The sequence below is a fragment of the Ananas comosus genome, linkage group 4, assembly GCF_001540865.1.
Source record: "Ananas comosus cultivar F153 linkage group 4, ASM154086v1, whole genome shotgun sequence".
NCBI lineage: Eukaryota > Viridiplantae > Streptophyta > Magnoliopsida > Poales > Bromeliaceae > Ananas > Ananas comosus.
In genome coordinates this window covers 5,260,700-5,332,277 of record NC_033624.1, presented here as the reverse complement: position 1 = coordinate 5,332,277, position 71,578 = coordinate 5,260,700, and the positions used below count along the sequence as shown (strand labels likewise).

Below are 71,578 nucleotides of genomic sequence, written 5' to 3'. Positions count from 1 at the left end.
AACCTTTACCTACAAACTTTCCATTTTTTGAAATCACATACTGATCAGACTCGATGGTCTGTTTGAAGCCAGCTTTACTAAGAAGAAAACTTAATACCAAGTTCTTCCTAATCGAGGGTATATACAACACATCTTTCAAGATAAGCACCGTTCCAGAAGAAAATTTTAACTCGACCTCACCACTCCCTAAAACTTCAGAAGTATGTGAATCACCAAGCATAATACTTCTTGGTTGTTCATATGGAGTATATGTTTTAAACCAAGTCTCATCATGACTGACATGCCTATTGGCACCAGAGTCTGTCCACCATCTTTCAACATTCTCCACTAAGCATATGTCTGTTATCATCGCCACAAGTGGTTCCTCGGTAACATTAGCTTGAGGTAAAGCTCTCTGTTTCCGGTATTTACAAGTTCGAGCAATATGCCCACTTTTGCCACAGACATAGCAAACTATATTTTTCACATTTGAAGGAGGTCCTTGGTCATTTTTCTTAAATTGAGGCCTATCACTGTTCTTTCTAATTTTCTTCTTAGGCTTCAAGTATGTATTTCTAGAACGATTGTTATTAGGTAAAGTATTAGAAGATACTAAGTTTACCTTAGTGGCGCTAGCATCATTCTCTTTTGCTTCAAGTGCATCTTGGCCTTTTGCCTCCTCTTCCACGCGAATACGTGCGATTAATGTCTTGAGAGACATCTCCTTTTGCTTGTTGAGATTTCCGGCAGTATCGTTGAACTTTTCACGTGTAGCCTCCATTCTTGAATCTCCTTAAAATTGTTGGTGTATATATTCAAAAAATAGAGGCTAGCTATAAAATAATTTTAAAAAGTGTCAACAAGTCGATCAAGTCGAGGCACGGATATCTCGCTCTCTTTAAAGAGATTCAAGCCCTCTGCGGTTGGCAAAGCCTTTGAACCGATGCAACAGAGCACTAACTTGTCCCCTCTAGGATACAACGGCTCAACTCTCGTCGTGTGGCTTCACCAACTCTGCACAAGTAGATGAGCCCGAAGCTCCACCAAAAGAAACATCTTTCTTTGACCTTCTCTCTCTCAAGTATAATTAAAATAACTTTGTTGTTTTTTTTGAGTTGTGGTGTAGAAGAGAATAGAGAAGCCCTCTATTTATAGGCATCTTAGTCCCATAAGTTATGAGAGAAGAAAACCTATCTTACACAACATTTAAGCCCCGTTTGGATCGCGGGATAAGCGGGGATAACGAAAGTTATCCCCGCTATTCCGCCAAACGGGGTGAAATTTGGCCGGGATATTTTATCCCGGTCAAACCTTGCTATTCCCGGTTATCCCGGAATAGCAAGGGATTTGCTATTCCACCATTTTGGTGGAATAGTGCTATTCCAATGTTTAATTTCAAACTTAATTAAACTTATAAATTGAATTAAACTAAATTATATAAATATAATATGTTATATATTATAATACATTATTTTTATTATAAAATTATTAATTGTACTATATTAATACATATTATTTATATTTAAATATTATAATAAAATTTATAATAAATTATATTTAAATATTATAATAAATTCTTTTTATTAAATTTAAGTTTAAGTAGAATTTTTAAAAAATTTATAAATTTATTATAATAAATTATTTTTATTAATTGTTCCCACCACTATTCTTATTTTAAAATTTTAAAAATTAAAAATTTAAATTTTTAAAATTTATAATTTATAATCTCAAAATTAAAGTTTATAATTTTAAATTTTAAATTTAAATTTTGATATTTTAATTTGAAATTTAAAATTTGATATTTTATATTTTTCAAATTTAAATATGATCTTAAATTTAAAGTTTGAAATTTAAAATTTAAAATTTTGAATTTAAAATTTGAGATTTTAAATTTCAAAGTTAAAATTTTAAATTTAGAAATATAAATTAAAAAATTTAAAAATTCAAATTCAAATATAATAAGTGGATAATATCATTATTTTTTATTTACAAAACTCATTATCTTTCTTATTCCATCTTACCTAACCAAACGTTATTTTTTTTATTCCAGGAATAACCCAATTTTCATCCAAACGTAAAATTGATCTAATCCTCGCTTATACCTCAATTTATACCTATCCCTGGAATAGCCATTTTTTCCTTATCCCCGAACCAAACGATACCTTAAAGTTTAGGTTATACGAGATGAAAGTATATGTTGCAAGTGTTTAAAACCCATACGTTACAAGATATTTAGTGTTAGCTTTGCAAAGTAAATGTACTAACGTTAATCTCATTTGATGTAGGGCAAAGTATAGGTTTAAAATGTTTACATTGAATGCAAGTAAAGTGAAGTTGTAACTTCGCTAACCATAAACTCAATAAATTTTCGTAATTAATAATAAAATATAACAACAATTTTTATTTAATCTTATCATCCAATAATACTTTAGCTTATAAACTGAAAAAAGGTTAATTTGCATTCTATTTAACTTTGATATATAATTGAAATTAAATAAAATTAATTTACTGCAATTCTCTCTAATTTTTCTACTAACTTAGGTGATTCCAATTAAAAAAATAAAATAATTTTACATACACAACCAAATTCCAACCAAATTCCATCCAAATTCTTAAGTAAATTATTTTTAAATTTAATCACAATGGCTTCCGAATTAATAAACGATCACTAAACGGATTTAGGCTATTAAAACTTCTAAACTTTTCAAACTGGGCAACGCAACCAAATTTTGTGATTATATAATATTATTTTGCAATATCTGAGATATTTAAATTAGGAGAATTCAAAATTTGAATTTTGAATTTGATTTATACATATATATATATATATATATATATATATATATATATATATATATATATATATAAATATAAATAATATGTATATATATGTATGTGGTGTTTGGAACCGGTGAGATGATGGGTTCCATCGCGGATCTGCGATCAATTCAAGCGAAACAAAATCGTGATCTCGATGGTTCGGTAATGCCGGAAGCGTTGGCGCAGTCCGTTCAAAAATCCGATGGACGGATCTCTTGATATCGCTCGATTTTCGAGAAGGGGTCGAATTTGGCGAAACGGAATTTTCACAAAAGTTGCCCCGGCGACCTCTCCCGCCGGTCGCTGCCGCTCTCGAGCGCCGCCGCCATGTTTGTAGTAGCCTGGGGCGAGTCCAGGCTGGTGCGGTCGAGCCTTGCCATGCCGTCCTCCCAGCCACCGGCAGCCGTCGCCCACCTCTCCACTCGGTCCCAAGGGGACCCTGCTCCACCTCTCCGGCCGCCCCGACCCTTGCCGTGGCCGGAGAAGCCACCTGAACCTGAGGCTCATCTATGTCAGCTCGAGTTGCTCCAGCACTGCCACCGCCAGCTAGCGCAAGCGCCGGCCTCCTCCAGTCAGCCACACCCCCCTGCCGCCTGTAGAGAACTGGAATTTTAGCTGAGGCTTGTCGACAGCTCTGGAGAGTGTCGGGACAAGTCCGGGTCGCGTTCGCGCGAAGTCGACGCCAAACGGGCCTTTTGGTAACTTGAGAGCAGCGTGTATCTTGAAGATCTGCGAAATAGCAGATTTTCAGTGAGCTGTACCGGTACAAATCTGGTTTGTACCGGTACAAAGTGGAAGCAGGGTGCAAGTTGACTTTTTGGCCATCTTGTCACATCACCCCCCTTTAACCCTTACCTTGGAGCAGAGAGGAGAGAGAGAGGGAAGCTTCTTCATGCTGCTGCTGCTGTGCTTCTTCTTCCTCTCCTTCTACTTTCCTTAGCAACCTAGAGTGTTGGAGGAGCTCAAGAGAAGCTCGAGCTTCGTCGACGACGCGCCGCAGAGCGGATCGAGCGAGTTTCGACGAGGTGCTGCTCGCAGGGAGGGTTTGTCGAGGTGAGTGGCTCCTTGAGATCGCTTTTATGGCTTTAAACTTCTACGATTTTCAAACTGCACTGCTGCTGCTGCTGATTCCAGCGTCGACCCGCAGAGTTTTGACTCGTATTCCGCGCAGGAGCATCGGAACGTGACGCGACTTGATTCGTTGGAACCGAGACTTCGAGACGAATCCATAGGATCCTTACTCGCCCGATTTGGAGAAGGTTTGCTCTGTCGAAATCCCTTTTTACTGAGTTGCTGTTTGCCGAGCAGACTCTGAAGTGCTGATTGCTGATTCCAGCATCGACCCGCCGTGTTTTACCTAGTTCTCTGTGTAGGAGTGTCGAAACGCGACGAAATTTGGCGTGCTAGATTCGCGACTTCGAGACGAAGATTCTGAGCCCAAGATCGCGATTTTTGGAGCAGGTTTGCCCTGTCGAACCCTAGTTTTACTAGGCTGCTGTTTGCCGAGCAGATTTCAGAGATGCTGTTTCGCAGGTTCCAGCGTCGACGTTTCGTATTCTGGCCCGTTCTCTGCGTAGGAGCGTCGGAATTCAGCGAAACCTGGGCCATTGGATTCGTGACTTCGAGACGAAGCTTCAGAACCCTTGTTTGCTGAATTTGGATAAGGTTAGCTTGGTCGGATTTAATGTTTTCTTCGCTGCTGTTTTCTGGGCAGATTTCGTGATTTTGAGTGTAATTGGGTTTACTTCTTCGCAGCAGGAGAACCGGGGACTTCGACGGACCAGCGAGGGATCAATTTGGATCCGGGCCACTTTCTTCGCTGCCAGGAGTTGCTTGAGAGGTGGGTTCATCGGTTTTTGCCTCTAAGTACATATTAGTCGACTTGTATGCTTTGTTCGTTGAACACTAAATGAGGTAGCTCAAATTCATGGATTAGTATATTAAAAACCTGAATTGGGAGCATGCTTAGTGAGTGATGATAATTGATACTTGTTGGACTTGGATTTGACTTAGGAGAAAACCCCGAATTGATCGTCATTTACATACACTGCCGGATTTAGCTCTAGGAGCCGTGTTGCATTGTATCGTCGTGGGCTTTGTGCGATGGATACCCAGGATAGTGTAGCTTGTGTTTGTGCTCGTGCTGGGACGCCGAGCTTATACTAGCTGAGTGTAGACTGTTACGGGGTGTCGGGCGCCGTCGGGGCAGGCGGTGGGCCCCAAAGTCGGTTTTGGTTACTTGGGTTTGGCTGGTTAGGGCCTGATTGAGCTCGACAGAGCTACGCTGCATACTCGGCTGGGTAGCTCCCCCGAGTGCCACTCCGGAGTTAGGCTTTGTGCTTTCGCGTCGGTGTCGGGTAGTGCAGGTTGGACTTGCTCTCCACTGAGGTTTAGAGTGGGGGTAGCTGTGCAGTCACAACCGGGCACGGGACGGGTGCGTTCACAGTCCCAGGGACGGGTGCGTTCACAGTCCCCTTCGGATTGGGTCTGGTTGACTTGAGTCTATAGGTGTTAGTTCTGGGCATGATAGCATAGCGACTTGTAGCTGTAGAGAGTTTCCAGCTTCATTTTCTTCTATCTTGCTTACCCTGTAGACTTAGTGGGTGGACCGATGTTGTTTAGGGCGGCACCCACTGAGGACTACTTGCTTTTATAGTAGTTCTCACGCCCTCTTTCTTCCACCGATGTTGCAGGGCCTTCTGTTTCGGCTGCTGCTCCTTCTGAGGCGGACCGCGGGAAAGGCGTGGCGAGTTAGAGCCTACCCTTCGAGTACAGTGCTAGAGGACTCCCGCTGCAGGTAGTGACAGTTTTTGTTCGGGCGCTTTTGTACATACAGTTGAACTCGCTGGAGCGAGTAGTGTTCTTTTGTATCCGTGGCTGATGTAGGTATATTAAGTTTGTTATTTCTACCTGCTTGTTTATAGTTTACTTCAGCTCTATACTACTGCTTGTAGTATTGTATGTTTATACAGGTTCAGCTACGCTTCGTATACCGGAGAAATTCTCTTGTATACGGCGGATTTGTCGGCGTGCCCGGGGGACTGTGCAACCCGGGGCGTGACAGATTAAGTTGGTATCAGAGCCTAGCTTTAGGTCGTTGGGACCTAGGAACCCTAAGCTGGTAAACCATAGGAAAGCTTGACGCGAGAGGCGTGATTTAACGCGAAAGTCACTAATTGATTGTTCTAACTTATCCTAGAGTGGAGTGAGTGACTGAAGGAGTGTCTGTTTCGGTCCAGAAAATTATGTTGGCTGCAGACGACATAATTTTGAGGAGAAACAGGGACCGCCTTCGAGACTTTCGTTGATTGGGTCGAGTGTTTGTGTTTTTCTGACCCCCATGTCCTTTAAATGCAGCTATGCGTCGACGCAGAGGACGTCCGTCACTTAGGGATCGCGCCCCACTACCGCCGCCACCGCCCCAGATACCCGAGCAGGAGGAGGAGGGTACCCGACCTGAGACAGGTGTACCCTCTGTACTGGAGCCGAGCGCTCGACCGGGGACCAGTGCCCAGCTCGACTTGAGCGCCCAGTTGGCTGCCCTGACTCAGGTGACGAGGCAGCAGGGATTGTTGTTACAGCGGATGTGCGAGAGATTAGACGCATCGCCGAGTACAGCATCGGGTGCACCAGCTCAGCCTACTCCACCTCCCCCTACTCCACCTACTGCACCAGTCGCCGCCATACCCCCACCAGCAGAGATACCTCCAGCACCAGTTGCGCCGGCTCGAGGACTAGTCCAGTCGACCGCGGCGGAGCAAGAGCGGATGACGGAGTTACTGTTTCGTTTCCGCCGCTTAGACCCACCAACGTTTGACGGGGATTGTGCTGAGCCATGGGTAGTGGAGAGCTGGATCAGCGCGATGGAGAGGATATTTGAGGACATGTACGTCCTAGAGGATCTGGACCAGGTTCATTTAGGGGTCAATTGCTTAGTTGGGGACGCCCGTGATTGGTGGAAGAGGATGAGACGCTACCAGGGAGTTGTAGCTTCACAGACGAGCTGGGATGAGTTTTGCGGGATGCTGTACGGCACGTATTTCCCTGACAGTGTAAAGCAGGGGATTGAAGAAAACTTGAAGAGGATACAGCAGGGGGATTGCACAGTTCGGGAGTACGTTCGGGAGTTTACGCGACTCCTGAACTGTGTGCCTTTTGTAGCTAGAGATGAGGTACATCGGGTGTATCTTTTCGAGCAGGGCTTGAGGCCGGATCTCTACAGGTTCGTTAGGGCGCGGAGGTCGAGGACCCTGGATGCGTCCATCGAGCAGGCACTGTTTGAGGAGAGAGGCGAGGCGACACTTCGAGAGCGGACTCAGGGGCCGGGACCGAGCCAGGACAGGAAGCGCCCCGCTCCAAAGGACGGTGGACAGTCGAGCAGCAGGTGTCCGCCGAGGCCTCCACGATCACGTTTTCAAGGTCGTGGATCCTCGGGGCGTCAGCGTTGCAGGGATACCCGTCAGCGGGGGCAGCCACAGAGGTACAGCGGACACAGCAGTGCGTGATTTGCGGGGGACCGCACTGGGCCAGACAGTGCGAGCAGCGAGAGGGCAGATGTTATGGATGTGGCCAGCCGGGACACATCAGGGCAGCTTGTCCGCGAGCAGCATCGTCAGCGCCATCATCTGCTTCAGCACCGCCAGCGCCTCAGCAGTCATACGGGGCCTCGCCGAGTTATCGTCACGAGGATCGAGCGTCTGTACCGCGACAGGGTGAGCAGCGGCAGCAGGCTCCGAGCGGTAGGGTATACGCCGCCCAGGTGGAAGACTCTTTAGCAGCCGACCGAGTGGTGGCAGGTATCACTTTACTTTCTGGTATTAGAGTACGTACTTTATTTGATACCGGCTCATCGCACTCTTTTATCAGTCGAGCTTTTGTATTATTACATGGTCTAGAGTTAGGGTTGTTGCCATAGACCCGGGAGATCCAGATGCCCGACCATGTACTACAGGTGGTAGAGTGTTGTAGATCGTGTCCAGTGCAGTTAGATTCGTGGATCTTGCCCGCAGACTTGTTGGTTTTAGGGCAGCTGCATGACTTCGACATTGTGCTTGGCATGGATTGGCTGGCGCGGTACTACGCGACTATTGACTGTGGAGAGAGGACGGTGACACTCCGTGAGCCAGGCCAGGAGGAGTTCACTTTCAGAGGCTGCAGGAGCACGTTGTTTGCCACGTGGATTTCTTCAGCGAGAGCTCGACAGCTGATGAGTAGAGGGTGCATTGCTTTTCTAGCGACGGTTACAGAGGTACCTACGGCGGCACCGAGACTCGAGGACATCCCCGTAGTTCGCGAGTTTCCGGATGTGTTCCCCTCGGAGTTGTCGACTATGCCGCCGGAGAGGGAGATTGAGTTTGTGATTGATGTAGTTCCGGGAACTGCACCAATCTCGAAGGTACCTTACAGGATGGCACCGGCAGAGCTGAGAGAATTAAAGGCGCAGCTTCAGGATTTGATGGATAAAGGGTTCGTGAGACCCAGTGTATCGCCTTGGGGAGCACCAGTGTTATTTGTAAAGAAGAAGGATGGTTCACTTAGGTTATGTGTTGATTACCGAGAGCTGAATAAAGTGACCATCAAGAACAAGTATCCTTTGCCGCGCATTGATGACCTGTTCGATAAGCTGCAAGGATCTTATGTCTTTTCGAAGATCGATCTCCAGTCCGGTTACCACCAGCTGAGGGTGAGGGCCCGGGATATTCCCAAGACGGCTTTTCGGACTCGGTACGGGCATTATGAGTTTACAGTGATGCCTTTTGGATTGACGAATGCCCCTGCCCCTTTCATGGATTTGATGAATAGAGTGTTCAAGCCGTTCTTGGATGGATTTGTAGTAGTCTTCATCGACGACATTTTGGTATACTCCCGTAGCGACGCCGAGCATGAGGAGCACTTGAGGATACTGCTACAGCTTCTGCGAGAGAAGGAGTTGTATGCCAAGTTAAAGAAGTGCGAGTTCTGGTTGCGGGAGGTTACTTTCTTGGGCCACATGATTTCTGCAGATGGAGTGGCAGTGGACCCGAAGAAGATTGATGCTATTCGGGATTGGCCCAGGCCGACGACGGTGACTGAGGTGCGGAGCTTCCTTGGATTAGCAGGATACTACCGTCGGTTTGTGGAAGGCTTTGCGAAGCTTTCCACACCCCTCACTCGATTAACTCGTAAAGGAATTAAGTTTATCTAGAGTGAGGACTGTCAGAGGAGCTTTGACGAGTTGAGACAGAGGTTGGCATCAGCTCCTATCCTTGCCCTTCCAGTTATGGGGGAAGGATATGTGATCTACAGTGATGCATCACACAGTGGACTGGGCTGCATGCTGATGCAGCATGGTAGGGTAATTTCTTATGCTTCGCGGCAATTGAAGGATTTCGAGAAGAATTACCCTACGCATGATTTGGAGCTTGCCGCAGTGGTTTTTGCGTTGAAGCTGTGGCGGCATTACTTGTATTGTGAGCGCTGCGAGATTTTCACTGATCATAAGAGTCTCAAGTATCTGTTCACCCAAAAGGAGCTAAATCTGAGGCAACGCCGGTGGTTGGAGTTGCTGAAGGATTATGATATTAGTATTCAGTATCATCCCGGCAAAGCGAATGTGGTGGCAGATGCGTTGAGCAGGAAGGCAGTGCAGAGTTTGAACGTGATGATCACTCAGCAAAGGCCTTTACTTGAGGAGCTACAGCGGCTGAGACTCGAGGTTGTGTCCCCTGGGTCTACTGCAATGCTAATGTCTATGGTTTTGCAGCCCACTCTGTTGGATAGGATCCGAGAGAAACAGAGTGGAGACCGACACTTGCTGAGGATTAGAGAGCAGTTAGAGAGGGGACGGGCAGAGGGTTTCGCAGTGGACAGTTCGGGAGTACTGAGGTACAGGGACCGACTGTGTGTACCCGTGGATTCTGAGATCCGAGCAGACATTTTGAGAGAGGCTCTTTGTTCTCCTTATACAGTTCATCCTGGTGGAACCAAAATGTATAAGGACTTGAAGGCACAGTTCTGGTGGAATGGAATGAAAAGAGACATTGGCAGATACGTGGCTCAGTGTTTGACTTGCCAACAGGTGAAGGCAGAGCATCAGGTGCCTGCTGGCAAGCTTCAGAGTCTGCCAGTGCCAGAGTGGAAATGGGAGCAGATCACAATGGACTTCGTCGTGGGTTTACCTAGAGCTCAGGGTGGCTTCGACGCTATTTGGGTGATAGTAGACAGACTGACTAAGTCTGCTCACTTCCTACCAGTTCAGACCACCTGGTCCAGAGAGAGACTCGCGCAGTTATACCTGGATGAGATCGTCAGACTGCATGGCGTGCCAGTGTCGATAGTATCGGACAGGGACCCGAGGTTTGTATCACACTTTTGGAGGAGTTTGCAGACAGCCTTGGGTACTCAGTTGCATTTTAGCACGGCATTTCACCCACAGACAGATGGTCAGTCAGAGCGGACCATTCAGACTCTAGAGGACATGCTGAGGGCATGCGTCCTGGACTTTGGAGGCGGGTGGCATCGGCATTTGAGACTGGTCGAGTTTGCATACAACAACAGCTATCAAGCGAGCATCCAGATGGCTCCGTTTGAGGCGTTGTATGGACGCAAATGCCGATCCCCTTTGTTTTGGAGTGATGTGGGTGGAAGGAAGACTCTTGGGCCTGACATTCTGATAGAAGCTGAGGAAAAGGTGAGAGTGGTTCGACGACACCTTTTGACTGCCCAGAGCCGCCAGAGGAGCTACGCCGCTACCAGGAGGCGAGACTTGGAGTTTCAGATTGGTGATCATGTATTTCTTAAAGTCTCGCCATCCAAAGGGATTCGCAGATTTGGAGTGCGTGGAAAGCTCAGTCCACGCTACATTGGCCCTTTTGAGGTTTTGGAGCGAGTTGGGCCAGTTGCTTACAGGATTGCTCTACCCCCGCGACTAGTCGGCACCCACGATGTTTTCCACGTCTCGGCATTGAGGAAATATGTATTCGATCCTTCTCACGTGATTGACTTCACTCCGCTCGAGATAGACGAGGACCTGCGATACGAGGAGCGGCCGTTGCGGATTCTTGCTCGTGAGACGAAAGAATTGCGCAATCGGGTCATACCGTATGTCAAAGTACAGTGGAGTAATCACGATGAGCGGGAGGCGACTTGGGAGCCGGAGACGGTGATGAGGGAGGCCTATCCCTACCTGTTTGACGTGCCGAGCTGAGGTATGCCTGAGTTTCGAGGACGAAACTTTTTGTAAGTGGGGGAGGATGTAGAGACCTGGAATTTTAGCTGAGGCTTGTCGACAGCTCTGGAGAGTGTCGGGACAAGTCCGGGTCGCGTTCGCGCGAAGTCGACGCCAAACGGGCCTTGTGGGAACTTGAGAGCAGCGTGTATCTTGAAGATCTGCGAAATAGCAGATTTTCAGTGAGCTGTATCGGTACAAATCTGGGTTTGTACCGGTACAAAGTGGAAGCAGGGTGCAAGTTGACTTTTTGGCCATCTTGTCACATCACCCCCCCTTTAACCCTTACCTTGGAGCAGAGAGAAGAGAGAGAGGGAAGCTTCTTCATGCTGCTGCTGCTGTGCTTCTTCTTCCTCTCCTTCTACTTCCCTTAGCAACCTAGAGTGTTGGAGGAGCTCAAGAGAAGCTCGAGCTTCGTCGACGACGCGCCGCGGAGCGGATCGAGCGAGTTTTCGACGAGGTGCTGCTCGCAGGGAGGGTTTGTCGAGGTGAGTGGCTCCTTGAGATCGCTTTTATGGCTTTAAACTTCTACGATTTTCAAACTGCACTGCTGCTGCTGCTGATTCCAGCGTCGACCCGCAGAGTTTTGACTCGTATTCCGCGCAGGAGCATCGGAACGTGACGCGACTTGATTCGTTGGAACCGAGACTTCGAGACAAATCCATAGGATCCTTACTTGCCCGATTTGGAGAAGGTTTGCTCTATCGAAATCCCTTTTTACTGAGTTGTTGTTTGCCGAGCAGACTCTGAAGTGCTGATTGCTGATTCCAGCATCGACCCGCCGTGTTTTACCTAGTTCTCTGTGTAGGAGTGTCGAAACGCGACGAAATTTGGCGTGCTAGATTCGCGACTTCGAGACGAAGATTCTGAGCCCAAGATTGCAATTTTTGGAGCAGGTTTGCCCTGTCGAACCCTAGTTTTACTAGACTGCTGTTTGCCGAGCAGATTTCAGAGATGCTGTTTCGCAGGTTCCAGCGTCGACGTTTCGTATTCTGACCCGTTCTCTGCGTAGGAGCGTCGGAATTCAGCGAAACCAGGGCCATTGGATTCGCGACTTCGAGACGAAGCTTCAGAACCCTTGTTTGCTGAATTTGGATAAGGTTAGCTTGGTCGGATTTAATGTTTTCTTCGCTGTTGTTTTCTGGGCAGATTTCGTGATTTTGAGTGTAATTGGGTTTACTTCTTCGCAGCAGGAGAACCGGGGACTTCGACGGACCAGCGAGGGATCAATTTGGATCCGGGCCACTTTCTTCGCTGCCAGGAGTTGCTTGAGAGGTGGGTTCATCGGTTTTTGCCTCTAAGTACATATTAGTCGACTTGTATGCTTTGTTCGTTGAACACTAAATGAGGTAGCTCAAATTCATGGATTAGTATATTAAAAACCTGAATTGGGAGCATGCTTAGTGAGTGATGATAATTGATACTTGTTGGACTTGGATTTGACTTAGGAGAAAACCCCGAATTGATCGTCATTTACATACACTGCCGGATTTAGCTCTAGGAGCCGTGTTGCATTGTATCGTCGTGGGCTTTGTGCGATGGATACCCAGGATAGTGTAGCTTGTGTTTGTGCTCGTGCTGGGACGCCGAGCTTATACTAGCTGAGTGTAGACTGTTACGGGGTGTCGGGCGCCGTCGGGGCAGGCGGTGGGCCCCAAAGTCGGTTTTGGTTACTTGGGTTTGGCTGGTTAGGGCCTGATTGAGCTCGACAGAGCTACGCTGCATACTCGGCTGGGTAGCTCCCCCGAGTGCCACTCCGGAGTTAGGCTTTGTGCTTTCGCGTCGGTGTCGGGTAGTGCAGGTTGGACTTGCTCTCCACTGAGGTTTAGAGTGGGGGTAGCTGTGCAGTCACAACCGGGCACGGGACGGGTGCGTTCACAGTCCCAGGGACGGGTGCGTTCACAGTCCCCTTCGGATTGGGTCTGGTTGACTTGAGTCTATAGGTGTTAGTTCTGGGCATGATAGCATAGCGACTTGTAGCTGTAGAGAGTTTCCAGCTTCATTTTCTTCTATCTTGCTTACCCTGTAGACTTAGTGGGTGGACCGATGTTGTTTAGGGCGGCACCCACTGAGGACTACTTGCTTTTATAGTAGTTCTCACGCCCTCTTTCTTCCACCGATGTTGCAGGGCCTTCTGTTTCGGCTGCTGCTCCTTCTGAGGCGGACCGCGGGAAAGGCGTGGCGAGTTAGAGCCTACCCTTCGAGTACAGTGCTAGAGGACTCCCGCTGCAGGTAGTGACAGTTTTTGTTCGGGCGCTTTTGTACATACAGTTGAACTCGCTGGAGCGAGTAGTGTTCTTTTGTATCCGTGGCTGATGTAGGTATATTAAGTTTGTTATTTCTACCTGCTTGTTTATAGTTTACTTCAGCTCTATACTACTGCTTGTAGTATTGTATGTTTATACAGGTTCAGCTACGCTTCGTATAATGGAGAAATTCTCTTGTATACGGCGGATTTGTCGGCGTGCCCGGGGGACTGTGCAGCCCGGGGCGTGACACCGCCGGTGCACCCACCGCCGAGCCGCCGCCAGTCGTGAGTGAGCCCCCTGCTCATAGCTAGCCATTAAGGCTGTTTTCATGCCATTTTCGGATCTTTCTCACTATTCTTGTGACCTGAGGCTTTTTCGACACCTTCAGAGGTTAGCACGGTGATCCCCGGTTAGTGCTAATCACAGTGCTCACCTTATCTGTGGTCGGCATGACTCGGATCTACGTGTTCGGCCTGGTTTGCTCCCTGTGCAATTGATTTTTTGAACTTCGGCTTGCTTCCGCGCTCTTCGCAGCGATCCACGGTGCTCTGAATAGCGAGCACGGCCCCCGCCTTGTAGAGACCTGTCAGCCAGTGTCTCGGCTGACCTCAGAAATACTTGGTAAGCGGTAACGAGCTATTAGACCATGCTATTTACATAAAATGTTGAAATTACTTACACTTTTGGGGGCTTTTATGTAAAATGCCACCCCACGGCTGCTGCGGGCAGCATGTATGCATGGTAGACGACCTCTAGACTGATCGTCCAAGGTCTGAAGCCCTTCGCGGAGATCGACTGTCGGTTTTGGTGTGTTTTTCGGCGAAATTTGCTGGCGGAACGCGATTTCGTTTCGGATTTCATCAGACGGTGTTGGAATACAATGGGTTTTGCCACTGAGCCTAGTTGGCTAGTCATCATCGTCATTCCAAGACTTCGGAGACGACGAGTGAGCGGCGGAGGGTTCCGATGTCGAAGTTGACACTTCCGGGAACCCGAATCAGAACGATTATCCGACGATAATTGTTTTGACGCGAGACCTTATGTTTGCTGCCAAGACGCCCAAAACGATGTGTTTTGAGATAGCGGGTGACTCGTAGCATGAATCGGCGAGTTTTGGGACACTTAGTGGGTCTCGGCGGCGTTCCCGGTGTGATTTTCGGGACTTTCGGCAAGTGACGGCGATCAGATTTGGGAAACCGATCCCGTGGGTATGTGTGGGGTTGTGAGTTGTGTATTTTGAATCTGTGGGTTGGACGCTCACCTGGTGGACCCTTCGTAGGTTCAATTGACAATTTGGTCTAATTCGGAAACAGGCGCAACATCGATACAGGTGGGTACTTCGATCCGAAGTCGGTTTAGTGGTGCACGCTTGATGACGTTCCCTCCACCCTCTCTCTTCATGTTTCTCACATTATTCATGTCTGTTAAGCCTAGCACCATTTGACTTCAGTACATGTTACTCTACTCGGTTATATCTCTGTACTCGACTATCATGATTTAGGAGTAGAGTGGTTGATGATTATCTCTGTGCATGATATGACATCATTGTGTCCTAGTTGGTCGGTTTGAGATTCTGGTTGATGACCTATTCGCACATCCTGAGGTGTTGATTGTTGGTTACTTGCCGACGACTATTGATCATATTTGCATTGATTGTTATTGCTCGTACGCATTTCACGTACACCAGCGGTTTGGCTACCGCAACGGTGTTCTTTTTCGGAAAAGTGGTCGGACTTTCGACCTGTGAGCCCAGCGGTCCACTGCTAGGGTTATATGCTATTTAGAGTGGCGTGGCACTTGTTTGAGATCCTTGGACCGACATTGTAAGGACTGAGATTTTGCAATATAGCTAAACTCTTTGTTGACGATATTTTTTTGTGTAGTTTGTTTTCACAAATATAGATTTTAATTAGTCTTAATTTTTTTTTAAAAAAAATTCTAGTATATATATAGTTTGCTCCCCATCATATATTACCCGATATTATGATGTGCATGCTTTTCTCAAATTTGGTAGGGTTTACAGTGGAGTAGATACTAGAACTTGTTGAATTTAAAAGTTCAAAATTATTATTTTTTGATATTTAAAATTTTTAAAAATAATAATTGTTTTATATTATTTTATTTACCAGCAGATCAGAAAGTCACTAGACTCTTAATTTTTTTTTAAAATTTTTTATTTGATTTAAGTTTATGTCTTGAGTCATAATTCAAGCTAAATTTCAACTCTTAATAAGGACTCATTGAACTTTTGAATTTTATGCTTATACACTACTTTTAGTTTCTTGGTTCTTTTTATTTTCTTTTCTTAGTTTTTATTTTATTTTTTTAAATCCCAATGGTTCCGACGTACACGTAACAACGCAACAAGAAAAGAATTGTGTCACACCAATGAAATAAATTTATTGTTAGAGGAGGATATATTTTTTCATTCTAATGCACGAAAATAAATAATAAAATCTAAAGATAAAGATTCATTCTATTATTCAACCTTGAAATTTAATTACCATAACGAGAAGAAAAGAAATAGGCTTCTTTGTATTCTCAAATTTTAGAAAGTAATGTGCAAAATATGCCATTAAATAAATATTCAATAAGTAGGTAGTTTTATTTGTGCATGAAAGCTTATTTTAAGTTTTTTATTTTTTGGTTATAAAACAAACATCTCGAATATAAGATTTTAAGTAATTCGTGGTCTATTGCGTGTAGAAATTTTGCTTATAAAAATAAGAAAAGAGCAATAAGGACAAGGGGCCTACGATGGTGGGCCGCCAAATTTCTGAAGTGTTGAAAATTTTAGATTTTTTTTTTTCCGAAGTAATATGCAAAATGCTTTTTTTTTCTTTTTTTTTTTGAGAGATAGGTAGCACGTTATTCGCTTCGTTTTATTTCATTTAGAAATAAACTTATCAACTTTTGACTATAAATTTTACACTCTCATCGTGCAAGAGTTTAGATAATTCTAATTTTTAGTATTAAAAAAACTAAAAAGTGATATAATAATACTATTTGTACACTTAAAAATAAATATAAATTTTACATCTTGTCAATCTAAATTTTATAAAATTTTAGTATTTTTTAGTCCTAAAAAAATAAAGCCGGATAAAACTGGTGTAAAAATATTAGCACTTTGATGAAGCGAGATGAGGTTTACATTTTAAAAAGTAGGATAAACTTTAAATATCATTTTTATGATTTCGCACTTTCTTACTTTAGTATTCTGTGGTTTAAAGTGTATTAAGTTAGTATCTTGTGGTTTCATTTTTATCTTTTCATCGGATTTTTCATTAATATTTTATTAAATTATATACAAAAAAACTTCGGGGTAAAGGTTTAACTTTGTCACTAATTTAATGAAAAAAATTCGTGGAATCGATAATAAAAAGATAAAAATGAAACCACATGGCAGTAAATTGATATACTTTAAACTATAGAGTAATAAACGAGAAAGTGTGGAATCACTGGGGTGATATTTGAAGTTTTTCTAGAAAATATTTATAAAAGTGAGCATAATTCTATTTGTGTGCTTAAAAAAAGTAAGTATAAATTTTATATTCTATTTATTAAAAATAAGATATTTTTTGTACTAATTAATTTTATTACTTATTATTAAATATATTAAAATAATATAAAATAAAATCTACCGGTGTTTGATTAGGAGATAGGGATAGGTCCTTATTCCCCTTTATATCAAAATGCTAATTTTTTATCCGAGAATAGTAATTCTCGGTTATCCTAATCAACCCTTTCATTTTCTATATAAAATTACCTAATATTTTTCTTATCCTCGGAAACAACCCAATTTTTATCCAAACGCTATTTTTTTTATTTTTATATTTATATTTATTTCTATAATAATTAGTTCTTACTTATACCCGAATAAGACGGTTTAAAAAACTCTCGAACGGGTGGATGTAAGATATTCGTCCGTTGCGTGTAGCATTTCTTGGTCCAAAATGATGACTTATAATAAGGGAAAACTTCAAAAAGTGGGGTGAATATTTTTCCTCTAATAAAGTGGGGTGAATATTTTTCCTCTGCTGTCACTTTTCCAGTGGACTAGGATGCTGGGGCATCGCAGAGTCAGTCAATCCCTGCGGGTCTTCTTCTGTGCTCTACTTATACTAGTCTCCTCCTCCTCTGTAGACTGCAGCCTCACTTTTTTTTTTTTTTTTTTGTGTTTTTTTTTCTTACTTCTCTAATCTCAGCGATGTGAGCAACGAGAACACGATCTCATACCAAGAATAATTTATTATCATTCTCGAGCACAAGACCATCTTATTAGTATTCATCTTGATCTTTTAATAATACCATGTATACTCCCAAGATCTTGTTCTTATCCCTTTCCCAATTCCTCCTCCTCCTCCTTCATCTTCACCTTCTTCTTCCCCCGGCTGCCGCCGACGACCCTCTCTACCAGATATGCGGCAACAATGGCAACTACACGGCGAACAGCACGTACCAGTCCAACCTCAACCTCATCCTCTCCTCCCTCGCCGCCAACGCCTCCGCCGGCGGCGCCGGGTTCTCCGAAGGGACCGCCGGCCAGACCCCCAACCAGGTCTCCGGCCTCGCCCTCTGCCGCGGCGACGTCAACGCCTCCGCCTGCGGCTCCTGCCTCCGCCTCGGCGCCTCCGACGTCCTCAACCTCTGCCCCTACAACAAGGACGCCGTCATCTGGTAACTATCTTTCTAGGCTAAATTATATTATGCGGCGTGTACTTTTGATTTACTCAAGAAGCATGTAGGATTTGGGATATGAAGAGTGTGATGAGATGAGATGCTTAATATACTACCACCATATTCATCTTTTTTGAGTTAATTTTTTTCAAAATATAATAAATTATCGTATAAGTGAAATATATGATTCTACCAAATCATAAACGCCGAGACATTTCAAGCAGCGAAAGTCAAACTCATTACTTCCCATCACACAAAAAAAAAATTTCATATCGAATAAGTTACTATTGAAATCTTATTCTGACCTCCCAAACTGTGCCTTATGTTCTCTTTGGATGTCGGAATAAGTTAACAAGTTGTAACCCAAGACGTAACTTGTTTGATGTGAGTCTTCTATATTGTGATTGGAAGCTATAAGTTTGATTTTTTATTCTTAAAGATTTTGGAGTTGGAGTCTATGATTTTCTTTGATAGCATATTTTACCTCTGAGGTGAGTTATCTTATTTCAAAGAAAAAGAAGGGAACTGATGGTCGAATATGGAATGCCATTCTACACACTAGATCCTAGCTACTTATCACCTATCAAATGCTAAAAAGACTTTTTATATGCTGAACAACTTGTTCGTGCATTTAAATAGGCCCTTAACCTTTTTTGGATTTTGAATTAGTTGTCTAGTACGAAAATTTTCTTTTGTTATTAACATATTGTAAGTAAGGAGCTTTTTTAGCTCTTTGGAAGACCTTAGGAGCCGTGATTTGTTGGGATAGCAAATTTCACATGTGATGGTTTATTTTATTCCAAATAAATGACTTTGAAGATGAATATGGTATACCTTTATAGACATTTGATCATACTTCTTATCTACTAATTATTGAGTAAACAGTAGAGACAAACAAGATGCTCCATGTATCCAAATGGACCCTTAACTACTTTATGTTTATATAAAAAAATTATGGTTTTGTTCGTTTTTTTTCTTTCTTTTTTCAAATAAAATTTTTATATGAAAGATTATAGTAGTGAATGGTGGATTGGGTTTCGTTTCTTTACCTTTCAACAAAAGTAACTTTTTTTTTTTTTTTTTCATAGCAAGAATTTGCGTTAAAGAAGAAAAGGGAAACAATAGCAAACAATGCCAAACATTTGTTTACTTTTGTGAAAAATTATCTTTTTCCTAGGTTGTTTGAAACACTAACAACCACTTCCTACTATCTATGGTTGATTGTTACTGTGGGACTATTCTAAAGATTGGGTTTGAACCCCATTCATGCCTTGCTACAAAATTGGGTTGGGGGCAGAATCTTATGGTAAAGGCCCGCAGACAACTTTTATTTTTTTTTTTGAGATATACTAAAAAACATGTTATGGACTAATGAATCATCTATGTGAGAGTATCAGGATGGTAGCGGAACATTCTATGGATTTTAGATTACTACTGCTTGATTAGATGATATCTTGCTATCTCTGGCCTGATCTCAGTACCAATTATTTTCATAGGTACGATGACTGCCTCATCCGCTACTCTAACTTGCACTTCCTCACCTCCACGGACAACTCGCTGCAAGAGATCTTGTATAACATCTACAATATCACCTACAAACCCCATGTATTTGATGAAATGACTGCATGGTTGATCAATAGAACAGCCGACTGGGCAGCACACAACACAAAGAGTAGGTTTGCGACGGCGGAGGCAAACTACACAGCCGATATACCGTTATACGGGTAAAAGATTTAGCTATTAGAGAAAGGTTTTCAGATAAAGAATATTTGGCTGGAGGTAAGTATATGGAAATGAAAAAGTGAACTTCTAGGAACTTGACTTTACATCTCCTTAGGAGGAAGTTAGCTTCTTAGAAGTGAGCTTTGTGTCATTAATTTCATTTGCACTTTAGTTAACCAAACAAATTGTAGTTACACCAGTTTGGAACTACGTCATTGCTTACCTCCAGTGTTATTTTATCTTGTAATAGATCCGAGAATTTTAAGACCTATGATTTCAGTATCTAATCTTTTATATTTTTTTGCTTTTGGTATCTCTTCTGTAGGTTTTGTCAAAACTTAATGGTTTCATAAAAAGTGCCACTTTTAGAATATCTCATCAAAACGGCTCCAAACACCATTTAGTTTTGATGTTGTTGTGGAATAAACATTTATGATAATTTAGGCACCAAAATTAGAACAGATTACAAAGTGACCTATAGTTCAGTTAGTGTCTATACAATTTTATTCCAGAATCAAGACTTTTGATAGGCCTAAGATGTTGACGTTGAATTTACTTAGTGAAATTTAGTAATCTCACTTAAGCAGTGAATGGGTCCATTAGGATTTGAACCAAGGTTTCGAGTGCTGGCCCGTGCTGTACCATGCCCCCAAGAAGAGGGCATGGTACAAAGGGGGTCTTGTAGGACCCCCCTGTGTCTCACGTGATACCCCCTAGTTATCTAATGATTCTAATCTTATCTATTCAGGAATCTAATCTAATCCAATCTAGATTTACTTAATCTAATCTATAAAATCTCATCAAATGTAATCTAATCTAGAATCTAATATACCATATATTTATATTTATCTTATTCTAATTTATAATTACGAAACGTAATCAAATCTAATCTAGAATAATCTATTAGAGAACTAAATATAGTAGAATATAACTAATTAAATTCGATTTACGTAATTCCAAATTACCTAAATTAATCTAACCTAGTTTAAAAGTTCTAACCTAAAATTATCTTATTTAATCTTATATTGAATCTAATCTAATCTATTTTATATTTAAGTTTCCTAATATGATTTAGTCTAATCTAATCTTATGAGCAAGCAAATGTAATTTAAAATTACTTAAGCTGTTTCTATTCTAATCTAGAATTTGTAAATTAGCATAAATATAAAATATTTTTTTTTAAGAGATAAGTAGCATTCTACCCACTTCATTTATTTCGTTTTGAAATAAACTTAGCTGGAACTATGAATCAACTAGGATTTGAACTTGGGACCTCAGGTACCAACCACCAAGCTCTTTGCCACTTGCGCTAAGGACGGTCAGTAAATATAAAATATTTTTGATAATGTTATTAGATATATTAGAATATATAGTTGATTATAGTAGATTATATAGCCAATTTAATTTGACTATACCGGCAATATCTATATCAAAATTGCCAAATAAATCTTGTATCTGTAGATGACAATATGCTATATAATCCACCGCAACAATCTATGTGGAACTCTTTGTAAAGATGTAAATTTAAATAAGTATTATACTTGTGAATTTTATTATTGTATTTTAATTTTTATTCTCTATGAGGTATAGTTGTACTTTACATATAAAAAAGTTTATTACTATATTAATTGATAAGTGTCGTAAACTATACATAACTAATATTCATAATTATTTACTAAATCTTTCAAAATAATATTATAAGAGTATATTAGAACCAAAAAAACTAAAACAAGCCTATGCCAAAGCGTACCACTAGAGGTCGTGTGTATCCATTGATACGCTAACGTGCCACATGTTGGCACGGAAGCATGCTAGTGCTGTACCATGCCAGGTAACAATCGGTATGCCCCCGTGCCACGGCACTTTAATCCTTGATTTGAACTCTCAAGAGGTATAATCTCCTACTATGATACTATGTGAAACAACTTTTGTTTTTTTTTCTCTAAAAGCACAGGATATTAAATAAGAGAATGGTTCTTAATATCAAAATTCACAGGTTGGTGCAGTGTACACCAGATTTGACGCCAGTAGAGTGCTGGCAGTGTCTGCAAAACCTAATTAGCGAGATGCCCCAATATTTCTTAGGGAGAAAGGGCGGGCGAATTCTTGGAGTGAGGTGCAATCTCCGGTATGAAGTGTATTCATTCTTTGATGTGGCACACTCGCTAAGGCTTGTTCTTCCGGCAGTAAGTGCGCCAGCGCCTGCTCCTGTTGTACATACCCCAGTATTTGTTCCGGCTAGGGAAGAAGGTAAGGGGAAAAAAAGGTTTTGTTTTTTCAATTTGTTTCAGTATTTAAATACCCGTGAAAAATTGTTCATTTACATTTATGACCCCTTGAAAATGTGTATTTTCTTACGTACTTTAAAAGACCCTGGTTGCCTTTACAATACCCTTTAAGAACTTGGTTTCTTTCACAAATGTCCGTTCTTAAAAGATTTGTTCTTGTTTAAAATCAACTTCAACTCTCTAATTGAATGTTTATCCAATTTAAGGACAATGGGTCTTCTTGTGTGAAACGGGAAATTTGTGGGACGTAATGATAAATTCGGTTGTTGACATGTTATTTTCTAAAGTCCAGGAGGTAAGGTTGTCATCAACCAAAGACAAAGAGGAACAGGAAGTAGCAGATATCAGCAAGAACCATTTATTTCGATGTACAAAAAAAAAAAAAAAAAAAAAAAAAAGAGAAACGGAAAATAGATATAAGCAAATATTAGTAGTTTTGGCTATATTGTTCCCTGTAGGATAAGCAATAATTTTGCATCTCCCACATTTAGATGTTGGTTGATTTTAATAGAATTATCAGGAGAATAATTTATCTGGGGGAAAAGCAATTAGGAAAATGAAAGATCAAGAGAAGTTTAAGAAACTGTCAACAATAAGGAGCACTTCATTAGTATTCTGGTTTATAGGTATCACAAATATTAGAAAATGATATGTTCACTAGAAGCGAGTCTAACTTTAATCTTAAAGTTGCATATGTTTTTTTATTATGAACTTGTTGTAAACAAATTAATTAAGAAAGAGCAAACATGTGCTTGGAAAAATATGCTTTCGCTAGAATTATTGTTATCTTCATATTTCTCATGAGAATGATGTGATAAGGATAGAGTTTATTAAATTGTTGCCTACTAGTAGAAAAGTCAACACATCAGCCATTTTCACCCACTTATGTTGACTTCCAATTGTAATTTGACCCGCTGCATGATGCGGGAACTTGCTAAGATTCCTCCTTAAATTGATCCTTCCTTCCGTGACTCAACATGAAATTCAATAAAAAAAATCTTTAGTCCAAATCAGATCACTGTCACATGTCATTTCTCAAGACTACACTGCACACCGTATTGTTCCTGGTATCATCGATAGTCACTTCTATCACTCTCTTCTATTTCTCTCAGTCAATTCGTTGGAAGAAATAAATTCTCAAGTTCTCAACAAGGTAGAGCTGAAAAGATGAAGGTGGCATTAGTATATTAAACTGACTCAAGCACTTAACTGGTGGGATTCAAGTTGAATCTGAGGAAGAGCAGAATTCTAATCCAATTAGCTACAACTTATAAATGATGGTCTTCATCAGATCCAACCTATTGTTCTGAAGCTGAGTCTGAGTTTAATTATCTTTATTACGAGTTTTAGGATTATTCATTCATGATAAATCACATCTCATTTGCACCAAATTGGTTAGTTAGCATGCATGAGGCATATTATGTCCCTTTCCTAATTGTTTTTGCCCTGGTCCTAAGACATTGCATGATACCATGAAGTTGACATGGTGCTCAATTACATAGGCATTAATGTGGATGACACTTGGGTATTCCTAACCTTTCGCTTTTTTTTTGTTGTGTACTTATGCTCTTGTCACTGCTCTAGTCAAGTCAATGACAAAACAATATACGGTATCTGACTTTTCAATGGACTAAAACGACCAAACACCTCCCACTCCGTGACACTTACAGATTAGCCAACTCACCCACCAATCACTTTCGTGAACTTCTTATATGTTAAATTACAGGAGAGTAGCTTGATAACTGGGAAGAGAGGCCCATAGAAACTGAAGCACTCTTGCAATGAAAGTTTGAAGTACTTGTACACGAAATACTAGGTTCATAAGATACAAAATAAATGGAAATTTCATATATCAGCCAATATGCTAGTCAACCATCCCAAAATTAGTAGCAAAGTTTGACCTGCATGAACAGAAGGTTCAAGTTCTTTATGATGTTTCGAAGTAATGCTAACTAATTTATCGTGAAGTATTACATACGACTTTAGTGGTAATTATTTTCTCTTGGACTTTTTGGTGGCCATCCTCCACCAAGTTACTTTATTAATGTTAGACTAACAACATTTTTAGTTGAGTTGTCATAATTGGAATGAGTCAATGACATGAGAGAAATTCTCCCATCCTTGTACCCATGGGGATCCCTGTAGAAATGACACGCAGCGAGAATGGTTCGATAACCTCTAAGGAGGGTAAAACAATGGAAGAGAAAAGAAACTGACTTATTTTATTTGATGCATATCATTGCCTTTTTACTAGGCTGATAGCACAAAACAGAGCACTTACACAATATCCATTTCCACAGCTAATATTAAGCAATAAGTTCACTAACCTATAATTCCTAAAAACTAGGATTAGCTTAACAAATCCTAAGGACTCGATAACAGAATAACAAATAAACAGCAATATGGTAACAATACGCAATACTTGGTCACAAGGCAACCCACATGCTGGTGTTGTTTTATTCAATACTCCCCCTCAACACCAGCTTCTACTCTTTTTACCATACCGAGCTGATGACATAAACTTTCGAACTTGTTGCTAGTCAAGCTTTTTGTAAACAGATCTGCAGCTTGGTCTTCTGTTCTGACATGTTCCAACTTAATTTCTTCTTGCAAGACTTTCTCTCTGATAAAATGATAATGCACCTCCACATGCTTAGTTCTTGCATGAAAAACTGGATTCTCCGCCAAACGTATTGCCGACAAGTTGTCACAATACAAAGAGATACCATACTCTGTTGGCTGATGCAAGTCTTCCAATAATCGCATAAGCCAAGTGCTTTCTTGAGCTGCCATTGCTGCTGCTCGGTACTCTGCTTCAGTGGTTGATAAAGACACTGTTGGTTGTCTTTTGCTACACCAAGAAATTGCTCCGAACCCAAGCATGAAAACATACCCGGTAGTTGAACGTCGAGTATCATGGTCGCCTGCATAGTCAGCATCACAATAGCCAACTAGTCTGCAATCCGCACCTTTCTTGTACATAATACCATACCCAAGCGTACTCTTCACATACCTCAAGATTCGACGAAAAGATTCCAAATGAGTTTTCTTTGGACTTTGCATGTAGCGACTCATCACACCAACTGCAAAAGAAATATCTGGTCTTGTTAAAGTTAAGTAGATAAGACTACCCACCAACTGCCGGTACATGGTAGCATCTTCTAAATCTTTCCCTTCATGAGCACACATTGTGGCGTTTGGCTCCATCGGTGTCGAAATTGGCTTGCATTTAAGCATTACAAACTTCTTCAACAAATCTTTAGAATACTTTTGTTGATGGAGAAATATTCCTTCCTTAGTACAGTCAATCTCTAAACCAAGAAAATGCTTGAGCTTTCCAAGTTCTTTCATCTGAAAGCGAACTGACAAATTCTCCTTGGTTTGGAGAATTTCTTCTTCACAATCGCCCGTGATGATTAAATCATCCACATACACCAGCAAAATAGCTAGCTTCCCTCCTTTAGTTTTGACAAACACGTTAGAATCCGCAGATGTCATAGAAAAATCGCTATGAGTGAGAAATTCGGCAATCTTACCATACCAAGCCCTCAGTGCCTGTTTTAATCCATAGAGAGCCTTCCGGAGCTTACACACATACTCAGGATGGTCTTGACTTTGAAAGCCCATCGGTTGGCTTATGTAGATCTCCCGATCTAGCTCCCCATGCAAAAATGCATTCTTCACGTCCATTTGCCACAAGTTCCAACTTTTGCTAGCTGCAAGTGCTAGTAAGACTCGTACAGTTGTAAACTTTGCAACTGGACTAAACGTTTCATCATAGTCTAGTCCATATTGTTGAGAGAACCCTCGGGCGACCAGACGAGCCTTGTGCCTTTCTATTGATCCATCTGTGCGACGCTTTATTTTGTACGCCCATTTGCAAGAAATAGGTTTCACATCTCTTGGCTTTGATACGAGTTCCCAAGTCTAATTTTGCTTTAATGCAGCAATTTCCTCTTCCATAGCTTTAATCCATTCCGGACTCTGGGATGCTTCCTCAAATGTCTCTGGTTCTTTTGCATCTGCTTCTTCTACTATGGCGGCATTGGCATACTTGGGATTTGGCTTTCTGGCTCTTGTTGATCTTCTAAGTGCAGTTGGTGTACTTGGCTCGCCTTCTTCACTTGGCCTTTGGTATACACTTGTTTGCCAAGGAGTTTGAGCTATGCCTTCTTCAACATCTCCACCATCGTCTGCAACCTCTGTTTCACCTGAACTTAACTGAGATTGAGAAATTTTTAATTCTTCCTTAAAAATATCTGAGTCTGAGAGTACTTCCTTGTTTGAGGACCACCATGAGGAAGCTTCATCAAACACCACATTCCGAGATGTGTAGCACTTCCCGGTTGTTGGATCGCAACATCGCCAACCTTTCCTTTGATTGTCGTATCCTACAAAGATACACCAAACAGCCTTTTTTTCCATCTTGCTACGTAAATGGTCAGGTACAAATACATAGCATACACATCCAAAAACTCGAAAATGACCAACAGCAGGTTTCATGTTCCATATTTTTTCAAATGGTGAAAGAAAGTATAACCTTTGTTGAGGAAGCCTATTGGTCACGAAGGCCGCAGTCTTCATCGCTTCCGCCCAAAATCGTCCCGGGACATTCTTTGCATGAAGCATACTTCGACATACTTCTGCCAGATGCCTGTTCTTCCTTTCTGCTACCCCATTTTGCTGCGGAGTGTTGGCACATGTGAATTGATGGCGTATTCTGCATTCCCGAAGGAAGTTTGAGAACTCATGTGAGGTGTACTCTCCCCCGTTGTCGGTGCGTAAGCAACGAATTCTTTTACCAACCTCCGCTTCCGCTACCTTCTTGAACTGTTTGAACTTTGAAAAAGTTTCAGATTTTTCTTTCATAAAATAAACCCATACGTACCTCGAGAAGTCGTCAATGAAGATCACCATGTACTTCATCCCACTAATGGAGGCTTGCTTAATTGGTCCAAACACATCAGAGTGAATCAACTCTAATGGTTCCTTCGCTTTAAATTTGGACTTTTCGTACGGCAACTGATGCGCTTTCCCATATTGACAGCCCGCACATATACTGTTTGTTCTCACTTCGAGTTGTGGAAGTCCCTTTAACATCGACTTCTTCATCATCACATCTAGCTTGGAATAGCTAACATGACTTAGCCGCATGTGCCACAAGTCTGCTGTCTCGTTCCTTCTCGTCTTGTCTATATATGCTGTTTCCGTAGACATCACGTAGACTGACTCCAATCTTTGTCCCTTCATTGCCAGCTCTTCTGTGATCTCAAGGTCCCGATATATCCTTACATCTTGTGGACCAAACAGAACAAAATGGCCAGAAGAGGTTAATTGTGCTACCGAGAGAAGATTTTTCTTCATACCTGGAACATGATAGACATTTTGGAGTGGCACCTCGATATCAGTGCATTGGGGAGAGACTACCGTGCTACCGATGTGAGCTATCGGTAACTTTGAGTTATTTGCCGTCACCACCACCCGACTTCCCTTGTACTCTGACAAGTTCTGCAGCTTCTCTATATCGCCAGTCATATGGTTTGAGCAACCTGAGTCAATGATCCAATCATCCTCATAATTGATTTGATTTGAGTGTTGTTGCTGCAAGGGCTAGCTCCTCTTTTTCCATAGCAAAGAGAGCCTCAGCATCCCATTCGTCTTCACTTTTGGAAGTAGCAGCGTTACTCTCGACGACCTTCTTTTTTGACCAGCAATCTTTCGCCATATGACCCTTCTTTTTGCAGTTGTAGCACTTCCCTTCAAACTTTTGGCCATTGCCATAGTTCGTATAACCTCTCCCAGCACGAACACTCCCTTCACCTTGATGACTTCTCGCCTTGTCATCATTCTTTTTGGATCCATCGTTGACATGCTGCTTGGAATTCCACCTGCCTTTATTGGCATAGAGGGCCTCTTCTTCATTCTTCAACGAGACTCCTCCCATTTGCTTAGCTAAGGCTTCTTGACCTGCTAGCAAATTTTCGAATTCTACAAGCGACGGCTGAGTTTGCCATCCTTGTATAGCAGCAACAAAACTCCTGAATTCTGGCTTCAAACCATGGATGATGATCCGCTTCATCCTGGTGTCGCCAATAGGAGCCTCCGGATCCAACTCAGTAATCTCTCGACATAGCGTCTTCACTTTGTGGAAATACTGTGCGACCGTCATGTCGCGTTGCGCTACAGACAGCAATTCACTCTCTAAGAGTTGAAGCTTCGTATCGTTCTTCTTAGAGAACAGTTTGGCGAATGTATCCCAGGCTTTTTTGGGAGTTTCCGCAGCCTGGATATGCTCCAGCACATCTTCTTCAGCCGTCGTCTTCAAAACGAACATGGCTTTGCCTGCTTTAATCTTCCACTTCCGCAATGTCCCATTCGTATCTTCAGCCTCTGGTTGTCTCACATCATTTCCATTTATGATCTCCCACAAATCCTGGCCTTGCATGTAAGACATCATGCATGTAGACCAAGAATTGTAGTTCTGGTTGTTGAGCTTCTTGATTCCGCCAACGACTTGAAGATCACCCATCTTGGCAGTAGCCATTTCGAACATAACTCGGCCCAACCCAGCCCCACGCCATTTCGAACATCACTCGGCCCACATGGCCTCCCGCCACAGGGCAGGATGCTGACCCATTTAAGCCAATAATCCTCCCTCCAGCACCTGCACACATTTGCAGCATGCAGGAATCGAACCCGTGACCTCTGTCTCTGATACCAAATTGTAGAAATGACACGCAGCGAGAATGGTTCGATAACCTCTAAGGAGGGTAAAACAAGGGAAGAGAAAAGAAACTGACTTATTTTATTTGATGCATATCATTGCCTTTTTAATAGGCTGATAGCACAAAACAGAGCACTTACACAATATCCATTTCCACAGCTAATATTAAGCAATAAGTTCACTAACCTATAATTCCTAAAAACTAGGATCAGCTTAACAAATCCTAAGGACTCGATTACAGAATAACAAATAAACAGCAATATGTTACCAATACGCAATACTTGGTCACAAGGCAACCCACATGCTGGTGTTGTTTTATTCAATAATCCCCACCCCTGCGGGCTGCGGGTACCTCCGTCCCTACGGGAATTTTAAGAAATATTTTAAATTATTTTTTATTTGAAATTTAATTATATTAAAGTTTGATATTAATTCAAATTATTTTAAATTTCATCCAATTATCCTTCTACTGTTTAGTCATTAATATTATCTAACTATCATACTTTATAGTAAATTAAATATGTTAATTATATTTTATTATATTGAAAATTATCAAGGAAATCAAAGTTGGTATTCTATATGTATAAATAAACTAAGACATTATGTATAAACAAACTAAGACATGTAATTTAATTTATTATATATTTGAGAAGAAACTGTAGTGGGGATCGGAGATTTGCGGGATGGGGAGTAGTTTTCCTGTCCCTGCCTTGTCCCCACAAGTTGGGAAAATCCTCCCCCAATCCCATCCTTGTAGGGCCAAAACCTCCATCCCCGCCTAATTTGGGGCTGATCCCTGTAGGTGCCAGGGTTTAGGGGAAATTTGCCATCGCTATAAGTACTAATCTCATGTTTTAATAAGTCAAAGGCACCGACTTTTTGTTTGGTACCAAATCAAGATAGAATTAAATTGATTTTAAATTTCGTGAATTTAAGTCAATGATTTGGACTTTGTTTAGAATGAGTGGGATTGTATTGAATTTCATTCTTTACTTTCCCAGTTCAGTCCGTATTCACATGGGTTAAAGAGGACTTTGGGAGGGTATATCATTTTTCATACATGTGGGAAACACAAATCGTGGCAAATCCGACCTAGAACCATCGAGTTTTCTTATACTTGCTGAAATCATCCGAATTCATGGCAAATTCATTTAAATCATACCAACTAATGTTTCCAAACATAGGACTCACTAAATTCTCATTTACAATGCAATCGGAATCAGTGAATTGGAGGATTCCAAACAGGTTGTTAGCCAATTTACAAAGTTAGCCGCAAACATACTCCAACGAAATGCATGTCTTCAACTTACGATCGCAAGTCTCCAATTTTATCACTCTTTGCTATTCATTTGGATTTACATTATATTGTCATATGGAAATTGCAGGAAAGAAGAAGAATGTAACAGCAACAGTTCTCGCAATTGCCCTACCTCTAGCTGCTGCTCTTGTTCTTATATCTGCTATCTGCATTTGCTTCTGGAGGAAGAGATCGGCAATAAAACAACCACTATTATGTAAGTAACTTGTATGTAAATGGGCCTTACTACTGTCCAAGCGTACAGCTGGCTATGTGGGATCAAAACAAAGTTAGGTTATGCAAACAATGTCACCTAAAAATCCTTATGCGTATGTATGTATGCATGCATAAATAAGCACAAACATACATATAACCTTGTGTATCCTACTTCAACAGATGAAACTACTGCAGAGGAGATTAGAAATGTCGACTCACTGCTTATTGATCTGCCAACACTCAGAGCTGCAACTGGTAATTTTGATGAGGTCAATAAACTTGGCGAAGGAGGATTTGGTGCTGTTTATAAGGTATCACAACATTTTGTTTTCTGGAATGATCCCTTTTCTATACTTTTGGGCAAAAAAGTATAAAACATTCCACCCTCCCAAAGAAATGAATGGAAAATAAAAATGTCATTTGGTAGTAAAATCTCTAAATTTTACAAACCTAGTCTCTTTAGTCTGTAAGTTGTGTAACAAAATATTCTGACTCAAAAGAATTTTGTCATGTAATAGAATTTCCATGTAAAATTTTGAAAACCATTAATGCGTGACACAATATGTTGGTCTTTCTGAAATCAAAGCACATTAGTTGAGGATTAAAAATGACTAAATTTCAGGGACCTGTATAACGATAATCTATATTGTTAGGAATTTAGGGTGGAGCGGGTGGGGGCCAGCTGAGGCACCATACATACAGATTTTCTTTATTAGAATGTGCTGAGTAATGCAAAAGCTTATTGCTGTCTTGTCCATTAGACTGTTGAATATCATAATATAAAAACGTTGTTCTTCGATAGCTTAAGCTTTTAAAGAACAACGGTTATTTCTTATAATTTAATATTGTATCAAACCAAGAGGTCTTGAGTTCGATTTCCGCTAGCCTCCTAGCGTTATTTAATTTTCTCCCATTTAATAAAGTCCACATCTTGGCTATCAAAAAGTCTCTAGCTCAGACGAGAGGGAGAGTGTTGAATAATAATATAAAACACCGTTTTCTTTTCTGATCACTTAAGCTTTAAAGAACAATGATTATTTCTCATAATTTAACAGGCATAATACATGTTTCTTTTGTGAGTCGGTTCTTAGAGCTTAATATCTAAACTTGTATAGGGGATCCTACATGATGGGCGTGAGATAGCAGTTAAAAGACTATCCAGAAGCTCAGGGCAAGGAATAGAGGAACTGAAAAATGAGCTTGTTCTTGTAGCCAAACTTCAACACAAGAATCTTGTAAGACTTCTAGGCGTATGCTTGGAGGAGCAAGAGAAGCTTCTTGTCTATGAATATGTGCCTAACAGAAGCTTAGACACCGTTCTTTTTGGTAACACTTCACTTCTCCTTTGACCTTTTTACGGAGCTAAATGTCATTTTGGCTGGTTTTTGGAATACTACTCTACTTTGAGGAGAACAAGCAAGGCATTTGGCAGACAAAAAGTCCAAAATTTTTGCTATTACGGGGAGCTGAAAGCTTGAAATGAGCTGCTACCCCCACAGCAGATGCTCTGAATTGAAGCTTCTGCTTCTGCTGCAATGAGAAGCTGGTAGGAGTTAGAAAAGTTAAACAGGTCCTAAGTCCTAACTATATTGGATCATTCTGTATTTGCTTTCATTTAGTCCTTTCTGAGCTTCAAACTAAATCTAGTGGAAGCACTTTTCTAGTTTTTGAATTGCTCATTTTTTTTCTGAAATTTTGTGTAATGTAATTTGCAAAGATTCTGAGAAGAAGCAGCAGCTTGACTGGGGGAAGAGGTATAGGATCATTAATGGAATAGCTCGAGCACTAGTATATCTGCATGAAGATTCTCAGCTGAAAATTATTCATAGGGATTTGAAAGCTAGTAACATTTTACTAGATGCAGACATGAACCCTAAGATTTCAGACTTTGGTCTGGCTAGGCTTTTTGGAGGAGACCAAACTCAGGCGGTCACGAACCGTGTTGTTGGGACATTGTAAGTAAACAGTTTTCTCCATTTGCCACATTATAATCTTTTTACCGTCCTTTTACATATATTTATATCCTTGCGAAGTTACCTATTTTTTTACATATACACCCCTATAAAATATGAATTCTTGTATACATCCCTTGAATGTGTATTTTCTTGTGTAAATACCCTTGTTTTATGTTGGTCATGGAAGAAAATTGTTTTCAGCATTAGGACAGGTTTTCAAATAGGCAGTTTTTTACATACAAGAAATTATATGTAACATTATAAGGTTCTGAAGGGGATATACGAAATTGCAGATGTTGCATGGATAATGTATGTTTAAGTAGATAAGTTTGCAGGGTTATGTTAGCTTGTATTTTTGTTTATCACTTTGCTTGTTACTTTTCTCGTTCTATGTCCAATTTTAACTCATCCTCATCAGTCATTACAAGTTTCATTAAAAATTATCTTGTAATGCATTTTCAGTGGATATATGGCACCAGAATACGCCATGCACGGCCACTTCTCAATCAAGTCAGATGTATTCAGCTTTGGTGTTCTTATTCTGGAGATCATCACATCGAGGAAAAACACTGCTACCCTCGAATCTGAGCATGCTGAAGATCTCTTAACCTATGTGAGTGTTTCAATTGAACTGCTCCTTTCAGAATAAAGTGCTTTTTTCGTCCAGCTTCCACTTTCTTGAAATAGTTGTCTGCTTCATATTTATGAAGGGGAACTGGGCAATTGGCAAACTGAAAAAAATATCTAGAGCTTTAAGTTGTGGCAGGAAACCAAAATAAGCTTTTGATATCCCAAAAGTAGAAGCTCCAAGCTTCTAGATGTAGAGGAAGAAGTTGATGGGGCTTAGATGAAAATGCCCTTAGTGCTTCTTTTGACTGCACAAGTTGAAAAATACTTCTTTTGACGCTCTCGCTATAGATCCATAATGAAGGGCCCTTTTGGCTTGGTTGGAGCTTCTGTCTAATTGCTATTTGACAAGGCTATTTGAGGAAGCACTAATAGCTTCTTTTTTTTCAGAAATCTCCTTGATAGCTTTCTTGCTGCAGCAAATGAATTGCAGTCTTTGCTTTTGGTGTCCAAAAACAAATTTCAGATTCCCGTCACAGCAAAAGCTCCAGAGTGCTTTTTTTTTTTTTGGCCAAATGCCTAGGTTCTAGAACCTTATGTTTGGCTCAATAGGCACAAAATGCACATTTGTTTTCTAATTTTTTTTTCCTCCTATTTTCTACATACTAAAACTGCATTCATGTAGATATGGGAGCGTTGGATCAACGGAACAATTCTAGAGATAGTGGATCCATCCATGGGCAGGAATTACTCAAGAAATGAGGCATTGAGATGCATCCACATCGGATTGTTATGTGTTCAGGAGAATCCAGCTGATAGACCGAACATGTCGACAGTGGTGGTGATGCTAAGCAGTGAGACAGTTTCACTTCAAGCTCCATACAAGCCAGCGTTTTGCATTGGAAAGAGCGGTATTAACTCCGGAAGTTTCCGACATCAAGCTAATCACTATGGAGGTATTGGAGACCAATCCTCGAATAGTTCTATTCCCATGTCGCCAAATGAGGTTTCGATTACTGAACTAGAACCTAGGTAGAAGTAGAAATCGTGATTAGCATGTTGGCGGATTTAGCATATTATAACAAGTTCCTATGAAATTTCAGAACCTTGTTTATGTTGTGTGTACCATTTATGGCATATGTGAACTCTTTAGAAGTAAATAAAATTACCCAGAATTTAATAAAATGTGAAGCATATGCGAATAATCTTATTTTACAGGAAATTGTGTAAAAAACACTCTTGCATAACACCAGAATCCTTGTATATACTCTCTGTTTCCAAAACAGTGGAGCTTCCACTGGTGTTTCCCTTCATGTTAACTCTGGAGAAAAGCAACAAGGCTTCTTCCTTCATAGATCTTAAATCTTTTATTATTCATTATGCTTCACTAAGAAACAGTCATTAATTAAAGAAATTGTTGGTTCGTATTTTATTTTGCTTTTTAATGCAGATGGATAAACAAGTTTTATAAATATTCAAATGAATAGAGATTTAGGAAACTTAATAATCAGAAGGATATTTAAAATGCAATTTTTTGAATAATTTAGTCATTTTCCTTTGCATAGACTGACTTGTTTGTGATGACCTCAATAATGCACTCTGGATTTTATGAGGTAGTAGATTTTATTTTTAATTTACTAATAATCGTACATTAATTTTTTTATATGTTTAGATCACCTAAAATATGATAAATGCTTGAGAATTTCAAATGATTGTATGTCATGATTCGCATTTTTCTATTTTGGCCAAAAAAAGGGAAAGAGACTTGGAGGTTTTTCATTGGTTAAACCTTATGAATTAGATTTGGTGAAAATGTATGGAGACCCCATCAAGGATAGGCCATTTTGAAATGGCCCTCTCAACTTCAATATTTTTTATTACCCCCACTTAACTTTTATTATTATTATTATTATTTTTTGAATTGAGTTACTTTAGTCAAATAAATTAGGGATTTTATCAATTCACGTTGATTTCGTCAAATTTGATGATTATAATTACTGTTTAGCAGATAAAACTGGAACAATAAATGGCTAATAGCTGTTAAAACCATTAAATTTATTCTAATTCTCAATTTGACCAACTAAATTAGGGATTTTATCAAATTCACCTGTGATATCATATAAATCAAATAGTTCTATTTATTGTTTAACAAATAAAACTAGAACAATTGATTGCTAGTGGCTAATAGAGCCACTAAATTTATTCCCTTTTTTTTTTTTCACTTAAGTAGCTAGAAATACTAGATTCAAAAAAATTAAAAGTTAAGGGGGTGTGAATAAAAAAACTGAAGTTGGGAGAACTTATTCAGAATGACCTATAGTTGAGGGGATCTCCATACATTTTTACCTTGAGATTTTCGCTAACACGGTGCCAGTTATGTGTTCCACCCTAACCTGAGAATTTCAAATGAAAGATTAAGATCAGCAGGGATCAGCAGTGCATTTTACTTCGAGTTCCAAGTGATTAGCAAAAACACGAGTATTGAAGACTGCTATTATTTTCTTTGCCGTGAAAGATAAACAAATAATAAGAGAAAAGAAGTGTGGATAAGTTAGAATACAGCGAAGAAGAAACAAGGAACAGCTATTCAAACTTCTTTAAAAATGAAAGAGAGTGGAAAATGTAATATTAAATATGTTCCATAACTGATGTGCTGTCTTGTTATCTGTGTTTAGTTTCTTAACTACCTTACAAATCCTTTTAGATGTCTCTCGATTGTCCGGAATCTCAAACTTGACATTTGAGTGTTTTACAATCCCCCTACTTTTTTTCTTGCTTTCTAGACTGGTACTTGCCAGGTTATAGTGCTTTTTGAAAATTCCCTCTGTAAAATCATATAGGGGCTACCTGAACTATAGCCTTTGATATGGGTTCCTGAATTTCAACAGTTTCTATTTTAGTACCTAACCTTTAGCTTTCTTTTATTTCACTACCGCTCAATCAGAACTGGTAAGTGAAGATGGAAAATGATTTTTTATAGTTCAATTGGAGAATTTAAATAATTTGTAGTGGCCTTCGCACGTGGGGGTGTGGATGATTTTTTTTGATTTTGGTTTTTGTCTAAACTGAACCAAATTTGATTGATTGGTTTACAGTTTTCAAAAAGCATGAACTGCAACCTAACTAATTGGCACTGAAGTAAAAACTAACTGAAAATCCGATTTCCTCAATTTGGTCCAGTTGCTTTTAGCAGTTTCCTGTTTCCTGCAGATTTCCATCATCAGAGGTGGCTTAGAAAGCCTCCCATTGTCCATAAGTTCTACTAATTTAGTAATTGAATTTTAAGTTACAGAAGATAAAAGGAGGAGGAGGAGGATTTGTCTAAAACTTGAATTTAACTCAACAGAAAATGATTGCTCTGTCCTGTACTAGTTATGTCTTCTCATGCCCCTTTGGACTTTTACATGCCATAAGATGTTAAGTACTCTATTCTTTTCTTTAAGTTGAACCTTATGCACCTATGAACAGCCAATCTTTAAGTTGAACCTTATGCACCTATGAACAGCCAATGTCATGGAAAGGAGTTACCTGCAGTAAACGGGCATCTAGAAAAGTATTAGCTGTCTATTTCGATATTCAGTGGTTTTCTGCAGTTCATGACAAAATCATTTATTTTTGTTACGATATATTTTATCTATATTAGGATGTTACGATATATTAGGATATTGTGTATCATTGCCTTATATAGAGTAGTATCATTGCTTTCTATAGAGTAGAATTATATAGTATGTAATCGTAGTTATACTCTTACTATAGTAGTCATTGTTACTATAGTAAGACAATCTCTTGTACTATATATTTTCATTAATACAACTCAAGAGGGTATGTACTTTAGCCCTTCTTTCATGGTATCAGAGCGGGAACCCTAATGTGGGGATATCGATCCATAGCCACCATCCACCATAAATCTCACCTTTTTCTATAGGTGTCTTTTCTTTTGGTTTTCTATCTTCCCAGTACTGCTACAGTATTATCACTACAGTACTGCTACAGTATTATTGCTACAGTACTGATGCTACAGTACCAGTGCTACAGTATCAGCGCTATAGTACTGGTGCTACAGTGCCTCTGCTACAGTATTTTTAGCCTTTCTGTGATTCCTCTTTGCTCCTCTGGTGCCGCTCGGACTGTCCTACTGTTGGTTGCTCGTATCGCTTAGTTCTTTCCTTGGTGCGGTCGATCTTATTTGGTGATAAGTGGTTCCTTTCATGTAGTAGAATTCAGGTTCTTTTTTTATTTACATCCGCTACATTCCGATTTATCTTTCTTTCTTATCTAGTGGTGGATCCTTATCTTAAGGTAGTAAATATGGCTTCTTCTACCTCAAATTTGCCAATTGTTAATATTAAAACTCTCATACCACTAGAACTCACCGATTCCACATATCTTGTGTGGAAACAAGTCTTTCTTAATGTTCTAGAAAGTTTTGGTGTTACAAAATATGTGGACGGAATTAGTGTTGTGCCTTCTCACACTATCGATACTGCTGATAAGAAGGAGGTTATAAATCCTGAATATGTGAGTTGGAAAAAAAATGATACTACTATACTTTTATGGATTAATGCCACTTTATCTCTTAGCATATTACATATGATTGTTTCTAGCTCACCTAAAACTGCATATGATGCTTGGAGAATTATTGAGGCATATTTTCTTGATAAGACTGCTTCCACGACTTTTTCTCTAAAATCTGAATTGCGGAGCATCAAGAAAGGCTCAATGAGCATGAGTGATTACATGCAAAAGATCAAGACGATTGGTAATGCTCTTCAGGCGATTGGTGAAATCGAGTCAGACCATAATTTGGTCATGACTGTTCTTCTAGGGCTACCAGAGGAATATCGAGGTTTTGTTAGTGCTCTAAACACACACAGAAATAAGCCAACTTTTGAACAACTTCGTCCACTCTTGATGCAAGAAGAAACAGAAGTTCAGCGTCGCACTAGTGTGACTACGTCCTCTGCTATTCCCACTATTGACAGTGAAGCTCTTTATGCCAATCGTGGACGTGGTAATCGTGGAGGCCGTGGAGGTAGATATCGTGGAGGCCGAGGACAACGTGGTAGACACTATTCTGGTCGTGGATCTCCTGAAATCTACCCACAGTCTCAACCTAATTATCCTCAACAATCTTACACTCCAAATCAACAACCATATATTCCGAAGTCCGGCATACAATGTCAGATATGTGGAAAGTTCAATCATTCTGCTCTTCAGTGCAGACAACGCTTCAATCATTCTTTCGCTGCTGATGAAGTTCCTCAGACCTTTGCTGCTATGAACCTTCACGAACCCGGTGAGGAAGTCTGGTATCCGGATACCGGAGCATCAAATCATATAACCGCAAACTCTGGTATTCTCTCATCTTCTAAACCTTATAGTGGGCATGAAAAAATTCTTGTTGGTAATGGAAATTTACTTGATATTACTCAGACAGGTGAAACTCAATTGAATACATCTTCTAACTCTTTTGCTCTAAAAAATGTTCTTGTTGTTCCTACTATTAAGAGAAATTTACTTTCAGTGCGTAAATTCTGTCAAGATAATAATTCTCTTTTTGAATTTGACTCTACTGGTTTCTCTGTGAAGGACAAGGAAACAGGGAAGGAGCTTCTTCGATGTCCTAGCTCGGGAACATCACTTTATCCAATTTCTTCTAGACTTGCAAGTGTAGGGAATAAGCAACAACTAGCTCTTATTGCATCTAGATTTAGTGGAGATGTCTGGCATAGACGGTTAGGTCATCCTAGTCTTCCTGTTCTTTCTACATTTATTAAAAATAATAAAATTGTTTCTGATTCTGCACTGAAATTATCTGTCTGCAATGCTTGTAATATGGGAAAACATGTTAAACTCTCATTTCATGATTCAGAATCTCAATCTGCTTTTCCTTTTCATATTGTTCATTCTGATGTTTGGCAATCACCTGTGCCCTCGGTTTCTGGATACAAATATTATGTTATTTTTATCGACGATTATTCTAGATTTTCCTGGCTTTATCTTTTAAAATTTAAACATGAAGTTTTTGACAAATTTTTCGAGTTCAAGAAGATGGTTGAAAATATATTTCATAGCTCAATAAAAATTTTTCAATCTGACAATGGTACGGAATTTGTAAATGACAAGTTTTCTAGTTTTTGCTCACAAAATGGAATTATTCACCGATTTTCTTGTCCTTACACTCCTCAACAAAATGGCCTTGCTGAGAGAAAACATAGGCATTTATCTAACATTGTTAGAAGTCTACTATTCCAAGCTGGCTTGCCTCCTCGTTTTTGGGCTGAGGCCATTCAAACTGCTGTTTTTCTTGTAAATCGACTTCCGTCTCTTACTGTTTTAAATGGGCGGTCACCATATGACATTCTCCATGGTTGTGCTTCTCCTGACTTGCAACTTATCAGAGTCTTTGGATGTTTGTGTTATCCCGATGTTCAGGACATTGCAGATCACAAGCTCTCTCCCCGATCACTTCCTTGTATTTTCTTGGGTCTTTCTGACAAACATAAGGGCTTTCGCTGCCTCTATCCGAGCACTGGTAAAGTTTTTATTTCTCGCCATGTTACTTTTGTTGAAACTGTTTTTCCTTACTCTTGTCTGTCCAAATTTTCTTCCTCATCTTCCCCCACTACCTCAAATTTTCAAATGTTTCAACATTTTCTTTCTAATCCTCCCTTATTGGGCGAAAGTCCTTCCTCTCTTGATGCCATCTCTGGTTTTTCCTTCACACGCCTTTCTCCGGATGTTAGTTCAAATGCATCTGTTTCACCATCTGAGACTGTATCGACTTTTCCTTCCACCTTGAATCATGATGCCACACAGGTTAGTGATGAACATGCTGCCACTGTTGCTGGTCCACCTGAACTCCGAGTCTATACCAGACGACACACCCTCCGACCTTCTGCTGCTACAGCTTTACCTTCTCCTGTTGAGTTGACGCCTTCCACATCGGACAGGCCACCTTCACCTCAGCCTGCAGAGCCTTCCTTACCAATCCGGACACACTCTATGCTTACTCGATCTATGGCTAAGAATTTTGCTGGGTCTACCTCCTTCCTAGCTTCTACACATACTACTCTTCCTACTGAGCCTATCACTTTTCATGAAGCTTTTCAGGATGCAGATTGGCGTGCTGCCATGGCTGAAGAATTTGATGCATTACTCACCAATGATACTTGGGAGCTTGTTCCTGCTCCTCCTTCTGTCAATCTTATTGGCTGTAAATGGGTCTACAAAGTCAAACAGAAGGCGGATGGCTCTCTTGAGCGTCTCAAAGCTCGACTAGTGGCTCAGGGTTACAAACAACAACAAGGCATTGATTTTGATGAGACTTTTTCTCCGGTTGTCAAGTCGACCACTATTCGTACTGTTCTTTCAGTCGCTCTCTCCTCTGGATGGTCTCTCCGACAACTTGATGTGAAGAATGCCTTTCTTCATGGCACTCTCTCTGAGGAGGTTTATATGAAACAACCACCTGGCTTTGTGCATCCTTCGCTTCCTAGTCACGTTTGCCGCCTACGTAAAGCGATATATGGTCTCAAACAAGCTCCTCGGGCTTGGTTTCAGCGTTTCACTTCTTTTCTTTCTGAGATTGGTTTTGTTGGCAGCACTGCTGATCCCTCAATGTTTGTTTGTCATTCTTCCTCTGGCACTCTTGTTCTCCTCTTGTATGTTGATGATATTATTGTCACCGGCAGTTCCTCATCTCTTCTCGATGCTCTTATCGTTACTTTACAACGCGAATTTGCCATGAAGGATCTCGGACCGCTGCATTATTTTTTGGGTATTGAGGTTCATCGCTCTCCATCTGGTCTTCATCTATCTCAACAAAAATATGCGCATCAATTGCTTCAGCGACATGGTTTTCTTGACAGTAAGCCCGTTTCTACTCCTCTTTCGCCAACATCTCGTCTCTCTTCCCATGAAGGGCATCTTCTTGAGGATCCATACACTTATCGTCAGATCGTTGGTGCTCTCCAGTATCTCACTTTCACCAGACCGGACATTTCATATGCCGTCAACTCTGTTGCCCAGTATCTTCATGCACCTCGTGAACCACACATGCAAGCGGTCAAACGTATTCTGCGTTATATTCGGGGGACGCTGACTTATGGCCTTCCTATCTCTCGCTGTGACAATCCTTCTCTTGTGGCCTTCGCTGATGCTGATTGGGCTGGTTGCCCCGATACACGTCGCTCTACTTCTGGATATTGCATTTTTCTTGGGCCAAATCTTATCTCCTGGTCCGCTAAGAAACAACCCACCATTTCTCGTTCTAGTTCTGAAGCAGAGTATCGTGCTGTAGCCTACACACTTGCTGAGACAGTCTGGATTCGTCGTCTCCTTCGTGACCTTCGTGTTTTCTTATGGCGCTCTATCAGTATTTATTGCGATAATCTCAGCACCACCTACCTTGCGGCCAATCCTGTTCTCCATGCTCGCACGAAGCACATTGAACTTGATCATCAATTTTTGCGGGAAAAAGTTCAGTCTGGTGATTTGGCCTTAATTCATATCCCTTCTGACAAGCAACTTGCCGACATTTTCACCAAGCCCCTGTCATCCTCTCGGTTTTCGATATTGCGGCTCAATCTTCGCATCCGACCACCGGATGCTTAGCTTGCGGGGGGATGTTACGATATATTTTATCTATATTAGGATGTTACGATATATTAGGATATTGTGTATTATTGCCTTATATAGAGTAGTATCATTGCCTTCTATAGAGTTGGATTATATAGTATGTAATCCTAGTTATACTCTTACTATATTAGTCATTGTTACTATAGTAAGACAATCTCTTGTGCTATATATATTCATTAATACAACTCAAGAGGGTATGCACTTTAGCCCTTCTTTCAATTTTTGCTTCATGAGTGGTGGTTTACTTATTTTTCGAGGAAAATGCTAGATGTTGCAATAATATAAATTTCTGGAGGGCTGAGAGCGATTGTTTTGGCATAGCCTTATCTTTTCGGATATCCAAAAGTTGAAGTCATATAGATTCTCATTACAGTGTAATGTTTCCTATCCTTCATGATGAAAGCAGTATTTCCAATTAATTGAAAAATAAAAAGAAAACTATTTCCCAAAACTCCTTAATTTGATTGTCTGTATGGACAATATAGGAATCTCCTGGAATCTCATATCATCGGATTATTTGTCTTATTCACATCACATGTCCTCTTCTGATGATACTGGTGGAGAAAGAAACTGATATCTATCATAAGATTGAGAAATGGTTCGAAAAAATCATGATACCCATTAGGACAATCCGTTTGTATCATCACTATTTAGTAAAATCATACATTTTGATGTATATGTAAATGTGCATGTGAATTATGAAATTTAGTTGTTTCTTGACATCTGCTCATCTTTTGCGGTTCCTGTTCAGAGTCTTCTAGGCACTCGGACGGTGCAAACCTGTTCACATGCATTTGATTAACGGTAGATCGAAGACACTCTCAAAGGAAATAGGCCCTTTACGCTGAAAATCATAGCACATCAAGCCTAACACATTTCTTAGTCTTTCATGATTTGGACACACCTACTAAATTGGGTGCTTTTAAGCACTAATTTGATATGATAGTATCTTTCGATCATAGTTCATACTTGAAAAAGTTCTACTCATTCTTGTAAATTACAGTAGTGATCTTGCTGTTCTCTCCGATCAACATGCACAGTATTAATGCCGTGTACTTCTGACGTATTTTGTTTTGCTTATGAGGAGTTTCTTCTGTAAATATGAAGACTCAACATTTGATTATTTCCAATTGCTCTATCTGTGATCATCAATTTTCCAATGATTCGATTGTAATTTTTTGGATGGTCATCAATTTTCACAGAGATGAACCTCTCGAGAGATTCTTCCTTTATTAGTTGTTTCTCATTATCTTGATGTTAGTCTGCATATATTGCCTTCCCCTCTGCCCTCTCACTAATTTCTTTAATAATATAGAGATTACCTCTTGTGAAGCTAATTATTACTATAGATAACTCCTTTATTAGCTACTGCTTCTCAATTAAGAGGTTTTCAGCAAATTTTGTTAGTAAGCCTCCATAGAATAGCTTAGGAGAATTGAAAGATATGGCAGAATTACAGTTACAGCATATATTTGACTGGATTAATATTTCAGTTGTCATCTGTTTAGCTTCTTTACTATAGTTATCCAAAATGTTCTGCAACACAGCAAGAAATAGGATCATTTAGGTTGGAACATGGGACTCGAGGTGAACTTTCATTTAATATGTACAAAAGACATATCATATCAAACCACTTCAGAGTGTAAATTTGCGAGAGAACCAATACATAGCTACATATTTCATATATTTTTGCTGGCAGAGCAGAAATTTTAATTTGGTAAAATAGTCGTAAGTAGGCCTTTGTGGTATGCTCCAAATTCTGTTCCCATCATGGAATCAATAGATCATCTGTTTAAACTCTATTTTCTCTTTATCATAGTACCATTTATTTTCATGTAATTTTTAAAATGGAGCTTTATATCCCCATCACTTTGCATATTTTTTGGAATTAATTTCCATACCAACCTCGCTTACTCGATGTATATAAAAATTTGGAAACAAACTATGTGAGTTGCTTATCCTATTTGGACAAATCTTTACTTTCCCTATAATTATAACACTTTCTTTACACAAAGTAACATCTCACAAACATGGCAACTGTTCAAAGTTAAAAGTTTTGCAAGTAGCTTCAATTTTACCTATCGAGGGTATATTTCTGTATTCGTCACCTCATTGACAGAGATCTGCGTGTCTTTTCTACTTATAGACTGCCCAATTGTGCCTCCAAGTGAGTTTGGTTCTCTACTGAGTATACTTGTTTCTTCACTAATTTCTTTGAAACAGAATGCAGGTTGTGAAGGAGGTCGGAGCTTCATTTTGTTCCTGGTGAGCATTAGAAAAACTGATGACATTTGGGGTCTGTTGACCGGGTTCTCTTGAACACATAGTAAGCCAATGTGGATGCATCTCAACACTTCGTGAATCGGGCAATTCTCACTAATAGATGGATCGATCAATTTTGTCGCGGTACTACTTTTCCAGCACTGCCATGCCTGTGGAGAAATCAAGTAGGTATGAGCATACTGATCTTTCAATTACTAACAAGGCAAATTGTATAGAAAGTCCTAATGCGTTCACAATACTGCAATTTAGTCGGTAAAATTTTGAATTCGAAAATTTAGTTCCTCAACATTCCTATGTTTTTCTGTCCATAATCTCCAACACCTATTATGTCATGTGCTCCTCTCGTGACCCTTTTCACGCTAAATTTACAATTTTAACTCTTTTCCTATAAAATGAATTTCCACTTCCTATGACATATATTTGAAATGTGGTTTGTTGTTTGCATATGACCCTTTTCATATACTACTAGCCCTTTTCAATGAAATGGGTTCCCACTTTTGGCATATCTAAAATGGGGTTAACATGGCTATTTCATGTGAAAAGGGATATTCGTTGAGCACGTGACATAACAGACATTGAACGGCATGGCAAACGACACTTGGGACATTTTTGGCATATCTAACATGGGGTTAACATGGCTATGTTTCATTAAAAAGGATACTTGCGGAGCACATGACATAATATGCATTGGATAGCAAACGACACCAAGGATGAAATTAGAAATATAGACAAATATAGAGGCTAAATCGCCTGAAATGAAATGTTTAGAGACCATAGAACAATAACATGAGGGTTCATGGAGTATCCATGCCTTGTATCCTTAGCTATATTATAGATGGCATACAAGGATTTAAGTGTCCATCAGCACAAGTCTTGCCTATCATGCCATACCATGCTGGTAAGATATTGGTACGATACGACTCTCATGCCGATGACACAGCTTAAAATTCTCTTTCTTTGAACTTAGTAATTAGTTATCTCAATAAAATATAAAAGATTTGATAAAGATATATAATAAACAATAAGAATATGTTGGTGTCAAAGAAAATAAACTATTTCATGCCATCGTGTGTTAGCACAAATGTATTTTTTATGACCAGTATGCATCGGCACGATACGGCATGGTGCACGCACCAGCATGGCACGACACACACCATGTCGTATCGTGCCAGCAAGTTTTCAGCATGAGCTCCTATTATGGCACTAAAATCCTTTATCTCCTACGAATATATTTCATAGCAAACTTACATAGCTTAGAAGATTCTCCACGTTTGTGGGATCATAAAAACTTATGTTGCTTCGTCCGCTCACAATTTCTAAAACCAAGACTCCAAAGCTGAAAACATCTGCCTTAGTAGAAACATTTCCTTCTATTGCATACTCTGGTGCCATATATCCACTGCAAAACGCAACAAGTAACTAATAAGAGTTTTATCAATTTTACATGGTACTTAACACGTGTCCTCGAATTTTTGTGTAGTTTTAGTTCAGTCCTAGACCTTTCAATTCTCACAATTGGGTCTCACCTTTGCCTTTCGGTGCAATCTTACTTTTTTCTTAGGTTTCTCCATCCAAGTAGATGAATATCCTTGTAATTTTTGTCCGGTATTCACATAAGCAACTTTTGGACCTCTCAAATGTCAAATTAATGGGCCCTTCCCTCCAATCTAAGCAAGAAATCGAGTGAAAAAGGGTATTGAATGAATTGCAAAGGTTAGGAAACCCAATTGAACTAAGCTAGGTACATAACTGAAACTGATCTTGAAAAAGGTCGAGGATGGACTTAACCCCATTTTAACAATGATGAGAAATTGGCTCTGAACTCACAATGTTCCTACTACTCTTGTCGTCTTGCTTTCAGTATGGTCTCTTGCAAGAAGCCTTGCCACTCCGAAGTCTGAAATTTTGGGGTTCATTTTCTCATCTAACAAAATGTTGCTGGCTTTTAGATCTCGGTGAATTATTCGTACAGTAGAATCTTCATGAAGATACAAAAGACCTCTGGCAACTCCTTGAATGATCTTGTATCGTTGTTCCCAGTTTATTCGTTCATTTATGGAATCACCTAAATAATAATGGTGGAGCATGCCAAATCTGAGTTACTATGCTAGGCATAATTGCTGGAGACAGTAAGCAGCATAAATAATTAATTATTATAACATGAGCCATTAAACATGTGTTAGAGTTGAATGTGGAAAATTTTAAGTGATCCTTACTGGTAGAATTTTTCATAATCGATTGGTTATCCATCTTAGACAATGAATGAAATTCGTATGTGCTCTTGTTTCTAGGAAAATGAGCTCAAATGTTGATTAAGTGGCAATTTTACATATATTCAGGTAGGTAGATATTGAAGTTGAACTAGTATTGCTGATCTGATGATTGTAGGTGAATAATTGGGAATTCAAACGTAACATTATAGAAATATAATGTGAAATTGCTAATCCACTTGATATTATTGGTAATGAGTCAATGTAAATGACGGCACAAATAATCTTGTACATGAATAGTTGAATGTGTTAAGATCAATGTGCGAAGTCACTCAAAGTGGCTGGCCAATGTACTGCACAAGCCATATGCGATAAGCAGATTTATTGAATGGCCATGTATGCTGTATATGCTATTTAATCTGTATGACTGAAAATAATGTCTGTTGGCTAAATTGATAGAGTCAACTTAATTGATAGTTTAGGCAATAGAGAGGTGGGATAACTAAAGAAAACCTACCACAATATTGTGTTTAGTCTAAACTAAAGAAAACCTACCACAATATTGTGTTTAGTCTAAACTGTACTTTTTTATGCCATTTTCAGATTTCTTTGACTAATTTGACTTGGTTTTGGATCATTCATAGGGAACCTAACAGCACCATAGAATTCTAGAACTTATGATGATCAAAGAATGATTCCACCTAGCACTATAAAAGATACTCTTTTTTAGGTTCTTTATCAGGTGTGAATGGAAATATGTTGGAAGTACCGAATATGAAAGTGTCAAGGCTTTTGTTCTGAACATATTCATAGACAAGCAGCATCTCTTCTTTTGCTATGCAAAAGCCTAATAACTTGACCAAATTTCTGTGTTGGACCTTCGTGAGAAATTGCAGCTCATTTTTTAGTTGATATACTCCTTCCTCTGAACTTCTTGAAAGCGTCTTTACTGCTACTTCTTGTCCATCTAGAAATGTTCCCTGTTAGAAATAAGAGGCAATTTATTATCTGTCTTTTTCAAAAAGAAATGTGGAAAGGTTACTTAGATAATTTGAGTGTTTGGTGGATAGTTAGTTTATTTGCTAGAAATATTAGGGTTAAGCAACATGCGTCAATTAACACCTTATAAACTGCACCAAACCCGCCTTCGCCAAGCTTATTGACGTTGGAGAAATTGTCAGTGGCTTCTTTAAGTGCAAACAAATCAAATTCCAAAGTGTTGTTTCTTCTAGGATCCTCCTGAATATCTTCCCGTACTAGCAAAGAGAATGAGGGAGTATATGATATGTATCTTTCAATTTCTATGATAAGGGAAACTAAAAAGAACTAGATATACAAAAGAAAGTGAAATCAGTTGTTGATATAGAAATAACGAATGCGATAAACTCTATTATCATAGTTCATAGTGTGCATTATTATCATATCCATAGGTGAAGTGCCGAAAAAGTCAAAGTTAAATTGCAATTTATACAATATAGTATACAAAGTTGGTGATAGTGGACAACACTTTTCATATAAATATACGAGAGATTTGCAAAATTTTGTAGCCACTCACATTTTCTCTTCTTAATTTTCTTCCTCCTCGACAATGAAATGTATGAAGAACATGCAACTAGCGACAGGAGAAGCACACAAACGCATATAACAATAGTAGCAGTTACTAATTTTTCTTTATGTCCTGCACCAGATAAAAATGAAATAATCCATCATTATGTCTAGAAAGGCAGTCTGAAACAATAGCATTAGTAGTTAACTAAAAATACGACAGAAAAATTGTGGTGAAAAACTGCAAAAGAGGAGATTTACAATAATATTTATTAAATTAACAGCATCGCCGTACAATTTAGGTTGTTACTCATTTCTTTATGGTTATTGCTGGCATTTGGGTTCTAATCTTTCTTGAGAATGATAGCTAAAGCTGTTTTCAGCGAGTTTTTTCTTGAAAAGATTAATGCCTTAAATCTTGTAAGAAAACAAAATCAATAAAAAGGGCATTTGCATATGATTTTGATGGCCTATTTGGATGCATAAGCATCTCGTTCAGTATACTTTTATCTACTCAAAAGAGCATGTATTAATTGGTTGATAATAAGTGTGAACAGATGTTTGCAACTGCAGAACACATATGGCCTCTACATTTTTGTAACAAATGGTTAATTTTCTCGTAGAAGGAATGCTGTTCCTGAAAGTTCATAATCATGAGGACAATGTGATAGGCTAAAATCAGTCTCCGGTGTATGCTTCCACATATTTAATGACTAAAAGGCCCATAAAAGTATTTGGACCAACATTGACAACTTAGATGAGGATAAATATGTTAAGGGATATGACAAAGGATCCAAACTATTGACTTCACAACATCGGAGTTTTTGTGCCGGCTAATTTGATGACATTTCTTTTCATGTATCTTCATTATTGGGGGTTGAATTCACTTTTCAAAGTTCAAACATATATTCATTTAAGTGTTTGCTTTGAGGTACTTAAATCCTCAGATAGATCTTAAATTCAAGTGAAGTAATATTATGTCCCACATTATCCTCACAAGAACTCTTTCCTTGCCAGATTATTTTCCTAGATGCATTTTTGTCTTGTCCTCTTTAAGCAATATAAGTATCTGCTATCAACTCTCTGTTCTGCTAATTGTTCTTAATGAAAGTATACAAAGCAGGAAGGCCTCCTGCAAGTATCATGATTTACACTTCATCCCTGTTGGCAATTAAAAACTACAGATAAATCCTAGAGATATAAAATATTCGCACCATGCAGGATTTGTAAAAATCAAGAGGGTAACCTATGCATTTTTTATATCAAGGGGTAAAGTGCTAATTTTATATTGCGAGCGGGTTTTTTGCACCATCGCCTTCTATAAAATCTTGGGTTAGTTAGGTTGTCTTGGCCGTATTGCCAGTTTCCTTTATTTCCATTCCCTTTACTTATAGTCATCAAAAATTTATCAGAAAGACGAATTTATGCCTGATTCGGGAACAAAACCCCATGACACTGAGGAAGTTGGAAAAAGGAAAAAAAAGAAAAAGGAAAAAAGGAAGCAAACTCCATTATTAGAAAATATAAGCTGAAGCAACCCCGTAACATTTGCATCAATTCTTGATCCTCCAGAGGTTCAAATCAAAGAGGTGTGCAGAACAGAAATAGTTTAACTAGTAAACGAAAGGTTTGTGTTTGTTAAAGTTGTTGCATTCTTACTCTTATGTGTTGCACCAGGTAATGGAGGAGGAAAAAACGGCTCTTTTGATGGAGGAGCTGTACTGATAGTAGATGGAGCTGTCCAAAGTGGAGTTGACTCCAAGAATTTATTCAAATCATACCTCAATACACAGCTTGCCTGTAGTGCTATCCCTCCTGGACTGTCATAACAGCGTTTCTGAAGATCACTCAAAGAGTCATTAAGGCACTTGAAGCATTGATCTCTTGACAAATCTCTCGTGCACTGTGCCAGCCCATACACTTCCCCAATGTCTGTGATGTTGACTACCCCGGTGGCAAACATTTGAGTCGATGTATTAAAGGCCGCCATACTAGAAATAACACCGATCATCTCCACCGATTGGTAATTGAATTCTCTTGGGTCCGAGACATTTTGGTTATAATAACGAAGAACCGTGAGGGACTCATCTAATTTTGAGAAGAACTTTGTGGCCGCGTAGCGCACATGGCATTCAGAGTACCATGCAATTGCACTTCTCTTATATGGGCAAAGCTGAGGAAGATCTTGAGAGGCAGTCTGAAGGCATTGGGTACACTCTTGCGGACCGATATCTCCGCGGCAGAGCGCGAGGCCATATACTTGATCAGGTGTTGTCCCTATGGTGTTATTAAAGAAACCGGAATTTGGAGTGTTTGCGGTCAAGGAGGTGAGCAAGAGATTGAGGTTTCTGACAAATGTGCTGTTTGTGGTGTAACTACCACTGTTTTGGCACAAATTATAGAGAAATTGAGCCTTGATTTTGGTAGAGAGGAGAATAATGGAGGAAGAAAGAAGTAGAATTGGGACTCTTTGGAGAAAAGACATCGATTATGTGACTGAGATTAATTAACAGACACCAAAAAAAAAAAAAAAGAGAAAAAAAAAGAAGTGATTGCTATGACATACTACATACTTGGCGAGGTTGGAGCTTCTGTTGAAGTGATGTCGAGTAAAGTTGTTCAGAAGAACACCAACATACTCTCGTCGATACCCCCGTCGACAGCTCCCCTTGCAAAAGCTTCAGCTGGGGCTCAATAGCTAGTTTCAACTTTGCGGCACCGCAAAAGCTGAAATATATGCAATTGCTTGTAGGTCTTTGTTTCTCTTTGATGGGCGTTGAAGCCTTGGGTCAGTCTTCGCGCCGGTCTTTGGGGCAAACTATGAATGGTGGGATGAGATTGTTTATGAATTCCAGTTTATGTGGCTGAGAAAATGTGATCAGTGTTCAGTGGGTCTAATTGATTTGGACACTAATGCAATATATGCGAGTGTTGTTGCTGTCAATCATTAACTTAATCAACTAATTAGAAGTTTATTATTGCCTAGTACTAGTTAGGAATTTGACAGCGACACGTGAAGGTGACTTTCTACACAACTAGAGCAGCAATTTATGGCTGGGTAGATGCTTCACCCACCTAATTGTCGGTGTGACTGACCTGACTTTTGCAACATATTCTCCATTTACGAGTCTTAGAAATAGCCGCTAGACAAATACCAAATAAAAAATCTAGAGTTTTGCCGAATTAAAATAAGTTTTTTGGCTTGCCAATTTTTTTTAAAAAAAGATTAACAATTTATGTAATGCTTTGTTCATGAACTGCTTTAATATATTTTTAAGCAGTATTTTCGCAGAAGCTCGGTGAGAAAATTACCACCGATGCCAACATAGAGGTTAGATTCCTATTTATTACATTTATATTATAAAATTAACCATTTTTATAATATAAATGTAATAAACTGAAATAAAACTATTGCGTCTCAACATATATACAATATACAACAATGATTTGCTATATCATTAGCCTATACAATTGCCTCATTTCATTTCTATACTTTTACTAACTTATTAGTTTGGTTTTCTTTCTTATTACACACCTCATGAAGAGTCAAGAGAGATCAGACTTCTCTCCAATTGGTAGGTACACACCTCATGGAGCATTGAGGAAGATCGGCATATCTACAATCGATAGACACTTGGTGTCGAGGGATAGGTATTACCAAGTACGATAGGGAGTTAAGAGGATCAGCATCTCCCTTTACAACATTAGGAGTCGAGGGGATTGACATCTCCCTTTACATTGGAAGTCTAGGGAGATCAACATTTTCCAAGTTTGAAATTTTCATAATGCTGCGCATATTTTACCATTTCACCCTAAGTTCTTGACTTCTAGGATTATTCACATTATACATTTACCAATTTCTTGTTCTCTATGTCAAGTTCATTCTAGAGTTCAATGCCACTATGATCATGCCTTAGGTTTCAACCTAGCTTCAATGCCACTGCTTCGACATCGTAGGTTCCATCCTAGGTTGGATGCCACTTGTTTCACCTATACAATAAGGTTTACATAGTTTCTTACACATGTGTGTCATATGTTTACCTTTCATCAGACAATAGGTTCAAAACCCTATTTTGTCAAATGTTTATACGTCATCTTAACCCACTAAATCTCCTGTCATGCAATTAAACACTTTTTAGTTTGCTTATTACTCATAATACGTACATCTAATAAAAAAAAAAAACTTTAGACAAAAGGGAGATCAAACTCATTTCGGTGATATTTTTTATTTTCTTTTAGATCTCTTCTAAAGAATGATCCTCTTGATCTTCGTAGAGCCTCAAGAAAATTATAAAAATAGTTCTAATAAAGTTAGAACCTCAAAAATCCCTAATTTGGAAAAACTCCAAACAAACCCTAAGAAACCAACTCACCTCTCCGCCTTCTAGCACAGAAAAAACGGGTTGAGAGGGTTGCCTTCACTCTCCTAGAGCTCCTCCTAGGTGTTCTTGGTCTCTTCCAAGCCTCCAAGGTGATGGATCTGTAAGATCCAACAATAGAAAATTTTAGGGCTCCATCGCTTGAGGGAGAGAGGAGAAAGAGAGAGGAAGTAAAAGATGAGAAATGGGGGTGGTTAATAGGTTGTGAAAAGGCTTTATATAGAAGTCTACAAATAGCACAAACTTGCAACATTTCTCATTTGCAAATAAATCCATCATTGCCTTTATGCCAGACCAAAAGCATTATAGCTGCCTTCGATCTAGGATCCAGATGCCTGCTTGGTCTACTTAGTTCATAATCTGAGCGCCCAAAAGATGAATTGAACATTTGATTGTTTATTCCACCACGCGACTGGTGCTCTCAAGTTAAGTATCTGAAATGCACTTGGACACCTGTGAAGGACTGCTTGAAAGTTGTTTTGGATGCTGGCAGGGCAATTCGATCACCTGAATGTCTAGTCCTTCACATTCTACCCCTTGAGTTGGGAGTCCGAAAGGCTTCTGGATGCCCTCAAGAGGGGTCCAAAAAGATCCAAGCGCCTACAGGGTAATTCGGGTCTCTGAAAGTAGGCCTCGCAACAACTTTTCTCTCTGGAATAGTGTATGCTTGTTCCCGACACTGAATCGGGCCGTTCGAAACCATTTTAACCGCCCAAATCCCTATTCCGAGATTTTGAAAGGTTTGGAACTTAGTTTTCTTCTCTTTTAGAACTCCGTTTTGATTCGAATTAACATCAATTTGATTCAAACTCAGTCTAAACTTCTTAAAATCCAATTATGTCTATCATTACTTAATCCACACTTTATCAATTTAGCCAAAGTTCGATACATTACACTTCTCCCTCCTTAAAAAAAGTTTCATTCGCAAAACTGAAACTCAAATTGACTCCCAAATTGTTGAGGGAAATGGTTTCTCATGGTGATCTTGAGCTCCCAAGTAGCTTCACACCTCTTATGGTTACTCTGGTGAAGCTTCGTATGAGGAATCTCTCAATTCTGAAACTTCTTTATTTCTCAAGCTGAAATTCGAGTAGGATGCTTCTTGAAGTTCAAAACTTACTTTTGGAGTGTCAATGCATGAGACTTGCAGTATTCTCCCAATAGACTCTGTGGTAGAGAATGTCGTCATGCTATTAGGCCTACATGCCCCAAATCTCAAACTGCTCAATATTTGGAGGCCTCAATTTTCTCCGAGTTCCAAATCTCTTAATTCCACTTATCAACGATACTTTCAAGGAGACATGATCTCCTACTTGAATTTCTAATTCACGTCAACGCTTGTTCACATGGTTTTATGTTGAACTTGTACCATCACAAGTTGTCCGTGCACAAATCAAACTTTCTCCTCAGCCTCTTGTACTATGTCCGGGCCCAGCTCGGATTAATTAGGAGGAGATCAGCCTTACAAAGAAGATTAGGAGCACAAGGGGAGATACTACGAACCCTTGGTGAAGTATAGGAAATGGAGAAATCCTTAAGAGAGAGAGGCCAGGGTTCAGTTAGAGAGAGAGAGTACGAATCTTGTAACTTAATTCCTTAGATAGAAGAAAAAGAGAGCAAGAGACAAGAGAAGTCTTTAGACAAAATAGGAGATCTATAGAGAGGTGACCAAGGTATGCCCTCGACAGTGAATTAAGAAAATAGGTGAGAAAGAGATCGTAGAGGAGAGGAGGAGCGAAGTGAGGGGCACCCTCAACTGAAAATTAAAGAAAATGAGAATTTCAGAAAAAGGTGAGACAAAGAAGAAAGATTAGAGTGAGAGACCCATGCAACCCAAAAGCCTCCAAACAGGTTAAGGATTTGCCCATTGTATTGATGATATTAAAAAGCACCGACATTCAAAAATCATAAAATTTGGTCGCTATTTTTTCACAAATTGAATAATATTTTTGTTCTAATATTGATTATTGAAATTACTTATGCATCAATCATGGGCTTTCTAACCTAGTGATTTTACATATATAGAGGTTTTAGATGACATAAGTCCTATCGATTAGAGTCGGGCCCTCCATCGCAAAATAAGGAGAGGTGTTTGAACAGCCAATTGATGTATGTGCATGCATGTTTGTTGTTGGATTGAGCCTATTTACATTTGATTCCACCCTAAGTCCACTAAAATTGGCTCATTTTGGGATTTCCCAATCTGGATTGGACCAAACTTACCCCATTAATTAGATTTGTATGGATAGATTTCAGTCAACTCTTTTAGGAGCTTCTTAGCTACTTAAAGCTGAAAGTCTCTGGTCCTGTTTGTATGTACGAATATTTTATTCAGCATCTCTTTCGATGGTCATATTTGGATGTCGGAATATATAAGTCGCTCAATGATAAAATTTTGTACAAGAATCTTATTATGTGGTTGGAAGGAGTTATATCTTTATTCTTTGTAAAGGTCTTCTTATTTATAATTTGTAGGATAATATATTTCACCTATAATATTATTTATTTTATTCTAAAAAAGTTACTTCAAAACTCAATATAATATCCAATTCTAAATATCTGGTCACATTTCTCACCTACCAAATGTATAAGTTTCTTAAATAAATCTAAGATATATACTGAACAAGATGTTCATACATCCAAATAGGGTCTTCGACCTTGCTTGGGCATCAGAATAAGTTATTCGAAGATAACTTACTCGGTTTGCGTAATTTTTTGTGTGATTGGAAGTAAGGATTTGATTTTTGCTTCTTAAAAGGTTTTGAGATTCATAATTTGGTAGAATAGCATATTGATTTATCTTATTCTAAATAAAATAATTTGAAGCTGAATATAATATCTATGACAGATATTTGATTACCCTTCTTATCTACCAAATACTGTACCTCTTGATTAAAATAAAAGTGATATATAAATAAAATATTGATGCATCCAAATAGGGCCTTAGGTCTTGTTTGGACGTCAAAGATATGGAATAACAAATTATTCGATATGAATATTTTCTTATATGATTCAAATATAGGAATGTAATTTTGTTCCTTCAAAAATCTTGACATTATGATTTAGCAGGATATCATATTTTACTTATGAGATAATTTATTTATTTTAAATAAATGATTTGAATTTTGAATACACATGATATCCATTTTAGACATTTGAAACTCCTTATCTATCAAATATTATATGCTTCTTAAATAAATAAAAAAGATGTACCGAATAAAATGTTCATACATCTAAACAAAATCTAAATCATAAATAAGCAAACAAATATTTAGGGAGCACAATGATTTATTATAAAATTTGTTTATTCTTTACAAAAGACTGTAATGAACCGGTTGTTTTCCTATATTTTTTTCATTACAATTTTTTCTGTGTTGTAGATAAATGATGATATCCATACAAATACATAATTTGATGGTTGTAACAATAGACGTGGCATAATTTTAGGCATCCACGTCTGTTTTTTTGTCTCTTCTATCTTTTCCCTTTCTCTCTCCTCCCTATTCCGAGGCATCTCTCCTTCCCAAGAACCTTGGCTCCTTCTCGAGGCGTCTCTCCTTCCCGAGGCATCTCTCCTTCCCAAGACATCTTCTTATTCCTGAGGTTTAGCCCCCTCCCCTCTCTCTCTCTCTCTCTCTCTCTCTCTCTCTCTCTCTCCTTTCTTTCATCCAGTTGGCTCCCTGTTTCTATCTCTTTCCTCCTCTCCCATACTCTCTCTCTCTTCCCTTCTCCTCTCTATCTCAGCCCGCCTCTCTCTCTCGCCGCAGCCCGGGGTCGGCAAGGGAGAGCGCAGCGGCGGCACTTCGAGCCGCCGAGGGGAGGGTGGACACAGCGGCGGACCGGCGGTGTTAACAACTGGCACGATGGTGGACGAAGCGCCAACGGCGGCTTCAGCGGCGTTGGGCGATGTCAGCGGCGGGCACAGAAGCGGACGGCACCAGCTTGGGGCGGCGTTGGGCGATGTCGGCGGAGTGATATTGGTAGCAGCGGCGAACGTGGTGGACGCGGCCTCGGGCGGCGACGAACAGGGAAGGGGAGGAGAAGGAGCACAGTTCTTCTTCTCTCTTTTTTTTTTTTATTTGCTCACAGTTTGTGTGTGGATGGGTTGTCTGTGCCTAGCCTCCCCCCTCCCCCCTTGCGCTCGCTCCTCCCTTTATAGGCCTTCGAGGGACCCGAAATCGGGCTCCCTGCCGGCGACTGACGGCGACAAGATGGGGGTATGATTTGCAGCCGGATCCGCCGGATCTGCGTACGGCAATGGCGCGATCTCCGGGATTCGCGTACGGGATGGCGGGATTTGTGGGATCTCCGGCTCAGTGAGCGGCGGGGAGTAGCGAGACGGTGCATCGGTGAGATTTGGGGTGCTGGATTCGCAGGATCTGTGTACGGGGCGGATTTCTGGCGGATCGGCGGGCTTCACAGGATCGCCGAGATTCGATCAGGGGATGGTTGTACCCTCACGATCTCTGGGATTCATGTACGGAGCGACGGGATTGGCGGTGCAGTGAAGGAGAAAGGGGCTAATATATAAATAATTTTTATTTTTTAATACTTTTTTGTTATTATTTATTAATTATTATTGTATATTTACTGTATTTTTTTTTCCTGCAGCGAAGCGCGGATGTTTAACTAGTGTATTACTATTTGCTGGGCTAGAAACCAAATGCCGGGAAAGGTTGACCGGATCAAGGCCTTCATCAAATCAGTTTCTTCTTCGAGACACGAGTCGGCTCCTAAGATGACCCTCGAGTGCGCAACTAGCGAAGCAAGCAACCCAGCCGAGGGATCAGCTCAATCGGGTTCTTCCGCAACTATTCACAATTGACCTAAAAACAAACTTGGCTGAATGATTTGAACTGTTATATTTATCGAGAAAGCGGAATTACAAGTGCTATTATAGAAATAAAATCTACTCCTATTTAACCACACTGTTAACTATACTATTGAAAAAGGAAACTAACAAGAAAATTTATGCACTATCTCTACAAAAACTGTAAATGCCGAAAAAAAAATCAAAATTTGTTGTGATATCTTACTCGTGTGAAGGACCTAGTTTAAAAACGCGCTTTTTTTTATTTATAGCGATATCTTCTCTCGCCTATCGTTATTGAATTAATCCCATCATGGAGCTTCAGCCACGTCCCTATTTTCTTAGGTTATGCTTCGGCCGATCTCTCGCTAGCCACGAAACCCTTTCTTCATGTCTTCAACCGCTCCAGTCTAAATTGCCCTTCTGTTTTGGGCGTGCTCCTTCCAGCTCTGGATGTACCACGTGTCACCTTTTGTCTCACTTCTGTCACTTTGCTCAAATAGTTGGAATTGCTTTACCTCATGGTGCTATTTTTGTAGAGTCAACACTTTTGATGATGGAAAAAAGGGAAAAAATTAGAGAATATGATGAATAGTTTGCTGAGGAAAGTGGGGTATAGAAAAGACGAGGAATTTGATTTTTTAACCTTACTCCACTAACCTTGATTAGAGTAGCAGAATATTTATAAAAATAAATAAATAAATGTCAATTCACAGGTGGTTTGAAAGACTATGATGCACTTGCCTAGAATCTAGGAATTTATTTACAGTAATATATGAAAAATTATGGAGGTAACACTTTGATGATTGGAATCTAATGTTCTAAGTTCAAAGCCTAATTATTTCATATTTCTAGTTGATATTATTTCTTTTTTTTTTTGATTAAATAGGGCTATACCCGATTTTAAGTTAGCAGGGAAAACATCGGGTTTAGCAACCCATAGGTAGAGGAAACAGAGGATAACAGGACGAAAGAAAAGATGAGTCTCAAAGCTGAAACAACAAGCAATGTCGAGAACGAAAAACTCAAGTCCGTAGCGTCGAGGACAAAACTCGAGTCCGTAGCGTCATTTTCCACAATCGCACCGTCGGAAGAACACTTCTCCCCAAAGCATCAACTCGGCGAAACCGATTGTTGAAAAGCCTTCCATTTCTTTCATTCCAGAGCTCCCAACAACCGGCCGCGACGGAAAGGTCGAGGTCGTTTCTGGATTGACCAGATAGCGCCATTCTCAGCTTGCACCATAGATTTGCTAGCTTCCGATGGGGACCGGAGCTCAGCATTTGAGTGGCCAGAGAAGGTTGAAGAAGCATGGTCCAAAGGGCTTTTGCGAAGGAGCAGTGGAGGAGGATGTGATCGAGAGTCTCCTCATCGGAGTTACAGAGGACGCATATAGAAGGACCGTGCCAACCTCTCGTGGCTAAAAAGTCGGCGGTGAGGATTCTATACCTTGCGGCTAGCCACAGGAACACTTTGATTCGCGGCGGAATTTTCAGTTGCCAGAGGAAGAGAATTTTAGTGTCATTGACTCTGTCGAAAGTAAGGAAGTCGTAGGCGCTTCGAGTCGAAAACGAGCCAGAGTCGGACCATCTCCAAGAAGGCAGGTTAGCAGCGGAATTGGATAGAGAGGCAGAATGGACCAGGGTGGTGAGGAGCTGGAGTTCAGCCTGCTCCTCAGGGGCAAGGGGAGGAGAGAAGCCGAGATTGGGCCTCGAAGCGAAACGATGAAGCCACTTAGCAACAGACATATGCTTGTGTTTCATAGCTAAATGAAGGTTAGGGAAACGATCCCTTAGAGCGGAATCACCGCACCATCGCGCATTCCAGAAGAATAAAGCAGAGCCATTACGGAGGGAGAAGTCGACAGATGAGAGGAAGGGCGCCGCTGTCACAGTAAGGATATCTCGCCAAATAGGGCAACAGGCAGCTTGCTGTGTGACAGGAATCGATGGGGCGTTGAACTTGTACAGTTTGTTCTTAAGTAGATGAACCCAGGGTAATGAGCTAGTGTTGTAGAAACACCAGATTGATTTCATCATTAGGGCGGAATTCATTATACGTAGGTTCCGGATTCCGAGACCTCCAGATCTCTTGGGACGGCAGACGTGTTCCCATTTTACCAAGCAATAAAATCCATTGTCAAGTTTTTTCCCCCTCCAAAAGAAGCCTCGGCGGATCTTGTCAATGGAGTTGATAACCCAAGAAAGAAGGCGAAAAGTAGTGCAGAAGAAAGTCGGGATGCTTGAAAGTACCGAGTTGAGGAGAGCCAGGCGGCCAGCCCTTGAGAGCGTGAGTCCCTTCCATCCGGCTAGGCGGTTGTCCAACTTTCGATAAGAGGAAGATAGTCAGTTTTGCGAAGTTTCTTCGGGGAAAGAGGCAGACCCAAGTATTTGAAGTGGAAGCCGTGGGTGGAGCATCCAAAGAAGCTCGCTAATGATGAAGCTTGATTACCGTGCAACGAGATAGGAATGATGGCGCTTTTTTGAAAATTGATTTTGAGACCCGAGGTTGCGGAGAAGGCGTCGAGGATGAGTTTAATCACAGCGGCCGAGCGAATCGAGCCGTCAAAGAAAAGCAGCATATCGTCGGCGAACTGCAAGGTGTGGAGCTTAGCATCTCCAATTCCTATGGATGGTAGAAAATAAGCGGAAGAAGCAAAATGAAGCATTTTGAAGAGAACGTCAGTACATAAAATAAAAAGTAGAGGAGAAAGCGGGTCGCCCTGTCGCAGTCCTCTTTTGCAGGTGAACGGCAAGCCCGCAGCACCGTTAACCAAAACCGCAGTGGTCGAGGAGTGCAGTAGGCAAGAAATCCAATTGATCCACCGCTGGCCGAATCCCCTTGCTTGAAGAAGCTCAATAAGGAAATGCCAATTGATGTTGTCAAAAGCTCGTTCGAAGTCGATCTTGAAGAGGGTAGCTTGCTGATTGGAAGACTGTAAGTGGTGAATGAGGATGTGCGCCGAGAGAAAATTATCAAGAATATACCGGCCCTTGACAAAAGCAGCTTGAAAGGGGTTGATCAGAAGGTTCATAGAACATTGAAGTCGGGTTGCGAGAACCTTCGAGATGAGCTTGGGCATGCTGTGGACAAGACTAATAGGGCGGAGATCCCTTGCCGAGGTGACATCCTTCTTCTTCGGAATCGGGCAAATCCAACTGTTGTTGAGACGAGTCAGGTCACTCGACCCATTGTAGAAAGAATAAAAGACGTCCATGATGTCATCTTTAAGGATGGTCCAAAAACGTTGATAGAAGAGCATCGGAAACCCATCTGGACCCGGGGCCTTATCCGCTGCACTGGAGAAGATAGCCGATTTCACCTCGTCTACCGTGAAAGGAAGAGACAGTTTAGAAAGATCAATGGAATCGGCATCATAGAGCGAGGAGAGGTTGACCGCCGCACAAGAGATTTGCTCGACTCCCAGAGTGTTGTGGAAGAAATGGAACAAATGTTTCGCTAAGTCCCCTGGTGAAGAGAAAGTGGTGTTGCCGTCCGAAAGTTGGGAGAGAGAGTTTTTGATTTTCCGACGGTTAGCGTGGAGACGAAAGAATTTGGTATTTGCATCCCCCGCTCGAGGCCAATGAATCTGTGATCTTTGCCTCCACCTAATCTCTTCTTGTAAGCAAAGCTCTTCGTATCTTACTTTGAGCAGGGGCCGCAACATGCATTCACTGGTCGTGACGGCCCTGCCTTCCTCCGCCCTGTCAAGCCATTCTAACCATCTGAGGCAGGTGGCAGTTTGTTCCTTAATTACAGAGGTGAGCCCAAAGGACCAAGATTTCAGGGCATTTTGAACACACACAATCTTGGAGGCGAAATGATTTAAAGGGTCCGAAGAAGGTACCGATGAGTTCCACGCTTGAGATATCACTCCAGAAAGCACCGGATATTGTAGCCAAAAGATTCAAATCTGAAAATACGAGCAGAGGGCACAAAGTTGTGAGCCGAGAGTAGCAGCGGGGTGTGATCCGAGCGGGGGCGCGGAAGTGCAGAAAGGAAGAAATTGGGGAAGGAGAGCAGCCAATCTTGCGAGATGAAAGTGCGATCAAGTCGTTCAAGAGTTGGATTATGCCGTCCATTGGTCCACGTGTAAGATTTATTCCGCAGGGGGAGATCTACAAGGCCAATGTCACTTACAACCTCCCTGAACTGCAAGATATCATTAGTGCTTAGGAGCAGACCATTTTTGTCGTGCAAGGAAAGTAAGGCATTGAAATCTCCCATTGTCGCCCACACGCCTCGGGACCGTTGGCCGAGATGTCGAAGCTCGCGGAAGAAGGCTGCTTTCAGGCTGGCACAAGTGGGGCCGTAGATATTAGATAACATGAACACAGATCCATCACGCTTTCTTTTGAGGACAACGTTGAGAGAAAAAGATCCACCCCAGTCCTCTAAACAGTCAAAGATGGAGGGTTTCCATGCTGTTAGGAGACCTCCCTTGGTCCCAACAGCGTCTAGAGCACGGAAGTCCTGAAGATGGAATCGACAAATGGCATGAAACTTGGTAGGAGAGATAGACGAGATCTTGGTTTCTTGCAAACAGACAACACAACATTTAGCATTACGAATAAAGCTCTTAATAACAGTGCATTTGCTCGGGTCATTAAGGCCCCGAACATTCCAAGACAGAAAGCAAAAGACTCTATTTCTTGTCACTGCAAACAGAACACAACACTCAACAGCCAACTGCCAAAGATCCGGTCCGGGGGGCTACATCGCATCGGTAGTCGGGGGCGCCTGCGGGGCGTGGGAAGCCGCAATCCCCATGTCTACAATACCGCAGGGAGCTTTGATTTGCCGAATCTCTTCTTGGGTGAGAGGATAGGCAGTACCCCTCCTAGCATCGGAAGTACCAGAGGTGGGTAGCAGGGAGCTGATATTATTTCTTAAAAGTGAACTAAACGAATGGTTTGTTCTATACGTATATCATTATAAAAAAAATAATATTTAAGGATTTTTTTTTTATATATTTAACGATAGTTAAAAGCATCCTAATATAGTCTACTGTCACATTTGAAAGTGTCAGTTAAAGCATTGGCAAATGAAGAATCAACAATTAAAAAAGTTTAATCCGAATAAATCCATTTCGCCGGCAAATGAAGAATTGCCACTTGAAAAAGTTTAATCTGAATAAATCCATTTTGCCTCGAAATTGAGAGATTCCCATTCACCCGATAATTGGAATTGGAATGGAATCACGCATACCAAATACGGACAAACAGATTTGTTTATTTCGATTTCGATTTCAGAATAAAAAAGAGACGGACCAAACACGTCCATAATGTATATGTGTATAATATTTCAGAGGAAAAATAATGCAACACATTCAAAATATTAAGAAAAAGTTAAATGTTAAACCCTTTCAGGCACGTTAGTTATTAGGTAGACAAAAAATATGAGACGAGAGGCTCCCATAAATCGATCCCCATGCATCACTTCAATTTTCTTAAATTTTACTAAAAATTAATTCAATTTTTATCAACTCTAAAATTACGGGTGTAAGATTTACACCCCTTTTTAAGTGTATAAGAAGCATTTTTCATTTCCGATTTAGCTTCTTATATATTAGCTAAATTAAGTTAAAACAAAAAAAACAAAAAAACATACTTTCTTTAAAACGTTGGTTAGGAGGATTTGATTGGAAGTTGATCTCAGACAGATGGAGATGGGCACCGTCCACTGTTAATTCGATTCATTAGAATATAAATAATGTACATAAAAAAAGGAATGCTTTAATACACCAGCTAAATTAAATCTAGCCGTTCATATTTTAAGGGCGAGATTCACTTTTGCATAATAGTTACCTGCTCAACAGGTTACCATTCGTAAGGATAATATGAGAAAACAAATACAAACTAATTACCAAATTTGATTAACCCTACACAAATATTTATTTTCTTATTTAATTTTGTTACTTACCAAATTAGATAGTGCTAATTTGATAAGTAATAAATATTTATAAAATTGAATTTAAAATTCAATTTGAGCTTAAACTTTATAATTGTGTACATTAAATTCAAATTTAATTTTAATTTTAATTTTCAAAACGAAAAAATTTATGTTTAAATGAATAGTATATTTCAATTCAAATTGTTAATTTGATATTAAAATGACACGAAATTTCAAATATATTACCTTATTTTAAATTGTAAATTATGTTGTAGTTATAAGCATAACTTTTATTATTTATTTAAATTAAAGACTTCTATTTTTAAAATTAAATTCAAATTGTTCATTCGATAGTAAAAACAACATTAAAGTTCGAAAATAGAATGTGACATTTTATAATTACTAGAGAGGTATTATGGGAATGAAAATAGAAATTTACAAAAAAGCTCTCCATGCTAATTTTACATATGAGGAAATAGTTTGTCCTTGGTAAGAGGGTGACTGGTACCTAAGGCAACAAAAGCCAGTCACCCTCCTAACTAAAAGACATCTCCACCATTCATTTTAAAAAATTTAAGGGTCGAGATATTTTTGGTACATAGAAGCATTGCTCATATATAATTTCTTTCGATACAGCTCGAGCTTGACCTATTAACTGCATGTCTAACGTTTCTTTTATATATATATACTTATATATATATATATATATATATAGCATTAATTAGAGCTAATTGATCCTTTAACCTCATCTCTTTTAAGAGAGTCTGATTTTGATCAATTGCGCTCATTTTTTTATCTCATATGTTTTGTCTCCAAAATCGACAGAAAAATAATTTGCACATCTAATTATATATTAATTAATTCTTTAGTATAATCCTCAGCATGATCTTAGGAACCCACGAGTTGAAAATTGTACCGATCCACAAGTACAATTAATTGTTAATAAATTAGATGCAAGTTTCAAAATTTAATTAGTAATTAAGAGAGATTGTGACATGTCGACGTGCATGTGATAGTGCACCACCACAACGAAGAAGAGATAAAACAGATCAATTCAAATCAAATGGGCCGGCACACAAAATACCTTCAACTCTACCTACCAAGACATGGATACCACTTACATTAATTAATTATATCACTCATTTGTTAATTTTATGTATCATCTCTCTCTCTCTCAAAACATGTATATATGTCATGCATATATCACAACAACTATTAATGCTGCTATTTAAATTGTAGCAGCACTATTTCTTTCTTGATAAAGAGATGTTAGGCATCTTGCTTGTTGCATCCTCTCTTCTCTTCCTTGCTTCCTTGTCCGCTTCACCGCCGGTCGATCTCCGCATCAATCTAATCCACATCGACTCTAGAAGCAATTTCTCTACGTCTGAGCTATTTCATCGCGCCTCTCAACGAACTAGATATAGGACGAAGACTCGAGAATTGAAGCTTACGAATTCTAGCCCTAACTTCCGATCCTCCCTCCATTCGATGGACGGTGAGTATCTCTTAGAGCTCGCGATAGGCACCCCATCTATTCCATTCATGGCTATTGTTGACACTGGCAGTGACCTCATCTGGACCCAATGTGAACCCTGTATCAGTTGCTTTGCTCAGCCGACCCCTGTATACGACCCCTCCAGGTCCTCTACCTTCTCCCCACTCCCCTGCTCAAGCCCTCAGTGTGAGAGCCTCGCATACTATAACTGCACCCCCGAGTGCCGGTACTACTATAACTATTCGGATAGCGCCTCGACACAAGGTGTTCTAGCGACCGAGACATTAATCTTCGGCGCACATTCGGTACGCGACGTCGCTTTCGGGTGCGGTCACGCAAATCTAGGCGCATCATTCAATTCCACGGGGACGGTCGGGCTAGGTCGAGGGCACGGGTCCCTAGTATCTCAGTTGGGCATAGAAAAGTTCTCTTACTGTCTCACTTCTTTTCTCGAGTCCAATATCACCAGCCCCCTACTGTTTGGGTCCATGGCGGACTTGAACACAAGCTCAGGTGCAACGCAATCCACACTGCTAACACAAAACCCCTTCGATCCGAGTTTTTACTATCTCGACTTAAAAGGGATATCAATTGGTGAAACCCTTCTCCCAATCCGTGCGGAAACATTTGAACTGAAAAAGGACGGGAGTGGCGGTGTGATCATCGACACTGGCACGGCCTTAACTAGATTGGAGCAAGCTGGGTATGACATTGTCGCGCGAGAAATTAAGTCAATTGTCAACCTACCATTAGTAAACTCTTCTGAACTCTGCTTCACGCTATCGTCTCGTTTAGTTCCTAACATGCCGGATATGATACTACACTTCGAAGGTGCTAACATGACTTTGCCGATGGATAACTACATGATTGTTGATTCCAATAAAGGATTGTTTTGTTTAGCGATGATCGGAGTTAGCGGAGGATCAATTTTGGGTAATTACCAACAAAAAAACATTCATATTCTATATAATCTTGCTGGGGGTATGCTTTCCTTTGTACCTGCCAAATGCAGTGAGATATGAAAAATTTTGTAATTGTAGCTCAGGCTAGTTGCTATGTTTTTAGGTTTACTTTCTTTCTTTAATTTTATTTGTAAATTTGGATTTTCGCTGTTACAAATATAACTCCTCAACCGTTTGGTTCGGGTATAAATAAGAACTAGCTATTACAGGGATAGGTACAAGTATGGGGATAAGAAAAATAGCGTTTGGATGAAAATTGAGTTGTTCTCGGGGATAAGAAAAATATTAGGTAGTTTTATATAGAAAATGGAGGTGTTGGTGGGGATAACCGAGAACTATTATTCTCGGATAAAAAATTAGCGTTTGGGTATAAATGGGGGGATAAGGGCCTATCCCTATCCCTATCCCCTAACCAAACGCTGCCTTGAAGTGAAGAGAACACTAACAATGGAATTTTTTTTTTTGAAATTTTAAATTTAAAATCTAAATTTGATTTAAATTAAAAATTTTGGAAACTAAAATTTGAAAATTTTAAATTTTTAAATCTAAATTTAAATTAAAAGCTAAAATTTAATATTTAAATCTGAATTTCAAATTTTAAAATTTAAAATGTAAAATTTAATATTTATAAATTTATTAATTTTAAATTTAAATTTTGAATTTGAATTTAAAATTTGGAATCAAAATTAAAATTAAAAATTTGAATCCATAATCAGAATCATAATTTAGGAAGCAACTTTTACCTACTTTTGATTTTGGGGCTACTAAATAACAAATATGGTTATAAAAATCAGAATTAAATTCCTTCTTTTGATTTTGGGGCTACTAAATCACAAATATGGTTCTAAAAATCAGAATTAAATTTTATAATATAGGTAATTACCAAATGCTTTATCAAAGAAAAAAAATACTTTTGGCTCTAAAATCAGTTTCAAAAATCTAGGCTAAACACCCTCCTTATAATGCTCGAGTTGCCTCGGATTAGGCATTTAATAGTAAAATAAAAATTATAAAATTTAGGCTAAATTATAGAAAACCTCCTACAAATACTCATTTTTTCACTTTCCCTCCCTGACTTTAAAAAATCTACACTTTGCCCCCTAAAATTTCAAAAATATTTTCAACATAGTACAGTGTTAACAGAGAGGGGTTTTTTAGTGTAATAGTCTTTTCCTAAACATTTATTCTAAAAGTAAATTTATTAAATTTTTATTTATAAATATAGTCTTATAAAAGCGGTGAATGATTCACCGCTTTTAAAAGCGGTGAACTATTCACCGCTTTCTTTATTTTTTTTACTTTTTTCTATATTTTTATAATGATAAAAGCGGTGAATGGTTTACCGCTTTTATTTCTTTTCTACTCCTAATGAGAAGTTATAAATGCGGTGAATCATTCACCGCATTTATAGGACTATTTTTATAATTATTTTTTTAACAAAATTATTTTTATAATTATAAAAATTAATAAGATTATTTATAAAAAAAATTCAACAGAGAGGGCAAAATAATCAAATTGCATTTACTTCTTTTATAAGAAAAAATAATTTTTAATATATTTCTGTTACTTTGAAGGACATTTTTGATATAAATTATAAGAAATAAATGGAATAGCTATAGAGTCCTGACATAAGGGGCTAAATGTAATAACTTGAAATGTTGAGAGAGTAAAATATAGATTTTTGAAAGTTATAAAGAGAAAGTGAAAAACAAAAATTTATAAGGAGATTTTCTGTAATTTAGCCTAAAATTTAACAACTTTGTTGGCCAATATACTTATATATATGTTAAAACATGGCGTTAAAGATTACTTTAAATATGAACAAGATCATGCATCCAACAATGAAAATTTTAAAAACACTATACATATTAGGGGAAAAAATTTAGTAGGATGCTCTCCATTGATGCCTCGTTTAGGAGTCCCAATCCGTCACCACATGTCATTTTTATCTCTATCCAAAGGTTATAATCTTTTTCTCTAGTTTAAAATTTTGTTTAGATTTTAGTATCAGAAAGGTACCCAAACGAATTATTTGATAGAGACAAATTAAACTAATATATAATAATGAACTAGAGACTTCTCAAAAAGGTGTCGTTAGGGAGCAGCCTGTTGGGTTAAGGTGCCTCAAAGTTCTAAATGCAAATAAATATATGAAAGGAAAATTGAAAACTTTGGTCCTTAAACTTTTAGTTGAGTTTCTATTAGGCCCGCAAAAATTATAAATGCGATCAAAATTTTAAAAGTGAAGACCGCTGCTCTATTTTTTTTTTTTTTTTGTAACCTAAAATTTTTCTCTAAGTTTCTTAACTTTAGTCGGAGTCATCATCTAAGCGCTCTTATAAGCTCAAATACCTTCATATTTTCAAGTTATTTTGGATGAACAAAATTTTTGAATTGACAGTCCGTTCTATTTGACTTGATTTAAAATATATAAGATTCAAATTTTATAATTTTTTTAATGTTATTTACTTAGTGGTCAAAAGGATCAGCATTAATAATTTTATTTATCCAAATCTGATGAAATTTTGGCAAAAAAAATTTTATACAATCTAAACTAAAATTCGCACGTCTGAGCTAAAATTTTAGTATTGTATCATCACTTTTTATGAAAGTTTTATTTCAGTTGTTTATTTTGAGACCACTCAATTAATAAGTATATAATTTTGATAAATCACAAATTTTCTTTTCTAAATATTTTGAGTACTCTAAATCAAGATTAAGGGAGTTGAACAAGCAAGGATGCTTTCAGAAGCACGCAGACCTTCATACTTTCAATTAGTTTTTGATGAATGCATTCTGAATCGACGGTTGACTCCATTAAATTTGAACGAGACTGCGAGAGTATGCAAAGTCTCTAGAATTCAAATTTTGTAATTTTCAATATCATTTACCTAATGATCGAAATGGCTTAATAATTTATTAGTCAATAAGAGTCGTTTGCAAGTTCAGAGGTGAATTCCAATCTAGTGAAATTTTGATTAAATATTTTAGGTTAATTTCTTTATCAATACCCTCCTGAAAGATTGTAATTTTGTGAATACAACTTCAAACTATAAAACATCATTTGCGCCCTTATAAGCATAAGAGTGTTTAGGGTTTAGGCTTTGAATTTGAGGTTTAGAGGGCATTTGCGATAGTTTTATACTTTTAGAGGGTATGAATAATTGCTTTATATGGTTAGAGGGATATGATTAATGGTATTTCAGATTTTGAAAGGATATGTATAGTACTTTGAAGTTTAGAGGACTATGTTTGAAATTGCCTCGATCAATATCTAATTTTTTTTAGTGATATGTTATCATTTTTGATAAAATTTTTATTTTCGCCGCTAATACCATATTTCAATCCTAACAATGCACAGTGCTGTAAGCACCGTAGGTGCCTTGGATTTGGGCATCGTGCTCACCAGTGTAAGGCGAAGCGACGATACCAGGTGGACGGCGGTGTGTACAGGCCGTACCAGCGACAGTAAGGTGCCGTAGGTGCCTTGGATTTGGGCATCGTGCTCACCAGTGTAAGGCGAAGCGACGATACCAGGTGGACGGCGGTATGTACAGGCCGTACCAATGACGAGGGAACGTTCGGGTCGTGTCGCAGTGAGATGAAGGTGTTCTATCCCATACACGGAGGAATACCTACAACGACAAGAGCTGCGCCGCAACACTGTCCTCGCAGATGTCATTCAGCAGCAGAAACCTCGGGCCTGATCCTATCTCCACTATCAAAAGTGCAATGGGCGAGCGTTCGGAGGCTACGTCGATGATTTCGCGATTGCGCGGCACAGGGAGAGACTTCGCCATCTTCCTGCCGGATGGGTCTCCACAGGTGTGCTTAATAGACGAGAAGTGCTTACTTAAGTGACTTCTGGATTCGCGTGCTACCCATAGGGGAGGCACTGGAACGTCAGCCTCATGTTCGGGGTATCGGGCGTGGATCGACTGCTGAATCTTCCCTTCGAAAGTTGGACCATCCCTCGGGTTGCGGCGATCGGGGCGGGGGGGGGGGTTCGGGAGATTTGTGAAGGCGGACGCAACCTTTAGGGTCGTGACGAATCTACGCGCGTTCAAGTGTCAAATAGTCTTGGATTCTCTGCTAGATGTTCCGCTAAATTTGTCCGTCGTGCTAGGCGAGGAGCTCTTCTCCGTCATGGTCCATCTCGAAAGCTAGGAGAGGATCGATAATGGGAGGGGTGGAGATCCGCCGCCTTCCCTGCAGGACGGACCGGCGGATGAGGAGATGGACGACAATGTTACAGAAGTCAGTCACCAATCAGGGGGCGAGGGAGACCAAGCGATTGCGGGGGACGAGAGGGAAGTGGGATCGGGTGAAGTGGAGGAAGGGGAAGCTCCACGGCAGACCCAATCGATCCAGTCTGACTCGGCACACCGCCGGGCGGTCCCAGTTCGGGGGGGAGTAGGGAGGTCGGGAAGTCGTGCGCGCTGGGACTGGAGAAGGAGGGTGGCAGCCGGCGGCGGAACTATCCAAGAACTCGGATGGTTGGCGGTGTGTGGCGGCTGACGCAGGCACGCAACGGACACCGGCGACGCGATGCTCGAGGACTGTGGGGTGCAAGCAACGGGCACTGGCGGCTCGACGACCGCGGGCGGTGGGGCGCTAGCTTCGAGCTTACTGGAGAAAGTAGAGAAGAGGGGCGGATCTGGTAGTTGCACGAAGATGGATGTCACGCCCCGGATTACACGTTCCCCGGGCACGCCGACAAATCCACCGTATACAAAGAAATTTTTCCTGCATACGAAGCGATAGCTGTACCTGTAAATCAAACACTACTACGAACAGTAGTAGAGAGCTGCTANGATGAACAAAATTTTTGAATTGACAGTCCGTTCTATTTGACTTGATTTAAAATATATAAGATTCAAATTTTATAATTTTTTTAATGTTATTTACTTAGTGGTCAAAAGGATCAGCATTAATAATTTTATTTATCCAAATCTGATGAAATTTTGGCAAAAAAAATTTTATACAATCTAAACTAAAATTCGCACGTCTGAGCTAAAATTTTAGTATTGTATCATCACTTTTTATGAAAGTTTTATTTCAGTTGTTTATTTTGAGACCACTCAATTAATAAGTATATAATTTTGATAAATCACAAATTTTCTTTTCTAAATATTTTGAGTACTCTAAATCAAGATTAAGGGAGTTGAACAAGCAAGGATGCTTTCAGAAGCACGCAGACCTTCATACTTTCAATTAGTTTTTGATGAATGCATTCTGAATCGACGGTTGACTCCATTAAATTTGAACGAGACTGCGAGAGTATGCAAAGTCTCTAGAATTCAAATTTTGTAATTTTCAATATCATTTACCTAATGATCGAAATGGCTTAATAATTTATTAGTCAATACGAGTCGTTTGCAAGTTCAGAGGTGAATTCCACTCTAGTGAAATTTTGATTAAATATTTTAGGTTAATTTCTTTATCAATACCCTCCTGAAAGATTGTAATTTTGTGAATACAACTTCAAACTATAAAACATCATTTGCGCCCTTATAAGCATAAGAGTGTTTAGGGTTTAGGCTTTGAATTTGAGGTTTAGAGGGCATTTGCGATAGTTTTATACTTTTAGAGGGTATGAATAATTGCTTTATATGGTTAGAGGGATATGATTAATGGTATTTCAGATTTTGAAAGGATATGTATAGTACTTTGAAGTTTAGAGGACTATGTTTGAAATTGCCTCGATCAATATCTAATTTTTTTTAGTGATATGTTATCATTTTTGATAAAATTTTTATTTTCGCCGCTAATACCATATTTCAATCCTAACAATGCACAGTGCTGTAAGCACCGTAGGTGCCTTGGATTTGGGCATCGTGCTCACCAGTGTAAGGCGAAGCGACGATACCAGGTGGACGGCGGTGTGTACAGGCCGTACCAGCGACAGTAAGGTGCCGTAGGTGCCTTGGATTTGGGCATCGTGCTCACCAGTGTAAGGCGAAGCGACGATACCAGGTGGACGGCGGTATGTACAGGCCGTACCAATGACAGGGACGTTCGGGTCGTGTCCCAGTGATGAAGGTGTTCATCCCATACACGGAGGAATACCTACAACGACAAGAGCTGCGCCGCAACACTGTCCTCGCAGATGTCATTCAGCCAGCAAACCTCGGGCCTGATCCTATCTCCACTATCAAAAGTGCAATGGGGCGACGGTTCGGAGGCTACGTCGATGATTTCGCGATTGCGCGGCACAGGGAGAGGGACTTCGCCATCTTCCTGCCGGAGTGGGTCTCCACAGGTGTGCTTACTAGACGAGAAGTGCTTACCTTAAGTGACTTCTGGATTCGGTGCTACCCATAGGGGAGGCACTGGAACGCTCAGCCTCATCGTTCGAGGTATCGGGCGTGGATCCGACTGCTGAATCTTCCCTTCGAAAGTTGGACCATCCCTCGGGTTGCGGCGCATGGGCGGGGGGGGTGGGGGTTCGGGGAGATTTGTGAAGGGTGGATGCAAAACCTTCAGGGCATGACGGATCTTACGCGCGTTCAAGGTGGTTCCAAATAGTCCGCGATTCTCTGCTAGATTGTTTCTGCTAAATTTGGTCCATCGTGCTAGGCGAGGGGCTCTACTCGTCATGGTCCATCTCGAAAAGCTGGGAGAGCGTCGTATTGGGGGCGGGTGGAAGAATTCCGCCG

At 39.8% G+C, this 71,578-nt stretch overlaps 3 protein-coding genes and 2 long non-coding RNA genes across 13 annotated transcripts; 4 read left to right on the top strand and 1 right to left on the bottom strand.

Annotated features, from left to right (window-relative positions):
• On the top strand, window positions 3,815-5,690 carry LOC109709469. 3 transcript variants are annotated; one of them, XR_002216117.1, is made up of 6 exons: window positions 3,815-3,852; window positions 3,971-4,058; window positions 4,173-4,260; window positions 4,333-4,464; window positions 4,558-4,639; window positions 5,493-5,690. It is a non-coding gene; the product is annotated as an uncharacterized LOC109709469 (long non-coding RNA). The 3 variants fall into 3 exon arrangements; XR_002216115.1 differs by having other exon boundaries at window positions 4,555-4,639; XR_002216116.1 differs by having other exon boundaries at window positions 3,817-3,852; window positions 3,947-4,058; window positions 4,555-4,639.
• On the top strand, window positions 11,311-13,331 carry LOC109709470. 5 transcript variants are annotated; one of them, XR_002216119.1, is made up of 6 exons: window positions 11,311-11,493; window positions 11,612-11,699; window positions 11,777-11,901; window positions 11,974-12,105; window positions 12,196-12,280; window positions 13,134-13,331. It is a non-coding gene; the product is annotated as an uncharacterized LOC109709470 (long non-coding RNA). The 5 variants fall into 5 exon arrangements; XR_002216122.1 differs by having other exon boundaries at window positions 11,588-11,699; window positions 11,802-11,901; XR_002216118.1 differs by having other exon boundaries at window positions 11,612-11,901.
• On the top strand, window positions 17,383-43,615 carry LOC109709467 (cysteine-rich receptor-like protein kinase 6). Of its 2 annotated transcripts, XM_020231726.1 has the most exons (10): window positions 17,383-17,931; window positions 19,428-19,655; window positions 21,650-21,903; window positions 30,051-30,179; window positions 30,359-30,489; window positions 31,294-31,504; window positions 31,896-32,133; window positions 32,596-32,746; window positions 33,386-33,656; window positions 43,564-43,615. In XM_020231726.1, the coding sequence occupies exons 1-10, from the start codon at window positions 17,564-17,566 to the stop codon at window positions 43,575-43,577; spliced, it is 1,995 nt and encodes a 664-aa protein (XP_020087315.1). In that variant the 5' UTR covers window positions 17,383-17,563; the 3' UTR covers window positions 43,578-43,615. The 2 variants fall into 2 exon arrangements, with proteins under 2 accessions (XP_020087315.1, XP_020087314.1); XM_020231725.1 differs by lacking the exon at window positions 43,564-43,615 and having other exon boundaries at window positions 17,384-17,931; window positions 33,386-33,915.
• LOC109709468 (putative receptor-like protein kinase At4g00960) lies at window positions 43,233-49,890 on the bottom strand. 2 transcript variants are annotated; one of them, XM_020231727.1, is made up of 7 exons: window positions 49,038-49,889; window positions 47,389-47,511; window positions 46,956-47,089; window positions 46,603-46,813; window positions 45,451-45,688; window positions 44,872-45,022; window positions 43,233-43,772 (listed from the first exon to the last, which is right to left on the bottom strand). In XM_020231727.1, exons 1-7 carry the CDS (start codon window positions 49,861-49,863, stop codon window positions 43,419-43,421), a joined length of 2,037 nt encoding a protein of 678 aa, XP_020087316.1. In that variant the 5' UTR covers window positions 49,864-49,889; the 3' UTR covers window positions 43,233-43,418. The 2 variants fall into 2 exon arrangements, with proteins under 2 accessions (XP_020087316.1, XP_020087317.1); XM_020231728.1 differs by lacking the exon at window positions 47,389-47,511 and having other exon boundaries at window positions 49,038-49,890.
• LOC109708782 (aspartic proteinase nepenthesin-1-like) lies at window positions 63,726-64,979 on the top strand. Its single transcript, XM_020230605.1, has one exon. The coding sequence runs from the start codon at window positions 63,726-63,728 to the stop codon at window positions 64,977-64,979; it is 1,254 nt and encodes a 417-aa protein (XP_020086194.1).

Excerpts from the sequence above, each read along its gene's own strand:
- LOC109709467 (XM_020231725.1), top strand. The coding sequence starts at position 17,564 with ATGTATACTCCCAAGATCTTGTTCTTATCCCTTTCCCAATTCCTCCTC. Across the intron at positions 30,180-30,358 it reads AATAAAACAACCACTATTAT|ATGAAACTACTGCAGAGGAG; the intron begins GTAAGTAACTTG and ends CTACTTCAACAG. Across the intron at positions 31,505-31,895 it reads CTTAGACACCGTTCTTTTTG|ATTCTGAGAAGAAGCAGCAG; the intron begins GTAACACTTCAC and ends TAATTTGCAAAG.
- LOC109709468 (XM_020231727.1), bottom strand. The coding sequence starts at position 49,863 with ATGTCTTTTCTCCAAAGAGTCCCAATTCTACTTCTTTCTTCCTCCATT. Across the intron at positions 47,512-49,037 it reads ACCTGGTGCAACACATAAGA|GACATAAAGAAAAATTAGTA; the intron begins GTAAGAATGCAA and ends TATCTGGTGCAG. Across the intron at positions 43,773-44,871 it reads TGGAGAATCTTCTAAGCTAT|GCATGGCAGTGCTGGAAAAG; the intron begins GTAAGTTTGCTA and ends ATTTCTCCACAG.
- LOC109708782 (XM_020230605.1), top strand. The coding sequence starts at position 63,726 with ATGTTAGGCATCTTGCTTGTTGCATCCTCTCTTCTCTTCCTTGCTTCC.